The sequence below is a fragment of the Anopheles moucheti genome, chromosome 2 (genome assembly GCF_943734755.1).
Source record: "Anopheles moucheti chromosome 2, idAnoMoucSN_F20_07, whole genome shotgun sequence".
Classification (NCBI taxonomy): Eukaryota; Metazoa; Arthropoda; class Insecta; order Diptera; family Culicidae; genus Anopheles; species Anopheles moucheti.
The window spans coordinates 32,403,484-32,473,009 of record NC_069140.1 but is presented as its reverse complement, the minus strand read 5'-3'; the positions used below and the strand labels follow the sequence as shown (position 1 = coordinate 32,473,009).

Genomic DNA, 69,526 nt, shown 5'->3' with positions numbered 1-69,526 from the left:
TTGTTTTTAACTTATTTTAATGTAATGTTTCTAAAAATCGCCTGATTCGCTGCATAAATTAAATGCAGAGAAGGAAGTCGACTCGGTGACTTTGAGGTATAAACGAAATCGCACCACGATTCGACTTACGCGTAAATTCGAGTTACGCGGTTTTTCCCGGGTTATAGCGGTCCACTAAAATAGCGTATCTCGGGGAGTGCCTGTATTTATCACCTTTGACCTCGGCCACGGAAAAAGTGTTTTCTTTATATGGTTTATATGGTTTGAGATAAACACAGTGCGACAAATGTGAATCGTTTCGGATACGGTAAACGCTTCCGATGACGCCATTTTACCATCTGACTTTCTCCTTCGAACCTTTCTGGATAACTTTTCTCCTTCGAATCGGCAATAGGTTAGAAACATATCCATGATGTGTTATCAACTAACCGAGGATTAGAAAATGTTTAATGTTTTGCAGACCGAAGTAAAACAGGTGTGTCATCGTTCCTCTATTACACAAATAGTCATTTCGTCAAGAATAAGACCAATAGGGACAAATGGAATAATATTATAAAAGAATGTTTGCAATCCTGCAGACCCGGTGGAAGAGATACAGCATCATGATTATACCTGCCTGTGTAATAGGGCAATGCACTCCTTTCTTTCAAATAAAAGCTTGTCTCGTGCAACCGCAGTGCTAAAACACGCTACCTGCAAAACGTATATGCATTTTTCATTCATTCTATTTCATTTCATTTCTATTTTAAACCAACAACTGTGTGCATTGATATAGCTGATGTTGGTAACTTGTGCGTTGTTTTGGCTGTCATGCCATATGAATATATTACACAAATAGTCATTTCGTCAAGAATAAGACCAATAGGGACAAATTGAATAATATTATAAAAGAATGTTTGCAATCCTGCAGACCCGGTGGAAGAGATACAGCATCATGATTATATCTGCCTGTGTAATAGGGCAATGCACTCCTTTCTTTCAAATAAAAGCTTGCCTCGTGCAACCGCAGTGCTAAAACACGCTACCTGCAAAACGTACATGTATTTCATTTCATTTCTATTTTAATCCAACACCTGTGTGCATTGATATAACTGATGTTGGTAACTTATGCGTTGTTTTGTCTGTCATGCCATATGAATATATTACACAAATAGTCATTTCGTCAAGAATAAGACCAATAGGGACAAATGGAATAATATTATAAAAGAATGTTTGCAATCCTGCAGACCCGGTGGAAGAGATACAGCATCATGATTATAACAAGTGGGCTGATAATTGTTTGGCCTAACACATTTATCGCGCTAGAAGATTTTTATCCATATCATATTTCGTTTGTACCAACCTTCAAACGAATTCTGTCCAAATTTGACAGCACTCGGGCCACAACCTAATGAGCTACAGCATTTTGTGTGACGCAACTTTTGTGCTTTGAGTAATCATGGAAAAGAAGGAATTTCGCGTGATGATAAAATATTAGTTTTTGAAGGGGAAACATATAGTTAAAGCCAAAAATTGGCTTGATGAAGAGTCTTCGGACTCTGCTCTACCAAAATCAACCATCAGATATTGGTATGCTAAATTTAAATGTGGTAAAATGAGCCCTAAGGACGGTGAACACAGTGGAAGCCCAAAAGAGGTGGTTACAGAAGAAAACATAAAAAAAATCACAAAATTATTAAGAACACCCATAATGTGAAGCTGATCGAGATAACTGACACCCTAAAGATGTCTAAGGAACGTATTGGACATATGTTTCACGAGTATTTGGATATGCGATAGCTCTGTGCAAAATGGCTGCCGCGCGAGCTCACATTTGAACAAAAACAACAAGTTGATGATTCGGAGCAGAGTTTGGAGCTGTTTAAGCGAATTTTATCCGAGTTTTTGCGTCAGTATGTTACTGTGGATGATTGTTGGCTTCTCCACTTCACTCCAAAGTCCAATAGACAGTCATCCGAGTGGACTGGACGCGATGAACTTGCTCCAAAGCGGGGGAAAACGCAACAATCAGCTGGCAAGGTTATGGCGTCAATTGTTTTGGGATTCGCAAGGAATAATCTTCATCGATTATCTTGAGAAAGAAAAAACCATTAACAGCGACTATTACATCAAATTTTTGGAGCGATTGAAGGACGAAATCGCCAAAAAACGGCCGCATTTGAAGAAAAAAAAGTTTTGTTTCGTCAAGACAACGCACCGTGCAACAAATCAGTGAAAACAATGGCAAAAATTCATGAATTAGGCCACGAAATGTTTCGCCACCCACCGTATTTCGTAGATCTGGCCCTCAGTGACTAACTCCATTTCTCAGATCCCAAAAGGATGTCCTCTGAGAAGAAATTTTCGGCGGATAATGAGGTGTTCGCCGAAATTAAGGCCTTTTTTGAGGCAAAGGACAAATGCTGCTAGAAAAAGGGTATCGAAAAATTTAAAGACCGCTAAAATCGGTGTATCGCCCTTGAAGGGACGTATGTTGAATACAAAAAAAATTTTGGCCAAAAAAAAGTGTTTTACTGTCATAGGCCAAACAATTATCAGCCAACCTGTTATCTGCCTGTGTAATAGGGCAATGCACTCCTTTCTTTCAAATAAAAGCTGGCCTCGTGCAACCGCTGTGCTAAAACACGCTACCTGCAAAACGTACATGTATTTTTTATTCATTCTATTTCATTTCATTTCTATTTTAATCAAATACCTGTGTGCTTTGATATAGTTGATGTTGGTAACTTGTGCGTTGTTTTGGCTGTCATGCCATATGAATATATTACACAAATAGTCATTTCGTCAAGAATAAGACCAATAGGGACAAATTGAATAATATTATAAAAGAATGTTTGCAATCCTGCAGACCCGGTGGAAGAGATACAGCATCATGATTATATCTGCCTGTGTAATAGGGCAATGCACACCTTTCTTTCAAATAAAAGCTGGCCTCGTGCAACCGCTGTGCTAAAACACGCTACCTGCAAAACGTACATGTATTTCATTTCATTTCTATTTTAATCCAACACCTGTGTGCATTGCTATTGCTGATTTTGGTAACTTGTGCGTTGTTTTGGCTGTCATGCCATATGAATATATTACACAAATAGTCATTTCGTCAAGAATAAGACCAATAGGGACAAATGGAATAATATTATAAAAGAATGTTTGCAATCCTGCAGACCCGGTGGAAGAGATACAGCATCATGATTATACCTGCCTGTGTAATAGGGCAATGCACTCCTTTCTTTCAAATAAAAGCTTGCCTCGTGCAACCGCAGTGCTAAAACACGCTACCTGCAAAACGTATATGTATTTTTCATTCATTCTATTTCATTTCATTTCTATTTTAATCCAACACCTGTGTGCATTGATATAACTGATGTTGGTAACTTATGCGTTGTTTTGTCTGTCATGCCATATGAACATATTACACAAATAGTCATTTCGTCAAGAATAAGACCAATAGGGACAAATGGAATAATATTATAAAAGAATGTTTGCAATCCTGCAGACCCGGTGGAAGAGATACAGCATCATGATTATATCTGCCTGTGTAATAGGGCAATGCACACCTTTCTTTCAAATAAAAGCTGGCCTCGTGCAACCGCTGTGCTAAAACACGCTACCTGCAAAACGTACATGTATTTCATTTCATTTCTATTTTAATCCAACACCTGTGTGCATTGCTATTGCTGATTTTGGTAACTTGTGCGTTGTTTTGGCTGTCATGCCATATGAATATATTACACAAATAGTCATTTCGTCAAGAATAAGACCAATAGAGACAAATGGAATAATATTATAAAAGAATGTTTGCAATCCTGCAGACCCGGTGGAAGAGATACAGCATCACGATTATACCTGCCTGTGTAATAGGGCAATGCACTCCTTTCTTTCAAATAAAAGCTTGCCTCGTGCAACCGCAGTGCTAAAACACGCTACCTGCAAAACGTACATGTATTTTTTATTCATTCTATTTCATTTCATTTCTATTTTAATCAAATACCTGTGTGCTTTGATATAGTTGATGTTGGTAACTTGTGCGTTGTTTTGGCTGTCATGCCATATGAATATATTACACAAATAGTCATTTCGTCAAGAATAAGACCAATAGGGACAAATTGAATAATATTATAAAAGAATGTTTGCAATCCTGCAGACCCGGTGGAAGAGATACAGCATCATGATTATATCTGCCTGTGTAATAGGGCAATGCACACCTTTCTTTCAAATAAAAGCTGGCCTCGTGCAACCGCTGTGCTAAAACACGCTACCTGCAAAACGTACATGTATTTCATTTCATTTCTATTTTAATCCAACACCTGTGTGCATTGCTATTGCTGATTTTGGTAACTTGTGCGTTGTTTTGGCTGTCATGCCATATGAATATATTACACAAATAGTCATTTCGTCAAGAATAAGACCAATAGGGACAAATGGAATAATATTATAAAAGAATGTTTGCAATCCTGCAGACCCGGTGGAAGAGATACAGCATCATGATTATATCTGCCTGTGTAATAGGGCAATGCACTCCTTTCTTTCAAATAAAAGCTTGCCTCGTGCAACCGCAGTGCTAAAACACGCTACCTGCAAAACGTACATGTATTTTTTATTCATTCTATTTCATTTCATTTCTATTTTAATCAAATACCTGTGTGCTTTGATATAGTTGATGTTGGTAACTTGTGCGTTGTTTTGGCTGTCATGCCATATGAATATATTACACAAATAGTCATTTCGTCAAGAATAAGACCAATAGGGACAAATTGAATAATATTATAAAAGAATGTTTGCAATCCTGCAGACCCGGTGGAAGAGATACAGCATCATGATTATATCTGCCTGTGTAATAGGGCAATGCACACCTTTCTTTCAAATAAAAGCTGGCCTCGTGCAACCGCTGTGCTAAAACACGCTACCTGCAAAACGTACATGTATTTCATTTCATTTCTATTTTAATCCAACACCTGTGTGCATTGCTATTGCTGATTTTGGTAACTTGTGCGTTGTTTTGGCTGTCATGCCATATGAATATATTACACAAATAGTCATTTCGTCAAGAATAAGACCAATAGGGACAAATGGAATAATATTATAAAAGAATGTTTGCAATCCTGCAGACCCGGTGGAAGAGATACAGCATCATGATTATACCTGCCTGTGTAATAGGGCAATGCACTCCTTTCTTTCAAATAAAAGCTTGCCTCGTGCAACCGCAGTGCTAAAACACGCTACCTGCAAAACGTACATGTATTTTTTATTCATTCTATTTCATTTCATTTCTATTTTAATCAAATACCTGTGTGCTTTGATATAGTTGATGTTGGTAACTTGTGCGTTGTTTTGGCTGTCATGCCATATGAATATATTACACAAATAGTCATTTCGTCAAGAATAAGACCAATAGGGACAAATTGAATAATATTATAAAAGAATGTTTGCAATCCTGCAGACCCGGTGGAAGAGATACAGCATCATGATTATATCTGCCTGTGTAATAGGGCAATGCACACCTTTCTTTCAAATAAAAGCTGGCCTCGTGCAACCGCTGTGCTAAAACACGCTACCTGCAAAACGTACATGTATTTCATTTCATTTCTATTTTAATCCAACACCTGTGTGCATTGCTATTGCTGATTTTGGTAACTTGTGCGTTGTTTTGGCTGTCATGCCATATGAATATATTACACAAATAGTCATTTCGTCAAGAATAAGACCAATAGAGACAAATGGAATAATATTATAAAAGAATGTTTGCAATCCTGCAGACCCGGTGGAAGAGATACAGCATCACGATTATACCTGCCTGTGTAATAGGGCAATGCACTCCTTTCTTTCAAATAAAAGCTGGCCTCGTGCAACCGCAGTGCCTAAACACGCTACCTGCAAAACGTATATGTATTTCATTTCATTTCTATTTTAATCAAATACCTGTGTGCATTGATATAGCTGATGTTGGTAACTTGTGCGTTGTTTTGGCTGTCATGCCATATGACTATATTACACAAATAGTAATTCCGTCAATAATAAAACCAATAGGGACAAATGGAATAATATTATAAAAGAATGTTTGCAATTCTGCAGACCCGGTGGAAGAGATACAGCATCACGATTATACCTGCCTGTGTAATAGGGCAATGCACTCCTTTCTTTCAGTCAAAGCTTGCCTCGTGCAACCGCAGTGCTAAAACACGCTACCTGCAAAACGTATATGTATTTCATTTCATTTCTATTTTAAGCCAACAACTGTGTGCATTGCTATTGCTGATTTTGGTAACTTGTGCGTTGTTTTGGCTGTCATGCCATATGAATATATTACACAAATAGTCATTTCGTCAAGAATAAGACCAATAGAGACAAATGGAATAATATTATAAAAGAATGTTTGCAATCCTGCAGACCCGGTGGAAGAGATACAGCATCATGATTATACCTGCCTGTGTAATAGGGCAATGCACTCCTTTCTTTCAAATAAAAGCTTGCCTCGTGCAACCGCAGTGCTAAAACACGCTACCTGCAAAACGTATATGCATTTTTCATTCATTCTATTTCATTTCATTTCTATTTTAAACCAACAACTGTGTGCATTGATATAGCTGATGTTGGTAACTTGTGCGTTGTTTTGGCTGTCATGCCATATGAATATATTACACAAATAGTAATTCCGTCAATAATAAGACCAATAGAGACAAATGGAATAATATTATAAAAGAATGTTTGCAATCCTGCAGACCCGGTGGAAGAGATACAGCATCACGATTATACCTGCCTGTGTAATAGGGCAATGCACTCCTTTCTTTCAGTCAAAGCTTGCCTCGTGCAACCGCAGTGCTAAAACACGCTACCTGCAAAACGTATATGTATTTCATTTCATTTCTATTTTAAGCCAACAACTGTGTGCATTGCTATTGCTGATTTTGGTAACTTGTGCGTTGTTTTGGCTGTCATGCCATATGAATATATTACACAAATAGTCATTTCGTCAAGAATAAGACCAATAGAGACAAATGGAATAATATTATAAAAGAATGTTTGCAATCCTGCAGACCCGGTGGAAGAGATACAGCATCATGATTATACCTGCCTGTGTAATAGGGCAATGCACTCCTTTCTTTCAAATAAAAGCTTGCCTCGTGCAACCGCAGTGCTAAAACACGCTACCTGCAAAACGTATATGTATTTTTAATTCATTCTATTTCATTTCATTTCTATTTTAAGCCAACAACTGTGTGCATTGATATAGCTGATGTTGGTAACTTGTGCGTTGTTTTGGCTGTCATGCCATATGAATATATTACACAAATAGTAATTCCGTCAATAATAAGACCAATAGGGGCAAATGGAATAATATTGTAAAAGAATGTTTGCAATTCTGCAGACCCGGTGGAAGAGATACAGCATCACGATTATACCTGCCTGTGTAATAGGGCAATGCACTCCTTTCTTTAAAATAAAAGCTTGCCTCGTGCAACCGCAGTGCTAAAACACGCTACCTGCAAAACGTACATGTATTTTTCATTGATTCTATTTCATTTCATTTCTATTTTAAGCCAACAACTGTGTGCATTTATATAGTTGATGTTGGTAACTTGTGCGTTGTTTTGGCTGTCATGCCATATGAATATATTACACAAATAGTAATTCCGTCAATAATAAGACCAATAGGGGCAAATGGAATAATATTGTAAAAGAATGTTTGCAATTCTGCAGACCCGGTGGAAGAGATACAGCATCACGATTATACCTGCCTGTGTAATAGGGCAATGCACTCCTTTCTTTCAAATAAAAGCTTGCCTCGTGCAACCGCAGTGCTAAAACACGCTACCTGCAAAACGTACATGTATTTTTCATTCATTCTATTTCATTTCATTTCTATTTTAAGCCAACAACTGTGTGCATTTATATAGTTGATGTTGGTAACTTGTGCGTTGTTTTGGCTGTCATGCCATATGAATATATTACACAAATAGTAATTCCGTCAAGAATAAGAACAATAGAGACAAATGGAATAATATTACAAAAGAATGTTTGCAATCCTGCAGACCCGGTGGAAGAGATACAGCATCATGATTATACCTGCCTGTGTAATAGGGCAATGCACTCCTTTCTTTCAAATAAAAGCTTGCCTCGTGCAATCGCAGTGCTAAAACACGCTACCTGCAAAACGTATATGTATTTCATTTCATTTCTATTTTAATCAAATACCTGTGTGCATTGCTATTGCTGATTTTGGTAACTTGTGCGTGTTTTGGCTGTCATGCCATATGAATATATTACACAAATAGTCATTTCGTCAAGAATAAGACCAATAGAGACAAATGGAATAATATTACAAAAGTATGTTTGCAATCCTGCAGACCCGGTGGAAGAGATACAGCATCACGATTATACCTGCCTGTGTAATAGGGCAATGCACTCCTTTCTTTCAAATAAAAGCTTGCCTCGTGCAATCGCAGTGCTAAAACACGCTACCTGCAAAACGTATATGTATTTCATTTCATTTCTATTTTAATCAAATACCTGTGTGCATTGCTATTGCTGATTTTGGTAACTTGTGCGTGTTTTGGCTGTCATGCCATATGAATATATTACACAAATAGTCATTTCGTCAAGAATAAGACCAATAGAGACAAATGGAATAATATTACAAAAGAATGTTTGCAATCCTGCAGACCCGGTGGAAGAGATACAGCATCATGATTATACCTGCCTGTGTAATAGGGCAATGCACTCCTTTCTTTAAAATAAAAGCTTGCCTCGTGCAACCGCAGTGCTAAAACACGCTACCTGCAAAACGTATATGTATTTTTCATTCATTCTATTTCATTTCATTTCTATTTTAAGCCAACAACTGTGTGCATTGATATAGCTGATGTTGGTAACTTGTGCGTTGTTTTGGCTGTCATGCCATATGAATATATTACACAAATAGTAATTCCGTCAAGAATAAGAACAATAGAGACAAATGGAATAATATTACAAAAGAATGTTTGCAATCCTGCAGACCCGGTGGAAGAGATACAGCATCACGATTATACCTGCCTGTGTAATAGGGCAATGCACTCCTTTCTTTCAAATAAAAGCTTGCCTCGTGCAACCGCAGTGCTAAAACACGCTACCTGCAAAACGTACATGTATTTAATTTTATTTCTATTTTAAGCCAACAACTGTGTGCATTTATATAGTTGATGTTGGTAACTTGTGCGTTGTTTTGGCTGTCATGCCATATGAATATATTACACAAATAGTCATTTCGTAAAGAATAAGAACAATAGAGACAAATGGAATGATATTATAAAGGAATGTTTGCAATCCTGCAGACCCGGTGGAAGAGATACAGCATGACGATTATACCTGCCTGTGTAATAGGGCAATGCACTCCTTTCTTTCAAATAAAAGCTTGCCTCGTGCAACCGCAACTTTTTGTACAGCGGTTGATGTTTTGTGCTGCCATGACAGTTGGTCCGATGAGGTGTTATTAAGACGTCTTTCCGCGGTCTTTTCGTCCCCGAAAAGACCGCGGAAAGACGTCTTTTCTTGTACCGTTTTGGAGCTTGGGAAGTATCCCACACAACCCTGACAAGGAGGAAATTTTCTAACGGATGCAGTTATGCTTCCGTCAATGTTTAAGGTGAAAAGTGTTCCATAAACTGATATGTTTGAAGAGCCTCCATTCGATGCATTTAATTTCCTAAGATATCATACCTATCTTCAATTGTAATAACAATTAAAACATGTTCAATTATTTGTTATCCTTCTACCGACCACCCTGTATCGATGCAATGTACAGTGTTGACCCAGAATGTATAAACAGCAACTGTCATGAGAACTGTCAAATTCAATATGGCGGTTTTTCATAACAAATCGGTCAGGTAAATCCTTTTTTTATGCAAAAGTTTAAAAAATGGTTAAAATTACACGGTATGTACCGATTAATACGATAAAATCTACTACTTTGAGGATACTTCTTGATCCCGAACTATCGTAGAAAGGATTTAAAACAACCTATTGATGATCGTTTTACTCCGACAATACGACCAATGCAAAGATATTTTTAGATATTGAGTCGTCACCAAATGCAGGTTTCGATTGATTTGGACCTAAAGTACAGCAACAATTTTATTTATGCTTAAACATTTAACATAAAATGATCAAACTGTATAAATATGTGGCTGAAATGCTTTGCATTGCCGGGAAACATCACCATAGAATACACGCATAGTACGATGTGTCAGATTGGTGTTCGTAACAGGGATTAAGCAAACGGGCTCACTCACACAAAAGAAACCAAAGCAAGAAAGAGACATTCTGATGTTAGAGCCAAGCGAAAACGTACTCGTGTTGTTCGAGCAGGAGAGAATTTTTCCTGAGGAATCAAAATATTCGCATCCTGAATCATCTCAAAAGTGCAAATCGACTGCACAATAAGCGGTTTGAAGTTGAACTCCATTTGCGCGCATAATGTTTTGGGAATAGTGTGGTGTCGCGGCAAAGGTGTTAGCCAAAGTTGAGCCGAACAACGAACGAGAACGAGAACGGGAACGGCGTACGGTGGGCGGTGTGCAGATGCGTGAGCGAGATCGCGCCTGTTTGCAGGAAAGGAAGAAGCAGCAGTGATTGTGTGCGAGAGAAGTGTCCAAGAAAAGGTAGGCTCTGGTAGTGTTGGTGGTGGTGGCGGTGTGTGTCCGTGCAAGCAGGAAGGTCCAAAAAAGCGAAAGCAAAAGAGTCCGTCGTGCAGCAAATCACGATTTCTCTCGTAAAGTGCGTACCGTAAGGAAGAAAAAAATGAACTGTCCTGCGCCGGTTTGTGTAAATAACCGTGTGTAAGTACGGGGAAATGTGGGTTGCGTGGTGTGCGCACTGATAAGCGTTGGACAGAAGAGTTCCAATTTGTTTCGTGCGTGCGTGCGGTAGTGCATGGCATCTTCTTGTGCACGACGAGTTTCCATTCATTCGGAGTCGGCTAATTCGGTGTGTGCGTGAACACGGGCTACTCGCTTAGGTGTAGTGGTGCAGCACGGCAGCCATATAGAGAGGAAGCGCGAAGAAGAAAACATAACGTAAACGACGACTCTCGCGACGTCGTATGTGCTTCGTTGCAATAAAGCAGAAAGTGATGATTATTCGATAAAAAGCAATCGAAAATAGAATCAGGAAAATATAAAAGAAACAAACGAAAATAGTGATGCATCTGGGCAATTATTGAGCCGACAATTGAGCTTCGTTGTTGTCAGTACTGCGAGCGCGAGTGATCCTTTTTTGGCGGCCTCGTAAAACGGCTTCTCCTGTCCAAAAACGAACGCAACAGAGTGCCTGTGAGTGGACACACCAACTGTGTACGGCACATACACACATACACATGGGATAAGGAAACGCGTTCCGTCAACATTCTGCCCCAGCCACCCTTCTTCGCCGGCGTCGTCCACGAACCCTCGCCGTCATCGGTAATTGTTTTGATGGAAGGAAATCGAGCGATAAATCGCGTCCCATTCTATAGCCGCGATAGAATACATTGTGAGTTTATTGTGGTGTGTTAGCAACGCACAGTTGAGATTGTTTAGCAAAAAAAAACAATGGAAATCCGTAACCAGAAAAGAAAAACTGGACCTTTTTTCTCCGGTGTGTTATATGGTCACCGCGCCGAAGAAGTGACCACCGTGCGTATATATGAATGTGTGCGTGTGTGAAGCGAAGAAGCAGTGTGTAGGATTTGTCAAAGCGCATCATTTGTTCTCGCCCGCAACACTTCGAGTCCAAAATCATAAGACGTAAAAAAAGATCCCGGAAAATCCGGCAATCTTTCGCGGCCGTCGGCCGAATAATCGAAGGATGCAGCTGTAAGTGTGTAAGAGTGTGAGAGAGAGAGAGAGTAACGAAAAATAACACGGGGGCTAAATCGCTTTTTTTTGTTTGGGGTTGATTGTAAAAAGAGGCAGCTGCTGCTGGTGTAAAGGGACAAAGGGTAAAGAAAATACCGAAAGTGTGCTGCGGCGGCGGCCAGCAGTAACAAATGGCCAATAATAATTTCCTTCACACCGTCGTCGTCGTTGTCGTCGTGGTGTTCCGTTTTTCTTCACTACCTAACCGTAGCAGTGAGTGAGATAGTAGCGTCACAGCGTGGAAAGCAGTTGTCTCGCTTTCACCGCAACGAGACGGGTCGTGTGTTCGTGTGAGCAGGCAGGACGAACGGCTTTATGCGTGACGGAGAGAAGACGAGTGGCGCTCTATCTACGCGTTCTGTTTTTGGAGGTACAGAGAGACAGCAGCAGCGAAACGAAATGTTAGGTTAGCTTTTGACATTTCCGAAAAGAATCATCTAGCCAACAAGCACCTTGCTTGATTTTGTGTGTGAATTTTTATCATAAATTCATCCCCATAACGCCACTGCGTGGAATTCGCAGCCAATTTTATCAACGTAAAGGGCCTTAATGAGGGTGAGATGGAAACGATCCGTGGATGGCAGTTACGGGGATGATGATAGTGTGGTGTGTTGTGTTCGTGATGGGACGATCCAAAACCAATTGAATTATTGCAATTGGTATCGGTGTGTGGACATTGGAGTTTGTTTCAAAATACCAGCGCCCAATCTCGGCGGTATTTATGACCCTGAATAGAACACAGCAAAACAATCACAAAAAAGAGTTGTTCAAGGATAGCGCGTACCATTTTGCGTGTGTGATATCAGGAAGTGTTTCATCGGACGGGATTTCCTCACGGGCCACATTCACACAGCCACACACACGCGCGTCCGATCGAATGTCACACGTCTTCATTTGACAGAAGAGTTTTTTTGGTGAAGCGCGCGCCTGTATGTGTTGTGTTGTGTTGTTGATTTGTGTTGAGCCGTTCCTTGCCCGCGTGTGTATTTTGTTGGTCAAAACTGCGAAACAATACCTTTCTCCCGGGAGGAAATTAAATAGTTGCATCAGTGCATGTGACCGTAAGTTTGTTTTCAAACGTCTGATTATTAGCAGCCTTCTATAATAGTACACGCAACAGCAGGGCGCCCCACCGGCAATAATGCGGTACAGGCGATTTCTCTTTGATTTGTTTGAATTATATTTCGCCAACTACACAGCAGCAGCTCGGTGGAATGTTGATTGTAATAATGTGTATAACGGCTGAATCGGTATATTTATTTGCCTCGATAACGTTTGCCTGATAGGCAAGCTGCTCCGGGTGTGTGTCTGAGTCACAAAACGATTATTTCAGCCGCATGGTAAATACCATGCCCAGTTTCCTGCAATAATCTGTCATCTTTGCATCTTGGTAAAGAATGTTGCATAGTAGGCACCTTTGCTTGCTTCATCATGAGTTAGGTTACGTATGGAGCGTGTTTGGACGAGTAACTGCAAGGTTTAAGTAAACTGGGATTGTGTCCATGACAACGGGTTTGATTAGTTGTGATTCTTTTTTTTCTCAAAATTCTAATTGATTTTTTGTTATGTTTCAGGTTTTCGCCCGAGTGCCACCGTACAGTGGCCGGAGATAGCTACAGAATATATGAAATGATCGATGCAGCACATGGTATTGACCTGGACTGATAGCCCAAGCGACGAACGCGAATTACAGCGACACATTACGCAGAGAACATGATTGGACGTTGGTCAAAGGAACCAAGCTACATTCTCGATGGATACTGCTTCTTCTCGGCATACAGTCACATTGACCGGTATCATCCGGGAACGGGAATGAACAGTCAGCAATACGGTTAAAAGGAAGATGTGAAGTTCGTGCGCAAAACATCGGAAGCAAACTATGAGCAATATTTTAGATAATAACGTAACGTGTGTAACGTATTATTAGCATTAGACCAGAGTGATTTGTGTCGTCGCGTTGATTAGTCAACCACCTGGGTATCAGGCACTGAAGAAACCTCCAAGTGTAAGAGGGAAGCGATGGAAAGCACCGCACAATATGCCCGGTTTTTGCTAAGTGTAATGTGTATATCGAACGATTAAGTGTGTACCGTTGTTAAAATATCGATCGAAAAGACGTGTGCGGGTATGTGTTAGAGCGATGGAGCAGCGTGTGATAAATAGTCTCCTGTTACGGTGCGTTTGTGGTGCTTAAAGTCAGCTAATCCGCGAGCAAAAGTGTGTTGACAAAGCGAGAAGACATAGACACACGCACATATAGCAACCGTGAAAAGAAGCCGTGAGGGATACATCCTTTTCACCAAAAGGCGCCACACGGAAAGGAGGCAGCGCCGCACGTGGGACCTGTTTAGCTGTTTAGTAGTAGTACTAGTAGTAGTATGACACACAATCTGGGTATGGCGTCGTATCGGCTACCAGGACCCGGACTATGTCCACCAGATTTCAAATCACCTTCGGAATCGCCCCAGCTGCCAATATCCGCACCGAGCAATCCGAAAAAGCGAAGGAAAACGTCCAACGTGGTGAACTCGAACGCGGTCACGTCGCAACCAACGCCGACACCTTCGCCCCAGGACCTGCTACCACCGCCACCGACCGGTTACGGTGACACGATAGTGGCCTCGAATCCGTTCGATGATACGCCCCCGCCAACACCTGCCTCGCACATGGGCCATATGGGTCATCCCCATGGCGGTGGCCATGGCCCGGGACCGGGCATGATGAGTCATCTGGGTGGTGGTGCGATGGGACACGGTGGCCCGATGGGTCCGATGAATCATATGGGACCGATGCATGGTGGTGCACACCATATGGGACCGGGACCGATGGGAGGCCATCCCCATGGGCCTCCACACGGTGGACCGATGGGTGGCCCGGGTGGACCGCACGGTGGTGGTATGGGTCCGCACGGTATGGGACCGCATGGTATGGGACCACACGGACCTGGTCATGGTTCTCCACATCCGGGCATGGGTCCGGGAGGACCACCGCACGGTCCGCCCGGTATGGGTGGACCCGGGCAGGGTGGCCCACAGGGACCACCGATGAGGGGCATGAGCCCGATGGGTATGGGCAGCCCGATGGGTCACCATCATCCCGGCATGCACATGAACTCCGGCATGGGGCAGATGGGCGGAATGCCGCACGGGATGCAGCGCGGTGGTATGAGCCCCATGGGGCCAAACATGGGCCCAGGAGCGCAGATGGGTGGCCTTAGTCCGATGGGTGGCGCCATGAACCAGAGCATGTCGCCGATGGGTCCGATGGGTGGTATGTCGCCGATGAGCCAGCAGCAGCAACAGCAACAGCAGCAGCAGATGAACAGCAAATCCGTAGGAAGTCCACTGAGTGCCGGCAACATTGGCAGTCCAATGAACTCTGTGCCCGGTATGGGGTCGCCGCATGCGGCCGGTGGTGGCAGTGGGGGTGGTATGTTAGGCAGTCCGATGAACACAAGCGGTGGCCACATGAACAATGGTCCGATGGGTCCACCAATGAACAGCCCGCTCGGAAACGGACCACCGAACCATGTGCCACTCGGTCCGAACTCGGCCGGCCACAGTCAAACGCCACAACCGGTGTCCGCTGCGAACGTAACGGTCGGTGGTCAGACATCGCCGAACGTGGTGATGAGTGGTGGACCGGGTGGTGTCAATGCGGTCGGCATGAACAGTAGTAATAGTAGGATGAACTTACCGAATGGTGCAATGACAAATCAGCAATCAGGGAACTTAAATCAATTACCTCATCAACTCGGACCCATGGGTGCGAATCAGCAGCAGCAGGGCGTAGGTCCACAGGGTGGTGGCCCGCAGCAGAACAGTAGTCAAGGCCCTAGTAATCAACCCGGTGGCAACCAGGGACCCTCGTCTCAGGGTGGTCCACCGGGCAGTCAGTCATCACAACAGTCACAACCGCTACAGCCTCATCCACCGCCACACGGCCAGCATCAGCAACTGCCACTACCCCAACAGTCACCTCATGCTCAACATAATCCAGGCGGACCGGGCAGTGGAGGCCCCGGTCCTGGTCCTGGGCAGCAGCAGATGAACCAAATGGTTGGCCCGGGTGGTGTACCACCGATGGGCAACAGTATGGGTGGACCCATGGGTGGTGGTGGCGGAGGAATGATGGGCCCCGGCGGCCCCGGTGGTCCGGCGAACTCCATGGGTGGTATGAATCATCACCCGCACCATCATCATCATCACGCGGGCAATCATCAACAGGCGGGCGGCAATCCCCATATGGGTTCGGGCATGGGTGCGAACAACATGCACCATCATATGGGTGGAGCGGGTGGAGGAGGAGGAGGAGGTGGAGGCGGTATAATGCCACCGCACGCCAACATGCCACCGGGTGGCGGACATAGGCCCCCAATGCACGGTGGCGGAATGGGTGGTGGCAGTGGGCCGGGCGGTATGGGCCCGGGTGGCATGATGGGTGGACCGCCGATGGGAGGACCGATGGGTGGCCATATGGGTGGAGGAGGAGGAATGGGCGGTGGTGGAATGGTTGGCGGCAGTCCTATGCAATCCCCGCACATGATGGGTGCCGGTGGACCCGGTGGTCCGATGGGCGGTGGACCCATGGGTGGTGGACCGATGGGTGGGCCGATGGGTGGACTAGGGCCTCCGGGAAATGGTCCTAACGGGCCGAACCATCACCACCATATGGGTATGTTCGGACCGAAGCCCATGCCAGTGACGTCCGGGAAGCTGTACCCGCCCGACCAGTCGAAGGTATTCAACCCACAGAACCCGAACGCCCCGCCAATCTATCCCTGTGGAGGATGCCATAAAGAAGTGCACGACAATGACCAGGGTATCCTTTGTGAATCGGGCTGTAATTTTTGGTTTCATCGGTAAGTTGAACTGCTGTTAAGCATCTTTCCCTTTTGGTTAAGTATGTATCGACTAATATCTGTTGGCTTGGTTGTTTGCAGGACGTGCAGTGGACTGACGGAGGCGGCCTTCAACCTAATACACGCGGAAGTGTACGCCGAATGGTGCTGCGACAAGTGTCTCAACTCCAAAAACATACCGCTGGTTAAGTTCAAACCGTAGTAGAAGCGAGCCCGTAGCTCGACCGGACGCTGCACCAATCAGCAGAGGGCCTGAGCCACGTCAACTACTACTTCATCATACAACCACTTCCCTCCCCTTTGTCGCTCTCCAATTATTCCACTAGTGGTAGAGAGGAATGTAAGTGTAAATGTGAGTGGAATATGCGATGGAGATCCGGGGAGGGTGGATTGAATTGGAATGAGGATGTGTGCGTATCGCGGCCATCGCGAGTGTGTGCTGATCTTTAAAGACTGGACCTAAACGGCGTTATAGTTGACTAGGGAAAGAGGAACACAATCTCCCTCTGATATAGGAGCGCACCAGCATAGTCTGTGTTTCAATTGCCGGTTCATAAGTTTATGTGAGATTTCTTGTAGATAATTTTAGAAGAGGTTTTTCGTTTTTATTTAGTTGACGACGATCATGATGATAATCGATCATGTTCACGACGAGGTGTTAAATTGAATGGATAGGTAACGAGCGAATGATCGTTGGTTTTGTTTTTGGTTTCGTTCGTTAATCGTTTGACTGAGTCATTTGGTGCGGCATTGAGGTATGAGATTTCTGTTCTTCTGGACTGATACCCTCCATTAGCGCTAAACGCACGGCCATACCCTCCTATAGATGGCTTAAAGGATGCACCTGGGCACACACACACCCACACATCCTCCCAATTGATGTTGTAACCGTTAGGTCGCGTTATAGCTTTTGAGTGAGATTGACAATTGTACAGACAACAAACAAACAAAAAAACAACACAGAACAGACAGAAGGGATGAATGAGGCGATTAGTACAGACACAAACACGAATCGAGCCACAACGATAGAGCCCACCCGTTGCTCCCCATTTGGCGTGTATTTTGGATAGTGTCGTGTTACCTTGGGATGTGTACAGAAGAAAAAAATTGGACTAGGTATATACATCGGGTGGGGAAACCCTCCCCCCGGCTTTAGTTGAAACAAACAAACAAAAACCGCTAGCCAAGAGATTTACGTAGTAAAGAAAGAGAAAGAGAGGATAAAAAGGAATGCGTGCTTGTGTGTAAAAGAAGTAATAAATGAAATCAAAAATGGCCTTCTCAAATATATTGCAAATATTATATAATGATTATACATAAATACATATAATTTAATTGTAGCAGCTGTAGGGAATGAGATAAGATAAAGAGACAAAGTAGTAGCAAGAAAGAGAGAAAAATACACACAAACACAAAAAAACACAGAGATAAGATAGTTAAAGAGCGCTCCCACCCGGGAATGTGGTCTGAGGGTGTGTGGGCAACAACACTGGTGCGGGGAAAGAGTTAATGCATCGTCTGTAGTGTTGCATTTGGTAGCTAACGCTCACCGGTGGGGATACCACTGATAAACAGGAACCCCCCACCCCAAAACACACACACACATAGAATGGTAGGTTAGGAAGGTCCACAGTGGAGGAGATGAGGTGCGCCACAGAACTCGGCTGAGTGTGAGAAAACGAACTAAAATTAAAGGCAAAACACGTTTTAACAGATAAGTTTAAGTAAAAAATATTTAAATTATTTAAATGCAAACACACTCTGCGCTCTAGCAAAACACATACACACACAAGCAGCAAAGGAGCAGCAAAGAGGATGATCGAATGGAATGAATGGGTGTGTGTTAGGACACGTGGTGGATGAAAGTGACCGGGTTAAGAAAATACGAATGGATGCGAACATTAAATACTTCTTTCGTCTCAATGCGACAAGGATGTGTATTGGAACTCTCGTTGTACGATAAGACAGTGTCGTGTGCAAGGAGAACGATAGGAAAGGAACAGGAGCGTAGCTAAGGGTATGTAAATTGAACCTCGAGTACATTTGTGCTGGTTATGTTTGACACACAACAAATACACTCACACACCAACACGACGTTACTTTGCGTTACGGATCAGTTTGTACTTTTAAATGGAGTTCAGTAGCAAAAAGTAGTAGCAATCTTACCATTTCTTTCTCTCACTCTTGGGAATTGCGTTCCAAATCTAAACTCCGATGGCAGACTTAAATAAGAAAAGGAAAAAAAACACACACCCAATACAGAAGATCACCGCAGTACTTCTAACTTACGAACTGACATCAACGGAAATGGGCAGCATGATCGGTAGCTACCGGAGTATTAGTAGGCTTTGATTATGCGGAAAAGGAAGGCAAATGCATGTGATAGTAGAGTGCGAGAGAAAATGGACGTTAAGCATTACTAGGATTGAAATTTTCCGTCGATGCTCATTCCCGTTGATAAAGTCAGATTCAGCACTGTACTTCCGCATAAAATGGTGAACATTGTTTTCTATGTAATCTGAACACCTGAATAGTCAGCAGGTGATTAAGGTAAAGTCATTTTGTTTCTTTTGCGGCCAGATAAACTTGTCGAATGTCCGGATAACAGTTGCGATGCAGGGCTAGATGCGCAACTGTTCGGTGCTACAACCTGGTGCTTCTTATGTTGCTCGTTGTTCTTAGTTGCCAAGCCAGTCGCAATAGCAAAGTCTAGGGGAAACTTATTAGTTGACAAATGTCAGTCGTAAAATTTAGTAAAGAATAATCAAATGGACCGCATTTCCCTGTCGTGACCGTAATCCATCTATGCTACGGGTAATTCAAGTCGCGACATTCCCCATCAATGGGTGAGGACGCCCATGATCATTTGTGACTATAGAAATTGGATAATCCCATCACCATGACGCACCCTGTAAGAACATTTATCGTTTCCTTATAGGGCTCACCGTTAAGATATGCGAAGAAGGAAATGGAAACAGTGGATGAGTCGATCCTTGAGAGGTTTTTTTCGGAAACAATTCTATTTAATTGCTACTTTTTTTGAGACACAGTGCAAAACAGTAAAAAGACTAAATAAAGCAAAAGAGCAGAGAGAAAGATTGAAAGTAGAGATGAAGCAGAACTCACATACAAACGCAAACACACATTGCATAACACAGAACAAACCGAAAAGTGAAACAAAAGATTGTTCAATTTACCGTGTACATATAGATGCTAATGATTATTATTTGTTATTCCTTTATTATTAATAAACATTAAATTTTTAATCAAACGGTTTCTTAGCAAAATGGTTCTGCACCTTCTGTTTGCCCACCATCTTCCCATGGTTGAACGCGGTGTGGCGGTCCTTTCGGGAGAAAAAAAAAACTTTGAGCGGCTAAAAGAGAAACAACACTCGCGTAAACATACGAAAGAAATGAAACCCACTTTCTTTGTACGGTGGTGTGTCCTTATGAATTTTTGTATTATATAAAATTTTGCACGTTTCACCATCGAAATCGCACCTGAGCCTGGAATGCAATGGCAAATACCCCACCCATTTGCAGTCCGATGAGTATGTGGGTTGGATCGGCAGTGTTGCTGGTGATGCTACCGCACGGCCCCGTTATGCCGTGCAGGAGTCAATACTAGATGAGCTTGTCGGAGGTGTAGTATTGGCGCGATTCCATGCTATGTCGTTTGACCACGTTCGTCACCTGCCGGGCCATGGTCGATTTGGTGCTGCGGTAGTTGGTCGGTTGGGTTGCGAGCAGATACGGCAACGGTGGACGGCTCTGCACCGGTACCTCCGTGCACTGCATCCACGAGGTAACGTCGTTGATGGCGACCAGACTTTTGATTTGCAGCTTCTGTAGCTGATTCGTGGAATGTTGCTGTTGCTGTTGCTGGGATGGATGTTGCTGTTGGGCCGCCGAATGTGGACCAATGCCGGTGCCATTCTGGAGACTGGGCAGACAGGTTGTAGTGTTGGCGTTTGAACCGTAACCATAACCGCCGGTTGATGTGGAACCGGCCACGGTGCTGGTACTGTGGATGGTGGAGAACGTATGGTTGGACAGTGGCGATGCCTCGGACTGCTGCAGATGATCGTTGGTGATCAGCTTGGCGTACGTTTCCTTGTACTTGCGACGGTCAGAATCGGTAAGTAGCTTGTTCCGGTGAAAGTTTATGTATATCTGCAAAAATACAAAAAAAAAAGTTGGCGACTTTAAATTTCTACCGTTGAACTGGATTCAGAAGCTGAATGAACCCTAAACTGAGTACTTCAATAGCATTTCAGAGATAAGAATGACTCTTCTCAACGGGTGCAAGGAGTACAGTATATACTACAATACTTACATTCTGCACTAGTCCACACGTACGTATTAGGAAGTCACGCTGCCCAAGTAACGCCATACGTTCCCGTTCCTCATAGTCCGCGATCTGGTCCGGCGTAAACTCGTCATGCTTCTTCGTCACCTTCGACACCTTGCGCTTGCGTATCTTCTTCTTGGCCGCCAACGATCCAGCCCCACCTGTCCCGTTGGCACCCGTACCATCTTCTCCCCCTCCCATCCCACCACCCTTCTGGAGCTTTGGATTGTGCTTGTGCAGGATAGCTTGGTTCAGTCGGAAACGTTCCTCCAGCTCGATCCGTTGCTGTTTGGCGCACTCTTCCCGTCGCTTACTAGCCGCCGTCTCGTTGTACACCGATGCTTGGCTTTGGGCGATGAAGAACTGCAGGTACCGGTTGGGATCGCCGGGCGCTGGAAGTATGCGTCGATAGCCACCGAGATGCGTTTCCTCCCAGTTGATCTGTTCGGCCCACGGGCCCATACCATCCTCCCCGTACGGATCGTCATCCTGATCGTTCCCATCGCGTCCCTGCTGCTGTTGCTGTTGCTGCTGCTGCTGATTGTGTTGCTGCTCCTTGCCACCACCCGTTTGCTTCGAATAATCGCGCAGCCGTTGCAACAGTCGGTTCTGTATCCGTCGTTTGTCCTCCTCCAGCACACGCTTCTTTACCTCACCGTTGAGATTCAACATTACGAACGTGTCCGCGATGAGCGCTTCCTTGATCTCCTTGTCGATCGCTTCGTCGGTGTGAAACGAGGGCGAATGGTTCACCTCCAGCACGTACGGTTTAAGCTTGTGGTCGATCAGAATGTCGAACCCGAGCACTTCGAAGCAAGCCTGAATGATATCGTGCGTCGGAAAGCTGGCCGTGTACGTGTGCTTTAGCATGGGCCAGGCACTCATCACCGTTTTCACTATCACATCGTCGATGTTGCTCCACAGCTCGGCAATATCGTAACCCTCGGCCGTCAGTATACGATTCAGCGTGGAGAAGCGCCGTTTCGAACCGGCCTCATCATCGTTCGAGAATGTTCTGCTGTACTTGTTCACGGAATAGTTCGTCAGATGCATGAAGGTGTTGGAAGCGTTCGTAACGCACGGTTCCTTGTACTTGTTGGTGGCAAACCTACGGCGAGAAAACGAAAGGATGTGAGAAAGAGGGCACCCCCATTCCGCATGGTGGTCGAACACTTACCTAGCCAAACCCTCGTTGTACACAAAGATACGCAAAGGGTCGGTCGAGGTGATCAATGTGTACACGCGCAAATCGAACTTGTAGCCATCGATCAGCAGCGGTTTGGTAATGTACACCTGGCAGATCATACGATCTTTCGGATTAATTTCCTTGAGGTTTTTCGTCAAGAAGATACCTTTCCCCTGCGAACCCTGGTCCGGCTTCAGGATGAACGTTTTGCTGCGGTGCGTACGGCTGTACGCTATCGCGTCACCCAAGCTGAAAGAAACAGAACACCAGCACACCCTGCAATTGACCGCACACACTCTTCCCACTTCCCACGATGTCACTTACTCAGCCGGAAAGCACCACGTTTTGGGGAAAATTTGATAATCCAATGGAAACAGCTTCAGCATACGGTTCAGGTTGCGGGCCAACAGATCCTTGCGGCAGATCTCGAACATGCCCGGGAAATGGTTCACCTTCTGGAAGCGGCGCATATCGCGACAGAAATCAACACCGACGAACGAATCCGTCCAGCACACGTTCCAGAGATCGGACTCATTGACCAACCGATAGCCAAGTCGCTTGCAAACGCGCGTGATGATGTCGTAGCGGCAGTTAAGTATGCAAATACTGATCGGTAGTCTGTTGGCCAAAGGATAAGCAGAAAGTAGTGTTAAGCTTCATGCGGGTATCATTATGCATGATCGCACAAGCCACATGATCAAGTGTACATGACGGAATGGATCGTATATAAGAGATGAGATACTGCACTGAGCCAGTGTACTAAGGACCAACGCTAGTACATTCGTTTCGGGACGGTCGGTCACGGTGCCATCTCCTGTGAGTGTTTGTCTATTAGTGTGAGAGAGCTCAGTGTATGAAAAGTGTTGTATTTTTTGGTGGGTTTTGTTGCGACACGATCATCTCCCCAACGTCAAGTTGTAATTGTGGATGAGAGTAGGTGTCGGAATGTAGGGAAGCTGCATATGAACACAGGATGAGTTTCGAATAGGTGGCAAATAGTATAAGGACGCTTACGTTTTCTTCGATTTCTTGAGTCTATGTACAAGGCGCGTATTTTGGTCGAGAGCACTTCTACAACAGCTGCGAAAAGACAGCAAATTAACGGAAAGAGAAAAAGAAGGGAAAAACACACAGATGTATACAAACACACACGGACAGGGACACGTACAATAGGAAGGTAAGTGTTTTACTTAGTTAAAGCAATAACTTGAGGTACGTGAGCGAACGTTAAAAAGGGCCGTCCATTGGTGGGCGTGATTGACGAATCGGCAATACTATTGGCATGCGGTTATTATACCTAACACCTGCAAGTATGCAATCAGTAGGTTTTTGGAACGTTTTTTGCGGGATTTGCGGGTTATTAGGCGGTAATTGTGATACGTCTCAAAACGTCACTTTACAGTACAATCCAACGGTGAGTTGTTGAGCGGAGTAATATTACTATAAATAGGAGAAACTATTTATACACGAGTGTTGCCGAACAAGAGATGCAGCCCTGTTGTGTGGTGCCATAAATAGTAACATTCGTGGTGCATATACCCATGCATAACCCAATTAAACATGTGCGGACATGTGCAATTATGTATTTTGAAAAAGGAAAGGTGCATAAACTACTGTAGCTACTACAACGCCCTCTCCTCCCGCAGTACCTTAAGAAATGATAGCAGATCAATTATTATAGATCATTTTACTGATTTAATCGTTTCCAAGGTAGATGCCGCAATGCAGCATTTGGGCCCCCAGCCGGGAGAAGCTATGAATGGCAAGTTCTAAAAATAGTTACCACTTTCCATAGAAAAGCCAAGCCTTCCCCCCTTGGCCAAGCTTTTCAAACAGGACAGGAGGACAACTAATTTGTTGTCGGGCCAAACAACCGAATTAGAGTGCTGCAAATTGCCACACAATGCCAAGAACGCAAAACGGGAACGGGAGAAACCCAAAAAAAAAATAAAACTTTCGTACCGACGATGCTCCGAACATAATGATTCACCCTCACGAACCCACGGTGCGGCGCGAGAATCCTTATTTTAAAGGTAATCAAAGCAAGCAACTCCGGGATGCTCTGCCAACGTGGCTCCAAAAATAAACCACGCTTCGATATTAATAGCAGTACCGCCCCAGTAGTAGTAGGCTTTTGGGGTCTGTAGGTTTATTTATTTTTTGGAACTTCGGTGAACTTCGCGTACCCGTAAGGAAACAGTTGCGATTTTTCATTCTCACCGTGGCTGTCTTCCGTTGGAGAAGCGGGTGTGCTGGTGACTGCGGCTGTTCCGAAGCAACAAATAATCAACAAACCAACCCGTTCGCAACCGTTCACAACGGGGAAGTTCGACGGGGTTTGAGTTGCCATAGGCGCCTAGTTGTGGGGAACAGTGGCAGTAGTAGTTGCGGATATGCCGACAGAGCCAGCACACACCAATCGTCTATCGATTTATGCAATCTAGTTTGTTAGCTTAGCTTTCTTTGCCAGCGTCTGATTTTGGCTCACAGTCGGCAATGCAACGCCATTTTTATGGCCACTCTCTGGCCAAGTGGGCTGGTAGAGACTGGAGACTCTTAGACGCGAGAGCCTCCCCCGCAAATGGGGCAAACCGGCTAGACGATGCCAACCCAAATGATGAGACCTGAAGGTACGCGAGATGTAAAAAAAAACGGAAAGGAACGATGTCTAAACATTGGCCATTGAGTTCCGCGTCGGGGGTGGGTTGGGTACCAACTAACGACTATGTGCACCTTCTCGCAGCGCTTCTGCAATCGACTCGCAGATATTCAAGCTCACTCATTCTCGAATAGGTTTTCGCAAAAAAAAAAAAAAAACTGGAGCAAACTTTACGTCGCCCGGAACTTCTTCCGGAGTTTACCCACGGCCTGCACGTGGGATTAGCACGGTGGCCTCCTTTTAAGAAAGCGGGCCTGTTCCGGTTTTTCTTTTTCGTAACACTCCCTTCCCTTTTACACGCCAAACCAGGGGGTTCTTCAATCAGCGCACAGCAGTTGGTTTGTGCATTACAAGCAAAGTCGTTAGAAAAGCGGTTTACTGTTGTACACACTATCAGCAGCAAACACTACAGAGGATAATAGTCCCTACGGTACACGGGATACACGTATCTAAGCAGGCATTCACGGTAAACGGTTCATTCATACTCATACTCACCTCACATCCTTCTTGCTCTCCTCATCACCATGGTGGTGATGATGGTGATGATGATGGTGGTGATGGCAGAAATGTTTCGAGTTTTTCGTATCCGCATCGCCACCACAGTACACCGCATAGTTGCGATTGTTCATACGCAGCAATCCTTGCTGGTTCTGGAGTTGCTTGCACGGTGCACTGCCGTTGCTAACACCCGCACCGCACTCGGTAGCGCTCTTGGACGAGAAGGACGTCTCGGTCGTGTCCATCTCCGATTCCGTATCCGAGCTGGTACCGGTTTCCGCCGTACCGGACGACGTGTCCTCGTTCGATTCGTCGCTTTCCTCATTGCTCGTACCTTTCCGCTGCGCGATCGGTTTCGGTTTGGTGCCGTAGTTGCGGTTGATCATTGCTCCAAGAGGTATATTACCTTCCCTTACCGGAATTTAGTGGGTGCGCTTTTGCGCCCCAGCGATGCCCACACTGTTCACACCTGGGAAAACACACGGAAAAACACGGTTAAATGTGCGGGGCCACACAACACCCAGCCTGGTGTGACATCTAAGCTGGCCTAGAAAAAATACTACCTCGACGAAAGGCGAATCGCTTTCGCGCGCTGTTTCGGTGTGTTTTTTTTGTTGTTTCGCCCCCAAAAGCAGCACCACCTTCCTTCCGCTGGCAGGTTTGTTGTTCCAAAACCGTGGCTATGCTAGCCTTTTTTACCAAAAGAACATTCGGCCCAACCAGAAATATCTAACACTGCTACCGTGCTGCCGTTTGCCGAACATTTGTGTACACCTTTTGCACGCCTTCGAAATTCCGCGCACCACGTTCAAATGCAATCGAAGTAGGTTAAACTAATGAACACAGTAGGCCGGTGTGTTTGTGTGGGTGTTTCGTGTTTCTACACATGGTGCACTTTGCCGAATCCTTTCGCGTGACAGGTAGCGGTGATAGTGTGTTGGTGTAGTAGCAGCTGAAACGATTAAGCGCGGTTTGGTGCGCGATCCATGTCCGTACAGGATCGTCGTTCGGAGGTGACTGAGCCGTACCGTCGCTCGGTAGGATACTAAAAATAGTAGGCACCGATGAGCGAAGCCACCGTAAGTGGGCTCGTCACCGAAAGGACGAACATCCCTTCCCCGTGGTTTGCAACCTTCGCCTACTAGTCGTTAGGGGCCCGCCAGTCCTGTCAGTCGGTGGCTCGCTCCACATATAGTACCGGTAGTAGGGTTAGAGTTAGCGAAAACAACACCCTTGTGCTTCCGCGCATTCAGCGTACCCTTGTTGAACAACGTTTCGGCGACTCTTTCACGAAAGGATACCACCGTGTACACGATTGCGCGGGAAAAGTTTCTCGCGTAAAGTTCTCTCCATATCACGGTGCGGGAAGAGGGATAACTTCAGAACTTTTGGGCACTGTCTGCTGCCTTTTCTTTTTTTTTGCATCAAGTAAAACCAAACCATTGATTTCACGAACCGGGTGTAGAACGGGCTTACGTTATGTTGTCGAGTACATACCAGGCATCGTTCCAGTTCCGGCAAGCAACGCCTGCTGCCTTCGAACTGGCTCAGCTGGAATGGTTGTTAATAATATAAAAAAAAACCCTTACTGTCTCACAGTCACAAACGAATCATTCGTTTTTGATTACGACATTAAGGTCTTCAAATTCGGGACCACCTTTAGGAAGTGTGGTAGCCAAATGGCTACCGATGGATCAACCGAGTTCAACCCACAGCACTACTTTGCAACAAATCGAATCGTATAGTAAAACATGTTTCGGGGGTTTCCTTTGGTCTCTGGAAGCCCACAGAAAAGCAACTGATAATAAATTGGCCATTTTTTGGGGTCGGTCGCACGTACCGAACAGTTTTGAAAAGTTAGGCTATCAAAAAGTTCAACACACGAAGATGTCGTGATGGCTAAAAATATCCTTCTATCCTCGAGTTGGCCTCGTATGGATGACGCTGTGACTGTATGCACTGGGATGGTCTGGTGGACTCCGGTGAGGGTCTTAGTATACAGATTACTACAAGACAAGTTTTACGTGTTTTTGTGTGTAAAATGTTGGCGCATGTACCATTTAATAGACATTGAAGTTTAAATAATTTTCTTTTAAATAATCAGGTGAAAGTTTATGAATCATCGTTAGTCACGACATTGCCTCCACCACTAATTTGGTCATATATTTGAGTTTTACTGACCTGCTTCGGGGAACTCGTGCCTTCATTCTTTGCATTCGAATCGAAACGAAAGCATGTAATAGCAACCATCGTTCATCATTCTATTATCGAGAATTAACAAAGGACATAGGTCAAAGGTCCCGGTGAAATGGCGATTGCACGATGCGATAAAGCTGCGAATGAAGAATTGTTGTGTGGTTCCGTCGTGGTTAAGGTAAACTATGATACCGGTTGTTCCCATTGGTAATGGAATCCTGCCACGGTTGTTTTTCGTTTTTTTTTCTCCCTGGCACGAATGTAACGTGTTGCATGTTACACCATTACCACCATGTGCCAAGAAGGGTTGAACCCGCTAAACGGACCCATTAACTCAGATTGTTGTGTTCCCGTTCGGTCGGTGGATTGTTTTGATGTACAATTTGCGACGCTTGATGATGCACGCGTACGATATCGAAACGATGGATCAATTAAAGTGCTTAATTAGATAAAGATAGCAACAGAGGACACAGAAAAAGAAATTTATTTCCTCGAGTGGAGGAGCGCCTTTGCAGAAAAGTCTTTGCGCCTGATTTAAACGAGTTATTACATTTTTTTTATCCAACCAGATTGATGAGTCGATATTTGCAGGTTAGGTTAACTTACCAGGACGTATACCGGAGGTTTTAACATAGACACGACCATGACATAGGAAAACTGCTTTCTGGGTGCCAACCATCCTCCAAACTCCCTCCCCTAGCGTAACAATTACGTTAGCGTTAGTTAGTTGATACTCGCAAAGAAAAGTTGTTATAGTAACATCGAAATAATACAACATTCAAACACAATGCCAGACCATTTCAGGCTGACTGGCCAGTTATCGCAGACAGGCGGGCCCAGTTAGGTGCCAATTTTGCGCCGTTTTGCAACAAAAACAGTAAAAACAGGGGGAAATGTTAACTGTAGCCCAAAATAGAGTTTAATTCTGTACAGCGTGCTGACGGGTTTATAATTGGCAATTGTAGTAGCGCCGCGGTAGTTACGTTGTGAATGGTACCGATAGTATTTTAGCTTTATGGATGGGTTCCATCAGTCAGAGGTGGGCAAACATGCGAAAGACAAAGGGGGAAAGGATATTTTACTAACAGGCAAACATAAATCAATCAAACATGACTGCAAATGTACCCCGTTTTATGAAAAGCAGGTTCGTTATTTTTAATCAAAAAGGGGTTTGAATAGCGAAAAAACGTGCATGCTCCTTTCTGTTGTTACCGTACTGGCAGGAAGTTGAAAAGTTATCTAAACCAAGCAAGCCATTACATTCCGCTTGTAAGACACATAATCGTGTGTCTGAACCGAGCTTTAGGAGCGTCCAGACGGTGATTGTGATGGTGTTAGTGCAGGCGTGTCGGTAGAGCTACACACTACTGCTGCTACTGTGTGTAGCTTTGTTGTTGTTTGTCTCGCGTCTGAACGTGCTGTTTTCGCGGATGTTCTCGTTGGGCATCGTATGGAGCGCTTCTTAGCTAACAATCAAGTAAAACCTGGACATACCTGTCGCAGCTACCGGACCGTGCAAAAGGTGTTCCTGAGCGGAAGTGTAGGTATTTAAATTTAGCGTAAAACGATACGAGTATAGAAGCAGCAAAGTGTCCATAAGACCTAATAATTATTACAATTTTGGAGTTACTTATATTTGCCAATTAGAATCTTTTAGAAGTTTCTATTTAAACTTTTTTGAAGTGTTGCGTTACAATTTTTACCAAATGAAAGTTCGTTAAAACTGAAACAAGCTGAAAATGAGTGAATTTTTACCCAACAAGGGCATAATAAACAAAGCCCATATGATTGGCCTGCAGTAGTGTGCGTGTGAGTTTGACGTTTTACATTAGCACAGGGTGACTCATTGGAAGCTGTAAACGATTACATCGTCGTGATCGTTTGTGAATGAGTAATTTACTTGAGGCATATTGCAAATTACACCACAAAAAAAACTAATCGTGCAGAAACGCACTTGGCTGATAAAAAGCGTTCCGGACCGTGGTCGTGGGTCGCTAATTTAACCGAAAGTAGTTCAACAGTGAATCAGTGTTGTTGTTCGGCTCACGGGTGTTAAACAGTTGTGTAAACAGTGACCCGCATGCTGTGTTTTTTGAATTGTTTGCTCCGCTGCAAAACGTGTGCGAATGGACAACGTTCGTAGAAGCTTGTTATTCGGGAAAGAAGGACACACAAATTTGAATTTGACGTGCAGCAGTAAATACGACACGGTTCGATTATGCGAAGAACGCCAATCGTTTTATCCATCACATAATCATGTTAATGAAATAATCACCGAAACTCGCATAATTATTCCATGTATCTTATCATGCTGGTTGAAGTGTGCGTTCATCTCTCGTCTCTCTGTGTCCGCGTGTTGTCCGCAGGAAATATTTTATTACTTTATGTAATGTTCACAAACATTGACCTCCTTTCCCGCTGCACTCAGGGCACGACCGGCGACCGGGAGATTGAAGATAACTAACTATTTGCCGTACTAAACTATCTCTTTTCTACGTTTCAGCAGCAGAAACGCAGCGTCTTAACGTATTTGCAAACCGAAATGTGCTGCGAGAGAAGATAAGAATCATCAGGGCCTAAACACATCCGTGTCGCTTGCTGATCAGACAACGTACGTCGGTGTGCGAAGGTGGAGGTTTCAAAAGGTCCCGCATCAATCCGAGAACGCTCCCAATATGGAATCCGCAGAAAGTCTTTTGGCGGTCGGCAGGAATGCGTCTGTTCCGGTGGACAAAATAACCCAAAATGAGGCAAAACTGCTGGCGATCGTAGTCCTTGGATTTGGTAGCTTTTTGTGCGGTTTGTTGCCGATCTACATTTCCCAGCGAAACCGCGAACGTTACCCGGGCACACTGTCGTTTCTGTTGTGTTTTGGGGCGGGCGTTCTGCTGGCTACGGCCATCGTTCATATGCTGCCGGAAATACGTGGTGCGCTGGGGGAGTTTGCCGAGATTGTGTTCTGTGGCGGGTTTTTCTTCATGTACGCCATTGATGAGCTGATGGTGTTCTGTGGAATCGGTGCACATGATCACGGTGAAGGGGAGGGAGCATCCGAACAGGGGCAACGGGCCTGTAGTGTGGGTGAAGATTCCGATGCGGCAAGCACTTCCAGCCGCAGAGAGCGCCGGTACGGTGCAAACGAAGAAACCAAATCTCTCCTTGGACAGCAAGAGTAAGTTGACGGTGGAAAGCGAAGCATTCCGCGGCAGTAATAAAGTGTAATTTATCAATTAATTTATTGCAGAAATGATCCGGAAAACATGCTTACCCACCGATCGTTGGATAGTGCGGTTGGTTTTGTCGGTAATCTATCGCGCCGATCATCCATCAGCGGTCAACCAGTGCAGAGACAATCCACGAATGCGGCCGAAATGCAGCTTACCGGTGTGTTTGGGCTATTGCTAGCCCTCTGTATGCACTCGCTGCTCGAAGGGTTAGCAATCGGGGTACAAAACTCAGGCCCCAAAGTGCTGCTGCTGCTCGGTGCGGTCAGTGCGCACAAGTTCGTGGTGGGTTTCGCCCTTGGCGTGGAACTGTGCACTTACAATGCGCGACAACGCTGCTCCCACGTGCTGCAGGTGTTGACGTTTTCCCTCGGCTCGGTGGCCGGTATCGGTGTTGGCATGGGGTTAGATGGGCTGAACGAAACGCTTACCAACCTGATCATGCCTATTCTGCAGGGGCTGGCCGGTGGTACACTTCTGTACGTGACCGTAAGTGAAGTTCTACCCCGGGAACGGGCGAAGCGTTTTCGGCACGCGAGAGGTATCGGACCGATACAGTTCATTGCTGTCGCATTAGGATTTACGCTCATGTCCGTGCTAAGCTTAGTGCTAACTGATGAGTAACGGAAGAATCAGAAAGTGAGAGTGTTGGATGTGATATGTCTTGCATCGTAGTTCCTAGGTGTAGCAAATGGATTTTTTTGAAACATTTGTAAAAAGAAGCAGCTCAGAATACGTATGATCACCAAATGTGCCAAACATACTTTAATAGTTTTTAAACGTTTTACAAAAGAGAAGAAGGATAAGATTCATAATTTTACGCTGTAGTGTAGCTCGAACGTAGTTTTATAATGTGGAACAGTTTTAATAATCTATGAATAAAAAAATTATAAAGGTGCTATTTTGCACTTTTGATCGCGCGTAAAAAAGGGAACAGAAAATTAATGTACACCGCCATCGATGAGCGACAGTTTCGGGAAGCGTTGGGCATTTATTTTTACGACGGGCAATCAATATTAGTCTACCCATCGAACGGTTGACCCACTTTAGCACATATCCCCGAACCGGATCAACTACATTCCGGCTGGTTTGGTTTTTACTTTAAAATTCATAAGTTTTTTAGTAAAATTTGCAACACAATGCGGGTTATTCCGTTCATTTTGAGGGTGTCCTTGTGCGTGAAAGTGTACAACAAAACATGTGATCAACCGCTGGAAGGAACTAATCAACACCATGATCACAGGTTCGCTAAAGCTTCGCGGTAAGCAAAATAACGCCTGTACATCATCGAGCGCACACATAAAGAGAAATGCAAATATGACTTAAAAGTTGAATGAAAATAGCGCGTAGAAAAAAACTGCTTGATGGCGTCAAAGAAATGTTCGGGTAACCTTCACGCCCGCGATTAATGCGATTTTGCCACCACCATTGGCTGAAGAGAAGACGAAATGGGAGACGAAAAAATGGCGATAAGAAATATACAGGCATACACACACCTTTGGTGATCGCGGAACGGCGATGTTGGCGATCGTGATGCAAATTTTCGCATCGCCTTTCTTGTCTGTCCGTTCGGTAAATCCGGTGCCTAGCCGAGTTCGCGCTTGGGGCAGCTCGCGACTGGCTCATTTCGCTGCTACTTTCGAAAGCAACGAAAGAAAAAAAAATGCTTATACTCATAAATGGGAAACCCACCGGTATTGGCGCACGGTGGGAATGTGGCATTGGATGCGGGTGGTCAATTTTGTACACGGCTTGGGAAACACGGAAGGTCAGCTTTATGGTTTACCTCGATTCGGCAAAACTGGTTCAAGGGTCATAAATCCCTAAAATCTTATATAGGTCACGGGGCCTCAAATGGGAAGGTTATAATGTTAAGAGAAATATCATTGGAAGCACAACTGCAATCTGGGCGATCGTTGAAACCTTACCGAACGATCGTTAAGATTACCGGCTGCTGATTACTGATCGCTACGATAATAGGTGAACGTTTTACGTTAATCGTACCCTGCACTATAAAAACTTAAAAACTGAGCGAAGAACTTAAACTAGAAGTTTCGATGACCTCAAGATTATGATCGCACGATTCCACGAACGCTGCCTCTTATCAGCGTTTGTGTGATGTGTGATAAGCGGTAGAATTTTACAACATTTTAAGACTTGTTGAAAGTTGAATGTTGCTATTGTTTAGAATGTGCAGACGCTGTCAGTTAAGTGAATTCTTTTCTAAAAATAAACTTTCGCTCTGCAAAAGATAGTGGTTCGAATACTGCATCAATAATTTCTCTTTGTGAGTGGATTTGGCTCTGAACTGTAAAGTGGTTAACTAAACAAACAATAAAATTACATCATATCTATTACGATTCTCAGTCAAAATTTCCTCAGGAAATATTGCATTCTGCATTCTAGCAGCAGAGTTCTAAACACGTCCAGTTGGTTAAGGGTCTTTGTCTGCCAACCGGGTAAAACCGTCTTTCTGAAGATAGTTCTAAAGAGATGAACTTGTATTAATAGCAGGAGAGTCCTACACTCGTCTAATTGTTTAAGAGTCTTGCACTGTCTATGCACTTAGATTCTTATAGTGTCCATATTTACATATCTTGTTCTGAACACTGAGGAACGGATTAAAAAACAAATATTTAAAAAAATCTTTGCTCAGATTTGTGGGTGATACACATTGATCCATCAATTACAGTTCTGAATAAAATTTAATGATAACGCGGTAAACATCTAGCAGTGAAGGCCTAACAAAGTCTGGTAGGTAGAGGGATTTCGTCTTACAATCAAATAATTATGTATTTCTTTTGATAGCTCGGGAAGTAGGCTTCAGTAGTAGCGAAAGAGTCTAAAGCTCCTCTGATTGGTAAAGGGTCGTTAGAGAGTCTTAAATGCGTCTAGTTGGTTAAGAGTCTTCGTTTGAAAATTTAATAACTGAGTATCTCTGACGATCATGTCCACGCCATGAAGTTCAAGCACTGACGGCCAGAGTTTGACTTCTGGATAAGTAACATCTTGCGAAGACACACTAACGTCGATACAAAATCTTCTGTATAATGTACCGAATTCCGACACATAAAAGCGAGGATGTGTTACAGATGTCTCAATGCCTCCCGACAAATCTAAGAAATGATTTAAATAACGATAAACAAAATCGTCTTTTGTCCATCTTCGAACAGAAACCCGCCCCACTGTGCAGCCGTCTCCCGGGTGTTCCCCAGCACACAATCGTCCCGAAGAGCGTGAAAAATTAAACGCCCCACCGGTCTGCAGGGCACTTGTGGTCGGTCGGGTATGAAAAATCCACTATCCCCGCCATCCTGTGCTGTTGACACGATGTTGAACGATCGGTTTCGATCTCTTCCCACCCGGGGTCCGTGGGGTTCCCTTCTTCTGCAGCAAGGCTGTCGCTCCTTATTGCCTCACACTTCAGCGAATGCGAAACGGATGTAGAAAGTCCCCCCCACACCTGTGTACCGTCATTGCATCCAAAAAGCTTTGGATGGTGAAAAAAAAAACCAAACACACACGCGCGGTTACCACTCGAGGTTCCCTTCCCTTTCCGGATGGTGAAGATGCCCGTCCCGAACCCCCGGGGTGCTGACTTGCTGGCGGTTGCGGATTGCTCTTTGGCATGGTACGGCATGATTCGACCGTGGCTGACATTGTGTAAACGACCGCAGAAGCGTGCGGATCGCGATCTCGACATCGATATAGTTCGGGATAAGGTGTTTCTTCCTACACCCTCTAACGCAATTGTATAATCGCGATCGCGTAGTGGCCAACCGTTAACCAGACCCGTTTCGCAGTCATACTGCACCGCCACAGTGGTAGCAAGGTGTGCACTAGTCGATCAGTAACGTGGTAGAATCGCTTGTCTTGATCGTGTTGCGATCAATTCTCGCACGCCGCACGACCTCTGTTCCGGTTGGTGTCCGAAAGGCACAGTATGCCGGCGTACATTCCGCAATCTACGTGTTAGATAATGCCATTTACGCGCCGCCTCCATGTCTGAGCCGGTTCGCTCCCGGTGATGAAGTGGTTGAAAGTGAAACTGATTTAAAGCAAACGGAAAAAAATACGTGACGCAACGTGGTACGTGTGGTGTTGGTGCGAATGCGTATGATCGGTGTGTTCCATCGGCGAACGAAAGAACAAAAACCACCTTCCGGGTGCAGGAAGCTGCCACTTGGGTATAGTGCGTGAGTGCGAATCAGTTCGAGATGAGGTACTACGGCGTTATTCTTCTGGTGGTGGCAGGTGTGACAGTTGGTGGCATCGCCGGAATCTACGTGGTGGAGAGCGGTGGCAAAAAATCGTTCGTCCGGCTTGGCGCACACCACTGGACGGATGGTGCGGAGACCGATGGGTTGTGGTCGTGCCTGCTGGAGGAGTATACCGTCGGGTGAGCAATTACACAGCCAACGCACGCCGAACGTGCGCTCATTTCACTCTGCGCACCATCGCAAATGAACCGGAAGTGATTGTGCGCACTTGTGCAGCGGAAAAATCGGAACTCCATCCGGAACAAAATTAAGCTCAGCCAAATATAACACACGGATCGGGCAGTGTGAAGTGCGTTCACGCCCCGGAGGGTGCAATGGACTGTGTGAATTGGTTTCAATGTCGTGTTTTTAGCTGGTTATTTAAAAGTCTAATAAACGAATAATTAACGCTTCGTTTGATAAACATCCGCGTATCGAATGTGGTGCAGTTGCAGCGTTACTCTCGCGTTATTGATTGACGGGCCTTCTCCGGTTGTAATAATAAAGGATAATTCAAAACGTAGCTCAGTTTGCAATTGAATAAAATTTATGTTTGCTTTTGTGTTCAATAGAAACAATTTAAATGAAAAGAAGCAACTGTTTTATAACCAAACATATCTAACAAACAAACTAGGTAAAAGATATCATAAATATTGGAAATATCGTGTAGAAACTTTAGTGTAGTTGAATGTTTGTAGGAAATTAATGGTTTTTTAATTGTGTAAATCCTTGAGCTAGGCATATTAGGCAAAACGTTACTAATTATAGTTTACAGTTGACAAGGAGATATCACCCTCATCGGCAATCGTAAACATGGCAAAGCGAAGTAATCTCCACATCAGTAGAAAGCAATGCCCACGACGATCGTCGATTGCAACCCGATCATTGATCGGTGTAGCAAGCTATGTGGAAGCGTGCGTACGGTTGATCATACTTTTGTGTGTCTTTTTCCTCCCCCTCCCTCCCATTTATCCGGCAGATTGAACCAGAGCTCCCCGAGCGCACCGAGGGAAAGTCGGGTAATGCAAGCAACCGTCGTGGCGGCACCGGCACCAAAGTACATTCCAACCTCCAGTTTCTACATCAACAAACGCATCGGTGAGGCGCTCGAACACGACCCACAGCATCACACGCATCGGGTGCCAGCACCACCGATAGGGAAAGTAATTGCCAGTACCGGTGCTGGTGGGCTGTACGGTGACAATCATCTGAACGGTGCATCGAATCATGGTGCAACATTTACCCCGATGCGCCAAACGTTCGGTGGCGCCAGTCCGACCGAACTGCTCGCCTCGCCGCGCGAAGTGTCCGAGACGGATCTGTACCTGTTGGGTGCGATCGAGAAGCTGGTTTACCGGGTGGACTACATGGAGAATCGGTTACGGCGGGCAGAACAGATCATTTACTTCCTGATGGCTGGCAACAGCCAGAAGCAGGGTAACAGAGTGTACTGTACTGGTGCGTTGGTTTCAGTTGCTAAACCCTGGGTGCCTGTCTTCTCTCTTCCACAGAACCATGTCCGCAGAACTTCACGCAAGTGCACGATCGATGCTATCACTTCGACATCGAGCGGGGTCTAAACTGGAAGTCCGCCAGCACGATGTGCAAATCGTACGGTGCACATCTGGCAGAGTTTGAAACGGTGGCCGAATTTCAGGACGTGGTTGCGTACATCCTAAACAACCCGGTCAACCGTGGCAAAGACTTTTGGCTCGGTGGTCTCAACCCGGGTTTGCTGTGGATTTGGGCAAACTCGGCCAAACCGGTCAATCCTAACACGAACCTTAGCACGATCACAGCCTCATCGAAACCGGGCAAAGGAACGCCACCACCGAAGGCGACTACCCTAGCCAACGGTACAGATGCGTCCGGAAATACGAAGATTGTTAACAATGCCGCAAACAACCAACCGACATTGGAGATAACAGGCAATGGACGTTGTCTTCGGTTGAGTTACAATTCCGCGCTGTACACGTACGGGTATCGCGGTGAGGACTGCTCGGCCCAGTTTAGTTACGTGTGCGAGCTGAAGGACAAGTCGCTGGATAATGAAATCTCAAGGATAGCGAAACAGTTAAAGCTAGCGGAAGACGTTTCGTAGGTGGGTTATTGTAGTGTCCTATTATTTATTGAACCAGAAAGGCCAACGGGTTAACGATGGCCCGTGAAATGATTAACTTATTCCATAAGCTACTGAAGTAAGTGATATAGAAGTTAAATAAAGTTATAGATGATGATTTAATGCGCACTGTTGTACGAGATGAATACAAGTGTTTGGAATTTACTCAAGCGCAAGTGATCGGTCATGTAGTAAACTCGTTATTACACAATTCAACAATAAGTCTGCGTATAGGTAAAGGCAATTAGAGAAGGTCTTTTATATCGGAAACATAGCAATGAAATAGACGAGACTTGCCGGTTATCTTACAATTTTAGGGACCAGGAAGAATTACCTCTATCAGCTGGGCATCTTTCGTCTAATATGATCTTCAGAGTTCCGTCTGAATCCTGTCGGATTTTTCGGCAAGTTGATGGGATATTGATCGATTGTTTCTAATAGCCCTTGCTGAACATGACTTTCGAGATGCATATGTGTGATAGCTTGTATCTATTCGAAACTGGAACGAAATTAGTTATTTAATGATATACCAAAGCCTACGTACCTGTTCGCCGAGGACTTTGCATAGAAAAGGATGTGGGAAAAGGTGTATCGCTTGTGACAGAACTGTGTTACCGAGGTCCAAAGACGAGTACGAGGTTTGAATATATTTAGCAAAAATAATCATTCTTTTCAATGGAATACTTACAGATTGGGCTTTAAATCTTCAGATGCGGTCTTTGTCTATTGCTCAGAGAGGAGTTCTCAGAGTCGATCGTACGAATGTTCTATGACGGAATTACTGGTTGGGTAACAAGTATACGACATTCAAGAGCTCATTAGTGTAGTGACCCCTGCTGAACTACTTTCTTTCGAACACGGTAAAGATATTTTCATCACAGAGTTCGTAGTTCGAAGATTGATTTAAGTACTGGGACCGCGAATAATTTATATTTTTTACAATTTTCCAACGATGTGATAGTTATTTAGATTGGAAGATGTTTTCTCAGGAGACCAATTATAGCGGGGAGTCACCATCCGCAACCGGAGGATTTCGATTCTCGGCTAGAACTTTCGAAATTGCCAACATTAACTAAAGAGAGTTCATTAACCAAATTTATCTTTGTCATTGTCATTTTTGTATAGTTCCAAAATTTAGACCTCAGAAGGCCTTGGATGGCCTTCATTAACTGTATTATTAATGAGCTCTCCGGGATGTAGTACGAATATCTTCCTTGTTGATCAGCGGAGAATCAATCCTCTTGCAGGCATTGAAAGAGTGGTGGAGTAGAGGAGGGATCTCGAGGAAATTAAAGATATCGTGGACCCAGGGAGAGACTTGGGGCACCGCTAATGAATATGGTTGGAATGCATCGTCGGATAAGGACCCACAAGACGGTCGCCCAATCCGCCACTGCTTGTGATGCTGGTTCAATATTTTGTCTAAACGGTGTGTGGAGATTTCGGACGAGTCACGCACAATAAAAAAAAGGAAAACACACCACAATTACAACTGTTTCCACTATATGTGTGTCTGTGTAGCTTGTTCGTATATTGTTTTAGGCACATCCATCATATGAATATAAGTGTGTGTGTGTTTTTTTTTCTTCGTTTTTCACCATAATTTGATCATCATTACTCAACTACAGCTGAACGTTACTTTTGTCTAACGATTTACAAATCGATCCGGGACTATTACGCTACTACCATGCAAATATGCTACACCACGCGCAGCACCGGCTGTTTCCGATTCCAAAGTTGAATGGTTAAACATAACGTGTAACGCTGTGCGTCTACACGCGCAGCGCACGGTCCCCTTCTCCGTTCTATGTGTCTTTAATAATTGTTCGATTCTTTGATATTGTTGTATTTTTGTTGTTGTTTGTCGTCATGACAAAACAAAACGAAAACGCGGACCCTAAAACCACACACGCCCCCAGTACAACTGCGGGACGTTTCTTTAAAATCCAACAAATGGAGGCGTCGTACGTTGATTAACATTGGATTTACTCTGTTAAAAAAATCGCCTCTGTACGGCGTTTTAAAAGTAACAAAACTAACAAACATGTTATAACTAATCAATAATAATAATCATAAAAAAAACACTATTCCTTTGCAAGGATTGGTACGTTACTTGTAGTAGATTATTTTTTAATTCATGAATTCCTAATGCCTACAGTTGGCTGGTAATAATCGATCGTCCCTCGGACAAGCGTTGTTTGCTCTCTTCTCTTCTTCTCTCGACAAAAAAAAACAGTTTGTGATTCACTTGTTCACTTGTGGGTGTACGAGAGAGAGAGGGAGAGACAGTTCCCTTATACAAACATTCTGTAGCCTTGCTTCGGCCCTTACGCAAACAAACAAAACAAACAAACATAAATGTAACGTGGATTAATTTTCTGCAACAACTCAACACTTAACAATTAATTTGCACTTTCTGTGTTTTTCTTTTTTTCCCTTTTCCTTTCCTTGCGTATCCTAATATGCACGTGCAGCACAGCGCGTTGGCGGAGGAGTAGTAGGTAATGGGCAAGATTTTTGCCCGTACAGCTCGCGCATCACCCCACCCCGGTACAATATAAAACTAAAGCATTAAAGGGGGAAGGATCATCCTGTTGTGGTCGACCACCTTCCACTGGCTGGCTGGAGAACGGAAACCAGTTTCGTTGCACAATGACGGTGCGACCGTTTCGGTTTGGCCCATTTTGTTTCGCCCCCTCTTAGGCACCCTTCGGGTGACTTTCTCTCGCCGGTGAATGGCATACTACAAACGTTAAGGGTAGCTACTTATACACACATACACACATCGATTTGTAGAGTAATATATCGTGCCGGGCGGACACGTGCGATTGTACCTAGTAAATCGACACAACAGGCGTGTGTGGGATTTTAAATCCTTTTGTTTTTTTTTTGTTTTTTTCTCCAACCCGGTTCCGCACCCGGACATTCCGTAGTGTACCGCAGCCTGCGCTCTCTGGTGGGATTTCGAATCATCATGATTAGTTGGTATACTGTTTACGATTTCCAGTGTCATTTCGCTATGTACTAATGTGCAACTTTTGCACCAGTTCTTGTGTGTGTGTGTGTGTGTGTGTGAGTGTGTTAACAACGAAAAATAAACATTACTCAGAAGCACCACGCTCGAAAGGGGATTTGTTTTACGCCCTAAATCGTACAACAACGTTCAAATTTTCTTGTCGTCCTAAAGATTTCTTCCTAATTCTTTTGTTTCATAATTGGTTTTTAGCACTTGATTTTTTAATAATTGGTTTCACCGTTTTTCACCACCCTCACACTTTCGTTAAATTTTGCCTATTCATTGTAAATAATTTTGGTCCGAGATGTGTAAACCTTTCGTTTTGTTTTGTTTTTGTTTGTTGGTTGTTTTTTTTTTGTTTTACTTTTGATTCATATTTGTGCAACTGGTTCCTTGCTTCTATCGCTCCTATCTATATCGCCAAAAGCTCGTTTCGTGCGTGTGTGTTTTTTTTGTTTGGTGTGTATGTTAGAATTTTTACAGACAGATTTTCCTTCGGCACTAGCTTTGCCACCCGTTTGCACCCTCCCGACCTGACAATATATAGCGCTCGCAGCTTTACGCCGATAGATTTCCACGTGCCCGCCGCTTTATCGTGCTGTGTGTGCGCCGAGATTGCGATGGAACAGGACAAACAGGAGAATGTGGTTGTTTTTACAATAGTTTACCCGATCTTTATCACACTGGGTTTTTGGGGGTTGGCACTGGGAAAGAGAACGGAAGCTTCGCAACCGACCGTTTTATCATGTTTCTTTAAGTCGGCCAATACTCACATTAACATGCGGCAAGTAGACAAACGCCATCGCGTAGGAAATTGACGCGATTGACTATAAATTATGAATTAATAACGTAACAGTGTAGGGGGTTGGGCAGAAGTAGGAAAAAAACAGATAGTGCCGAACCCGTTCCCTGTTCCGCATTACGTCCAAGCGGGATGCAAACTTATTCCGCGTTGGTTCTGTTACCAGGCGGGAAGTGCACGCTGGCAAAACATACTCCAACCCCGGCAGGTGCATTTACATAACGCTTCCGATAGTGGAGCTTCCCGGGGCTCGTCTAGGGATGGATTATGCACCTTTCCATCCGATTGCACCAGACGCGGTGTACTTCTGGTTTCCGATCTTGCGGGTGCCAGCAAACGAACCATTGACGTGCGGACACCGCACCATGACGCGATCGTGGAATCGATAGTAATAGTTATAAATTAAACACATCGTACGATGTCTAACACCTGTGCATTAGATGATGAATTGCACACACCTCCTGTGTGACGCGCGCACGTTGCATATTCCCTCACACACATACAAAATGCAGCAGATATGCCGTCGGAATCGTTGATGGTAGTGTTTTGTTTGCGTATATCGGGGATAACTCTTCGTCATGCTTCGTCGCTAAAAGGGCTCCTTGCTTGTGTTCTCAGCACCCCCACTATACACAATACATGCGACGCCCGTCATCTTCTAGCTCGGTCGCAGTTTAGAGATTCGTTACACAACTGGTGCGGGATCCCGCGCCCGCCTGTCACGCTCCGGAACTGCAATATGGTTGGTGCATAAGTGTGTGCGACCGGCAAAGTCGATGAACTTGCGATACCGTTCAAGGGCAGGGTCTTTTCTCTCTCTCTCTCCCCCTGTCTGTTGCATCATCCTGCCGTGCCGAGTTTCGTTCACTCGCCAGTGGATGCACATCGGACTCCGTCCACCCCGGTGGAAATGCACCCAATGTGGGATTGTGATGTGGAGAGTGTTTGCGTTAGTCCACTATGAACTAAGCTCTGAAAGATGACAAACTAGTGCAGGTGAGTTGGAAGCGTAACGCTATCACTTTACAGTCGCTATGATATCATATCAACTCCAATTCATTGATCATTTTGTTCGATCGTTTCGGGAAGGTGGAATACCTGTACACATCACTATCGCCACAGGCGCACACAAATGTTGACGCACGTGAGCTAACCAAGCGAACAAGTTTCCTTTAATCTGTCTAAGCGTCTGGTGTACATTCCATCGAAAAAGGGCTTCTTACGCTTACTGCAAGAGCGTTCATACTACACAACACAAAAAAGGAGATAAGCGCTACTTCAACAACATCGCGCACCACTTGCCACATTGAGTGCGAAAGTTTTCCACGTTACATACGTATTGGGTGATCGTGCCGCACCAGAAGTCTAGCCAGGTTCACGCAATACACGGGAATTCATTGAATTGGCAATAGTTTCTTATCAGTTTAGTAGTTTGCACGCTTCCTCTTGTATCGATGCAACGCTGCAAACGGCCACAATGTATGGCTGAACGATAAGCGACCCGTCCTGTGGACCTTTGCCAACTTGCAGCCAAACAAAATAGCAACCCATTTATGGTTCTGGCTTGAATAGCGATTATTTATTGTTGGGTTGGAGTGCGGGAATTCATCAAGTGTGTCTTTTCACTTTCTGGTGACTCACTAGTGTCATACGTAGGTGGGAAATTACCGTGGCAGAACATAAGGCTCAGCTTTCCCATATGATCACAAACGATCGCGCGTATCAAACTGCGCAAAAATGGGCTTCGTTCGAGTTCTGTATTTTTCTCCGCTTCCTTTCACACAAGCCGCAACACTGTAAACCGTTTCGGGCCGATTAACAGCTGGCACGTGTATACGACCCATGCATCGGTAAAGGACCCATGACATATCCAACTGTCCGACATAAATCAACGCCGGCCGGGACGGGATCGAGAGGATCGTGTGCATGAGAGAGATTGAGAATGGTGGTGAGAATTATTGATTTTTCCACCGCTAATTTACATGCAAAGTGACCGCGCACACTTGCAAGCGACGGTAGGGAACGACTCTCGATTGGTTTGGAATGTTTTGTAGCAATGGACAAAGGGAAATGATTGCAATACCAGTAAATGGCGTTGTGTAAACTTGTTGGCATTCCTTCGGGCTGCTATTTGCTGATCGAACTTTACATCGAATTTGCTTTACAAGCGTCAAAAGATGTTTCGACATATAATTTAAAAAGTCCTGATCCATTACAAAGGAACTAGTTTGAAATTAATAGAACAACAAACTCACAATCGTCGCTGTAGAATGATTAAAAATAGTTAACAAACGCGCGCACCGTAAATTGGTTCTTGGCATAAAATAATTGTTTTCCGTACTGATTCAACGTTCGCTGCTCGATACGCCATCCCACACCAATTGGGGCCCTTGCTGAAAAATCTTGCAATGTCCAAAACACCCACTCGACGTGTACCGTTCTACCTTTCAAATTTCTCTTTCTGTGCAAAGAAAATGGCAAGGGAAACCCACATTAACCAGAGAGAAATATTGTAAACTGGTAAACCTAATTTGTTCTCCCCGCATTACAGTTGTCCTGTCCTTTAGCATTGATCCCGGGGTTCCGAATTTCCACCCCTTTTGCCATGAAAAGCTTGTACCAGAGCCGGCCGGCAGAACCACATACACTCAAGCACGCAATGATGCGGTGCGCAAGTGTGGAAAGTGTGCCTGTGCACTATTTCAAGGCCAATGTCACAACGGCGACGGCGTGATGTGTGCATCCGGGCACGTGTGTGTATGTGTGTGTGTGTGCGGTTGGGAGAATGTACGGTGCCTGCGTTGCCGAACCACCCCCCGACCCCCGGCGTACCACTTCCGATGATGCTGCACCGTCGTAGTTGCGAGTAAATGCACCACCTCCCAAGCTAAATAGCACTCATTGAGTGGGTTGATGGGTTGAGTGCATTAATGGTAGCTCCCTTCCTACCCGCGCGCGGCATTAGCGAAAAAAAAGGGAAGGGACGAGACCCATATACATCCACCGCAACTGCCCTCCGCGGTTCCCCTCCACCATCCACCATCCTCCCTCGGGTCTACGATCGAAGGGTAATGAACGATCGGCCACTATGTACGACGCATATACAGACACACGCGGTACAACAATCTCGACCAGCAGTTGATGGTGGCACGTGGTGAATAAATTACCAAACAAATAAAACCGTCCGACCTAACCACATTGTAGCTACAATGTTGCTTCCTGGGTGGAGAGGAAAATCGCTTCACCGCTGTACGATTCTACAGATTCCGCAAGAGGTCGGAATTAATCATCGATTCCGCCATGCTGTCCAGCTCGTTCGAAAGGCCCTCGATGCCGTCGGAAAGCACACTGGCCAGATCGGCCGACGGTGGTGCGATCGGGTCCGCCGTCGCAGCGGATGTGGAATGAACCGTGCACGGACCGCCACCGCTACCGGTCGGATGGGATGCGGCAAGCTCACCGGCAACATTACCACCCGCAATCGAATCCGGTCCTTTGGTGGACATTGCAAGCGCTCCGGTAATACCGCCGGTTGGTGTACCGCTGGAACCACCGCCACCGGTTACCGGCGAATAGAACGAAGCGGCAGATGATTTGCTGCGATCGACGGAGTTCCCATTGATGAGAAAATCGCGCGACGTTTCCGGGCTGTACTGGAACATCGATTCACCCTGGCAGCTGCTCTCGTTCAGTGCGATTGGTGTCGAGGGAACCGATTTGGGTAGCTCGAACATGGAACGGGTCGCTACCATACCGAGACCATCGGGACCCATCGGACCGATGCAGCCGCCGGCATTGGCGGTTGAGCTGTTCGCCCTAAACCCACCGAGATGCGGCAGTGGCGTTGAAGGAACGGAACGCGAAACGATGTTATAGTTGGCGGAACGTGTAAAAAACCCACCATCTTCCTGTTGCTGTTGCAGCTGCTCCGGGAGCAAATCGGGCATGGTTAGTTCCGATTCTTCGATCTTCACCGCAGCCGTCAGTTGGCTCGATTGTTCGTTTAGCATGTCCAGAATGTTACCGGTATCGGTAAAATCATCGTACTCCGACGGGACGGGCGTTTGTGAGACGGACGTATAGTTGGAGTTGCAGTATGGGTCGTAGTTTGGAATCAAGGGTACACTGCTGGATCGAGACTCGAGTGATGATACCGGCCCATTATGGCCACCTCCCGCACCGGAGTTGGTCGATGTAAAGCTACCGTGCGGATTGCAGATCGGTTGGAAAGTAGTCGGCATGGACGAGATGCCGCAGTTTATACCACTCATCGCACCAAACCGGTACGGTTGCATCATCGAAGGACTCGGCGGTGCCGATGCGGGAAGTTCATTCTTTATATATCCGCTCAGGTAAGATCGTTGCGGATGCTGTTGCTGCGACTGACTGTGTTGACCGTATGGTCCGCCGGTGAGTGGCATCTGTTGCTGGTGGTGTCCGGGCTGATTGTTAAACTTGTTCTCTGCCAAGTTCAACGTCAGTCCGTTCGATGGTTTGTGAGCTTTCCGGTGGATCGGTGTACTACGTGGGCTTACGAACGGACTGGCTGTGGGTGTGTGGTTTATGTTACCGCTTCCCGCCAGCTGTTTGCTGCCCGAACCGACACGCGGTTGCTCGGAGATTGGTACGAAGCTAAAGTTCTTGCGCCGAGCCGTTGGACTTTGCAGTGTTTGCGCTGCCTGACTGCCGCTGAGTGCCACCGTACCGTTCATTTGATTCGTTCCATAATTTTGAGCATTCATTTCACCCTCATGGCTGTTGCTTCCAGCGGAGTGCTTGTGCTGCTGCCGTTGATGCTGTGCCGGTGCAAGTACGGTCGTGGAGGTTGCTGTCGATGAATGATCGCCAGGGGTGGTGTTATGGCGCTGAGACAGCGCGGCCAAGGAAGCAGCAGCCGATCCCGGCTGCAATCCCATACTTCCACCCGACTGATGGCCTTGGTTCAGCGTACCCGGTGCAGATTCGTACGCCGCCAGATGCGTCTCAAGCGCTTGTTGCATTTGTTGCTGCTGCTGCTGTTGCTGTTGCTGCAACATCTGCTGCTGTTTGTTCTGGTTGCTCTGGTTCTTTTCGAGAATCATGCGTATCTGGAACAGCTTTTCATCGTCATCGAACAAACCGGTGCCGAAGCTGGCCGAAGAAGGTCCATCGTTATCGACCGAAGCGTTAAGTTGCTGTTGCGCTGTCCCACCGGCACCATGCTCCTCTGGGAAGTACTTCAACAGCTCTTGGTCCTGGTCCTGGGAGTTTTCCTCCTCACAGTTCAGATAACCGTCGAGCGCGTTCTTGTCCATGTTGCAAATACTGATGACCCGTTCGCGCGGTATGATAAACTCATCCTGGGTCGTCGGGTCTTGCGTTTCGATGAGTATTAGATTGCCCTGTTCGTCGTACCGGGGCGCACTGTTGTTTTGCGCTTCGAGCGAACGCTGCTGCCGTTGCTGGAGCAGCTTTAGGCGCTTCTGTCTACCGGCAAACGCGACACTGTTCGCAAGCTGCCGTTTCTGCACACTGGTCGGCCGGTTGGGAAAGAACAGCGATGACTGTGGATGACCGCCGGATGGCTGCGGATGTTGCTGCAGCTGCATTTGCTGCTGTGCTTGCTGCTGTTGTTGGACGGCCTTCAGCTGTTGCGCCTGGCGAACCTTTTTGCAGTACACATTCTGAAGAAATTGTTGATCCTGCGGGCTGCGCATTCCGCCCTCTAGCAGACGCTGTTGGATCAACTGTTGTTGCTGCTGCACATGTTGCGGTGGGTGAGTGCCGTGGGCGATTGCCGATGGTACACCGGTCGCTGACGGTGGAAGAAACCCGCTGGACGCTACCGCCATCATCAGGTCTTTGTTCAACGACTCCAAGACACCATTACTAGTATCACAGTTGAGATTTGTACTTTGATGCTGCTGTTGTTGTTGCTGCTGCTGCTGCTGCTGCTGTTGCTGACGTTGCAGTAGCATCATTTTGCCGCTCCCGATGACGGCCGTGGTCGTATTGTTGTTGTCCTCATCGAGATAATCCTGCTGCTCACGCTTAATCATGTGCTGAAGTAGCTGATTTGTCGCCGCCCCCGGGGCAGTTCCGTTACAGGAAGCGACCATCGTTGTGGTGTGTTGCTGTGGCGGTGTTTGTTTTGTACTTACGGTTCTTGGTTGAGTTTCGACCGCACCGAACGCTCCCATCGGCTTTGATTTGCTGCTGTCCGGGGTGCTGGTATTTCGGGACTCTGGTCCATCGCCAATGCTTGTAGACAGTGTCTTCCTGCGCTTCTTGCGGCGTTTCTTCATCGCTACGGCCTGAAGAAGTTTGAATATTGAGTGGGTTTAGGGAGAAAAACAAAAAAAAAAGAAAAGAAACGCAACAAAAGGAAAAACAGTAAGAAGGAGTAACTCCGATAACATATATGGAATAAGGTAAAACATCATTTAAATCGTTCAATGGAGATCGTTTTGCAAATCAGTACCCCTGGGGACCTGTGATCAGGTTGACTTTACAGCTTAATCGGAAATTCTTCACACATTTTACAAGCATGATTTTTATATTGATTTGATGTTGTTTTGTAGGTAAAATATAGTGAAACATTTTGAATCAAAAATAACTTTTCGTACCTTGAACGTTTGCTATGTTGCTTGCATTAGACAAGCATTATATTAAACTATCTTTGTTCAAAAAATTTTGACAGTTTAGTTTACTAATGGTTTTTTACGAAATGCAGAACCCTGTAGGAAAATCCATCGTTGGTATATTTTTTAGTAAATACTTTGGATTGAGCAAAATAGCAAAAGGAAACGCTACTCATTCAATGTATGAGATAGTTTTTTCAGTAAAAAATCTTAAAATGTCCTTTTTTCCCTGTCTAAATGATTATTTCCCCTACAGGCTCATCTGATTCACTCTATCTTTTGCGGCCTTTTTTTGCTCGATTTCCGTAACAGCTGAGGATGGTGCGCACTTGAAACGGAGTCACGTTTCAGTGCGCGTGCTTCGCGTTTGCCACGTCGCTGTCACAAACTGCCTCATGCTGCCAATGTTCATGCGAATCAACAGTTGGATGCGCTCGTAAGGGCTAACCCACACCAAGCTTAAGATTGTCATCGCACGCTTTGCAAACGAAGTGGGAGAGCTTTGCCCGATAAGACCAACCTTCGCTTCCCAGAAACCCATGCTTTCCTTGCTGCTGCCTGCTTCTAATATGGAATATGCTGCATCTCCCCTTGATAGTCACATCTCGTGAGTATACTTACGGATAGCTTTCGCTTTTCCTTCATCTCGCGCTGAAGAATCTTCTTGTGCAGCTGCTGCCGGCTGCCAATGCCGGACGGTGTGTTCAGGTTGTTCTTCGCGATGAAGCTGGCCAGCTCGCTGATCGTGCCAAAGCATGACGGTAGCATCGCTTCGGCCCAAGCCTTTACCACCTTCCAGGAGTCTTCCTCACTAAAGCTTTGGCCCTCGTTAGACTGCTTCTGTATGTAACGTGAACGACGGAGAACATTTACAGCTTGCGGCAGATGGAAAGGTTGTAATAGGAAAAGGCCATATCTTACATCTATTGAGCCGGCTGCGCAGGTGAGATCAGGAAGCTTCGGGATGGGAAGTTTTGTGGCCTTGCGCATCGCAGCGTAACAGTATCTGGAATGTCCTCTCGTGCCAAGCCGTCTCGGCCGGATGCCGGGAAAAACCTGCTTCATCACCTTGCCGAAATCCGCCGTGGAAAGGGGCTTTATGTTGATCCGGGCGCAGTATGATCTGTTCGGTGGGGCGTTAGTGAGTTAAGTTAGTAATTGTTTGCGTGCGTATGTAACGATCGCTTGCTGCACATGGCACACTTACACATAATCTTCGTACACTTCCTGCTTCGGAATTGACACATTCGGGTCGTGCTCTAGATGCGACCGGACCCAGTTGATCGTGTGATTAATCTCTAGCCGCGTCCCGAGCGGGTTTTGTGACTGACGCAAAGGATCTACGACACAAAACAATTGCGGGGGAAAATGTATTACGGGAGATGAGGGTTTATGAGGTATAAATAGGGTTTTATCGCAAACATACCTGTTTCCGGATAACCGCCAGGCATGCGAAGGTACAGCAGCAATCGTTCCGGTGGCCGAAGGGTCGATATTTTCTCCAATATTTCCACAATCTGTTTCTTCGTGGTGTCACTGCAAAACATACAAAGCAAATAAAGATATCAATCTAGCAGCTGAATGTGTTTGCTAAAATCAGACAACAAAACATGATTGATGACGTTTGGAACGGTTAATTAGCGGTGCGATATGACCCGGGGGAGCATCAACCGGATAGGGGTGACTATAACCAGTTTGGCAGCATGCCCATATAGTTTAACTTTTTTTTGCTTAGAATTTATGACCACGGATACTGATCATACTTAAGAAGATCAGATCAATTTGACCTGCGTGCGACTTCATCGTTTTCGGAAAGGTATGAAAATAAGCAGCCTGCTAATTTGCGATGAAACATCAATCAAAGAAGGCGCTTTTTGGGTGAGATAAAAGAGTCATTCAAGGGTTCACTAATGGTGCGAATTGGCAGCAATTAGTACATTGCGTTTGATCTGTTATTCGCAATATTGTGCGCGAGAAACGTTTATTGATCATCTACAAATTTCGTAAGAGTCTCATAAACGAGGATGTAAACACGCGACGCAGCGTTTCAAAATATGGTTCTCGTCGCATCATCTATAGAGCATTCCCCTCGGAGACGATAGTGTAGCAGAATGCCATGAAGGAGAAAGGTGAGCCAACATGGAACCACATTCACAATAAAACAAATAATCCCCGTCCCGAATGGGGCGAAACACACACATACAAGGAAGAAGAAGACGAAGCAAAAGAAGGCAAAAATGGCAAGCCAAAACAGAGTGTGGGCTCAAGCTGGAATCAAAATCAAACGATAAGGTACGCGGGGCCAGATAACGATAATAGCAGTGTCGGGGATGATTTGTTTTTCTTCTTCGGGGATGATGGGGACTCGCCATACCCCACTGTCCGCATCTGTTCCCCTACCTTTCCCCCCAAAATTGAATGATGGGAATAATGGGTGAGTTTCTCTGGGGGGTTGGTGAGTGTTATTCTCTGCGCCATCTTGCTGTTTTTCACGTCCCGCAAGAGTTTCATCGAGTGTGCATTGGTGTGATCAGTTCAAGCTGTTCGGTGCGCATGCCATGTCCGACTGCTTTACGCAGGTTTGAACCAGCGAAAACAGACAGGCTTGCTAAGTTTCAATTTGAAGACCTACGGATTATCCAAGGAAGGCCCATGAAACTGGGTCTTCTAACAGCGCACCTAAGGATAATCTCACAGAGCAGAAGTTCTATAATGAAAAGAGGGACATAGGTACCTGATGGATTTTTCGAATATTTGCTGTATCTGCTGTTCGCGATCACGATCGCCAAGGGCGGTCGCATTGTGACACCCGGAACTAGCCAGCATCGCCTTCATCGCTGCAACGCTCGGATCGTGTTCTACGCTCAGGTCCAGATCCATCTCGGTACCGCCCGTTGCCGGTGGGTGGGATGCTGAACCGGTGGTGGTGCCGGTCAGTTCATAGCTGGCATTGAGCTTGCCCAGCTTCAGCTTGTTAACAGCCATTTGGGTGAGAAAATCGGTGCCACTGCCGGCAGTTGTGGATGATGACACGGTACCGGTCCCGGGTGAAGCGACCGTCAGCTGTGACGTGTGCATTGGAGTGCAGGTGCCGGTACCTAGTGCACCCGATGAGACCGGCGTTGACGAGCTAACGGAGTGCAGGGACGACGTGGATGACGATGAGGACGACGATGGTGATGGGGTGGGTTGCTGCTGTGGTGGTAGTAGTGCTGGTACTTTTCCATAGCCTGCTGCTGCTACACTGACAGCTGTGGTGCCACCGAAGATAGCCGAAGTGCCAAGGTTCGACGGCAAACCGACCGGGAGCGTTTGTTTCCACGGTTGGAACGAATTGGTCTGAGACATTTCCTACCGTGGCCTGCACCTTCACCCGTATGCTTGCGGGGCCCCAAAAGGAAGAGACCACCAGACCACTCTTACTTATGGCCACATACACACACCCGCGCGCACACACAGGGGGACACAAATATGAACGCACGAAACACACTCTATAGCACTCTGCACACTTGTTTCACTATTAACCTTCACTGATCGAAGTAGGACACACAATGGCCACTGTTATGGGTGGGTGGGTGATTGGGGATACCAAAAAACTTGATCCGAATCAAAGCTCTAGCGAATGTGGAAAGACACTGAATTCACGGGAGGCAACACAAAAAGGGGGTGAACTAAAGCCCAATGCCAGCCCGTAGTAGAGAGGCACTTCTTTTTCACCAAATGCTTTAACAACCTTTTTTCCTTTTGCTTATTTCTGGTTGGTTGTAATGTGGCAATGCGGGAGAACCACAAGCGAGAAATAAAACTATTTTTTCTTCTTCATATCACTGCCCTAGTGGTATCACACGTATACGCTCACACAGGATGCACGTATGCACTTGTATTGCACCCCGTACTTGATAGAATCAGCTGGATCCAGCCACATCTCACTGAACAATTACATGTTGGCTTGTGGCCCTTTTGCTTCCCATCCTTGCAGGGCCCACCCCCAACAGCTTCAGTGTGAGATGGTCGAATGCCAATTATTTTGGAAGCACTCACGCACACGCGAAACAAAAAACAACAACCCTGCAATTTGGTAGCCAGAAAAATTGATAGTGACACAGCGGTACGCGTTTAGACGGTGCGTCTCCGGAAGAGCTTTCGGCCGGCCGTGGACCACCACTGGGAGTTGCGAGATTTCCTGTGCACGATTTGCATTCGGCCGTGATGCGTGAGAGGTGGGTTGCTTGTCGATGTACGCAGAAAATGGTTGTAGCTTGCGAAGGAAGAAACGCACAGATATACAGCGACCCTCACAGGCTCGATTTTGGAAGGATAGAGCGATCGAAAACAGGTTGCGATAGCGTATGGGCCCGCACTAGAAGGCACTGGAACAAAACATTTCCGACTTTTTCTCGCACCGTGCACTCTGCTTGCAGAATCCGAAAAACGAGAAGTAACTTCGCAAGATCAGCTGCAAAAGGTTGAAACTGTCGATCGGGTCGGGTATGGGCAGAGCGCTGTGTCACGCGAGTTGGGAAGGAACAATAGAAGAAAAATTTGACATAAGGCAACCAGAGCAGCTATTTATTTTTGATGAAATTCGCCCAAAAATTTAGTACTTTTTGTATATAATACTTGGCTTGTGCTTTGATATGGCTACTTAGACAGAAAAACTTCTTAGTAATTCAGGAATACACAATGTTGGCTGAATTTTCAATTCAGATAGCTGTCAAATAGTTCGACAAACATGGCAATCTGTTGAAAACTATGGTCTAACCTGGTCTATGTAGCTGTCAAATATGGAACGACAAAGAAATGTACAGGAGATTGGAGCGAAATGCACCCCTTGAGAGAATTTTATTGCTAGCGAAATTGATACACAATTTAGAAAATGCTTACCTGGAGTTAGCAATTTACTTAACCTAGTATGTGCAAAAAACACGAAGAACATGTGCTGATTGTATTGAAGTGAAATGTTCTTCAAATTGCAATCCTTGGATCCTTGCTGTGAAGAATGTTTCCTAGCTGTCATCGATACCCGTCTGCGATTGACAACTGGTTTAATCAGCTGTTACGCTGTCAACAATGAAATCAAAACACACACCAAAAACAGTGAAAACTTGTGTAATACGAAACGCCTCAATTTACATGCAAATATCGCAATACGCGAAAATGTTATGCCGTTAGCGTGAGTGAAAAGAATTTTAAGCGAAAAATTCAACATGGCCCTACGATTTGTGCTAAATTGTCAGCAGATTCCAGCCGTATACCGGTGAGTGGCAATCAATGCAACCACATTCAAAAACCGCTCTTGAACTAACCGACCCCTGTTGTGTTCCTATTACTACAGGTATAGTACCGTATTTCATCATCCACGAAAAATTTTAAGCAATATTGGCAGCGATCGACAGCTAACGGTACTGCGATACACGAGAAATGCGCGAAACACTCGGGCGGAATCGTTTACCCCACGGCAAACGATTGTACCTACGGAAGTGCAAGGGACTGCGATCGAATCGGGGTACATTGATCCATCGAAAATATGGCGATCATTGCTCTTTACTGCTGCGGTAATTAATCTTCCTGTACCTGTTAGTCGTTACTCTAACCAATGTTCTTCATCCTTCCAGTTCTCAACGGGAAGTTTCATTGGAGTTTCTATCTGGGAGTACGAAACGATACGATCGCGTGCAATGAAAGCACTGCGAAGCAAACTAAGCGTCAATTGGTTCAAGGACCGGATGAAGCACAACCGTCAGGAGATGGAACAGTGGCGAAAAGATTTGACCGGTTGGTGGAACAAACTGTCCCCCGGAGAACGGATATTTGCTCCGATTTGCGCGCTAAACGTGATCGTTTACGGTCTGTGGCGGATACCGAGCCTTGCGCCAACGATGGTGAAGTATTTTGCCTCGAATCCAGCAGCAAGTAAGTAATGCCGTGACGGCATGTTTGCTCAATTTGCTAACAATAGTTTGCTACCTTTCAGAAGCGGTTTGTTGGCCCATGTTTTTGTCTACCTTTAGCCATTATTCATTGTTCCACATAATGGCGAACATGTACGTATTGCACAGCTTTTCACATGCAGCCGTGGCCACCCTGGGACGGGAACAGTTCCTGGGCGTTTATCTGAGTGCCGGCGTGATCGCTTCGTTTGCTAGCCATGTCTTCAAAACGGTGGCAAGACAGCCGGGACTTTCGCTCGGTGCTTCCGGTGCAATCATGGGAATTCTTGCGTACGTATGCTCTCAGTATCCAGACACGCAGCTTAGTATATTGTTCCTGCCGATGTACACATTCTCAGCCGGTGCCGTAAGTTTTCGCTATGGGACTTTACTTCTTTATAAAACCAGCTTTGAACAAGATATTCTTCTTCCTTAGGCAATTAAAGTAACTATGGGCATCGATTTAGCGGGTGTTTTGCTGGGTTGGAAGATTTTTGACCATGCGGCACATCTGGGCGGTGCACTGTTCGGTCTGTTTTGGTGTTATATCGGCAGCCAGAACGTGTGGCCACTGCGTGAGCACCTTATCGGTTACTGGCACGAGATGAGAGGCCCGCCGAAGAAATGACCCTTAAGAACACCGTTGGACGAAAGCGATGTACCGAAAGAGGAATAAAATTCAAACATTTATTGCTTCATCAATCATATTGATTTGCCGCACGTGAAGACGAGTGTTTACAAAAAAAGGCCATTAAAGCGCATCTCCTACTGCAGGTGTCGCGCATGATAAGCGATATGGTCCCCGATAAAGGAGGCAACGTAGAAATAGCTGTGATCATATCCATCGCGCATGTTCAGTACACACGGCACCTGTGCTGCACGGCAAGCATCGACCAGATTTTGAGGGTTAAGCTGTCCATCCTTCAGAAAGCTATCTTCCGATCCCTGATCCAGGTATAGCTCCAACGGTGGACCATTGTAGCTAGCCACAAGCTCAGTAGCGTCCCAGTTTTTCCACTCTGCTTCTTTTTCCTCCCCAAGATAGCCACTGAAAATTTTCTGACCCCACGGACACTTGGTAGGATTGCTGATAGCTGCGAATGCCGACACCGATTTGTACAAGCCCGGGTTTTTGAGCGCACAAATCAACGCACCGTGTCCACCCATGCTGTGACCAGCGATGCTCATTTTGTTCACCACCGTTGGGAAGTTGTTGTTAACTACATCGATCAGTTCCTGCGTGACGTAGCTAAACATCCGATAGTGCTTGCTCCAGGGATCCTTCGTTGCATCGATGTAGAACCCGGCACCGGAACCGAAATCCCACGAATCATCCTCACCCGGAATATTAACGTTGCGCGGTGAAGTGTCCGGACAGACGATGATTAGATTGTGCTCGGTCGCGTAACGTTGCGCACCGGCTTTTTGAATGAAGTTCGTTTCGTTGCAGGTTAGCCCCGAAAGCCAGTAAAGCACCGGCAGCCGACGGTCATCAGCAGTTGGGGGCAGAAACACGGCAAATTTCATTTCGCACGCCAGTTCCTTCGATTGGTGCGAGTATATCTTTTGCAATCCGCCAAAGCATTTGGAAGATGAGATAAGCGAAATCACCGTCATGGCTACGGATAGGGAGATGGAACAATAATTATCAACCGGTATCGATATGGAAGTGCTAGTGTGGTTGCGCACGTACTTACTGGAATATGGATCGTTCCTTTGCTTTGTGTAGCGAAAAAGGCACCGAAATGATTGGAAAAATGAGGTAATTTTTGAAACACTGTTAAGAAATTTGTAAATGCAAAATCGGTGAGTAAAAAGCGCAATGAAAACGCAATTCGTTATCAACACAGTATGCTGTCAGTAGTGGGCTGTCAAAAGTGCCGGCTCGCATTGACATTTGATTATTGTTCCAAATTTGAATTAGCCGTTTATAACATCGGTGATGATAGTTTTAAAAAAGATTTAATATAAGAGTAGTCTAAGATAAAACATCATGTAACAGGGGTTTACAGTTTATACATCTGACATAACTCGAATGAATTTATAAGAATTGATACCTTAAAAACGTAGGTGTACGAATGTTCACCAACAATCGCCGGTTGGTACGGTGAAAAACAATCGTAAAAGGATTGTCTAAAAACTTGAACCGTTAACAACAAGCTGAATATTTCAATGGCATTTCAACAGAGCCATCCATAAAACTGAGTTACCATCGTGATTGTTTTTTTTTTGGGTTCCCAACCGTTTGAGCAGAAAGTTACCAAATAGCAATCAAACTGTTTCATAGCGAGAATACGCCCCAGTAGCACCAACTGACACGATGCGCAGACTGTATCGTGCTTTGTGTGGCAAAGTTTTCTTAACTGAGTTTATCGACTGAACATGGCAAACCATTGGAAATGAAATGCGACCGTATCGGTTGGCCGTTAGCTGGACTGGGACGCGACTTCTTGGGCGACCCTTTTCGGAAAGTAAACTCTTCAAGATTAAGTGCAAAAGTGCGCCAAGTGTGCGATCGTCTTCACGTTCATGACGACACCGGTTTCGATGATGATTCTTGTGGTAACTTTTTGAATAAATATTTCTCCATCTTTGGCCCCCGGAGCAATTGCATCGGTCGTTCACTAAGGGTCGCGCGGAGAATTGAACGCGGAAAAATTGAACTATAACCACTTTGCGATTTATCCTTTCACACAGAAAGCGACCAGAAGGTGCAGGCGAAATGATGGCAGTTGTCCGAAAGCAAATTGTGTCATAACGATTGGTACTCGGGTTCAATAAAGCAGAACTAATAAAGAAGAAATGAAAGTTCACAAGTGCAGGTCGATTTGAGATGAGAGACCGAGTAATGCAAAGTTGTTTGCGGTATTAGCAGTGCAGTTTTTGCATCATTTTTCCAATAACTATCGATTTTCGGTACAGTTAGCTTACTCAGAACAAGGAATTGAAGGCGTTTCATGAAAATTCCAACGACATTGATTTTGTGTTGTTGGTCGCATTCAAGTGCTCCGGTTTTTCAAAAGCTTTACCACCGTTTAACATGGCGAGGGGTAAATGACAATCCGCACCGGAAAGATATTTCCATTAAACGTTTGCCAATTATAACAAAAACCATTTTATCGTTTGCGTAGCAGTATTTGCGTACTAACGTGGAAAGGTAAAGTGAATTGCCAATCTTCGGTCCGGATTTGCTACCGTGGGAATGGAGTGCATCAGAGCGCCAGGAACATTCTTGCAATTGATGCTAATTAATTGAGTGTTCGTGATTGTTTTATAGCCGTGTCCATAAGGAAAATGAATTTCTTTCCTGTGCCATCGTTAGGAGTGCACTGTTAGTTAATTGCTTCCGGTGCATTGCTCTGCGTGCAGCTCCTGGCACGATGCGAACGGAAGACTACGCGGGATTGCTTAAGAAGCTGTGGGTATCCGTTGAACCATGTTTCCTTTACAGTGGATCGAATGCATTCCTTTGTGCTTTTAAGCGTAGGATTAAAATCGCAAAAAGATTCACGTTGTGTGACATGGTCATGCAAATTGCATAACTTCAAGCGCTTTATTATGTGTAACGCATGCTTATCGTAATGCTGTCGACTAAGCGCCTAGAAGTATGCAATATAAGTGCAGATGTCTTCCAGCAAAAAGAAATTGTCATTTTTTTAGCGGTTTGTTTTTACTAACTCGCGTTTAAAACGGTAAAATAGCTTAATAGCAACCAAATTGTAAGGTAAACCATGAATTTTATTATGAACAGCAGACTGTACGTTATCAAAACAGGGCTCAAATGACTCAAAGCTACCAAGCCCGGTGAAAGAATGTGGATCATCCCGTGCGCAACAAGCAGCAATTCCAACCATTCTAGCTTTCGTTCGCTAATGAATGGTCATTCGCAGGTACGCCGGGAGATACAACCACACTCAGAGCCGGCGTTTGGTTCTTTAATGAATTAGGATTGGCCCCCTGAAGGGATTTTCCCCACGGTGGCTGCTGCTTCACCCGTCCGGCGAAGTTTTGCGCTGATTGCGAGGAATTTTATTCGGTTTCTCATTTGCATTTTAATTGACTCCACATCCGCGGACGTGTTACGTGTGGGAACGACAAAAAAAAAGAAAGACAAGAGTAAAAGGCTCATCATTGTGGTTCGCGGTTTTAGCAATATTCTGCTCTGAGAGAACGGATCCAGCAGGGTTATGTTTGCGAACGGACGCGCGCGTGTGTGGCATGTGAAGTTTGTTGAGTGGTGGACCCCCTGGTGGAAGGTTTGTAGGACAACGGATTTACGCCACTGATTAGCGCGTTGCTGGACGGGTTTTTTAGGACACCTTCGCGTCAACGAGTTTGGTCTACGCATATGTCGACAAATTTAATGTGCCAAGCCGGTTGAAGTTTGCAGACAGGGCGAGATTGGGTAATTATGCCAATTATTGTAAATGGAAATAGGGTAGGTACAGGATGCTTCGTGTTATGCATTGTTTGCAATCCGACGAGCGATTGTTCAGCTAAGGTTCTTTCGATAAATGTACTTAAGAAAACGTAATCCTTTATTTCTTCTTTTCTACTATTATTATTTCACTTTTTAAAAATTATTTTCAATTAACGCTTGCAAATTTAATACACGCAGTGACTCAAGATAAAGCTGGTATCTTATGCCCTGTATAAATCGAGGTATAGACCTTTGCAATCACAAACAGCAGTACGATTATTGAAAATCAGTTTCTGACCGTGAATCACTCTGAGATCATTGAACGTTGATATGGGATTTAGCACGGGTAAATCAAGTGCATAATAAAGTGCTGAATAAACAAACATTTCTCGAGAAATACGCGGAACGGAAGTTTCCTTTACAACATCGTTTATATGTCGCATGGAGGGATCGAATATGAATTTCCACGTAACGATGCACATCCAAAATGGATACTTCTACATTATTTTGAAGAATTACAGTAATATGTTATTTATTTATAATAATAAAATGAAACTATTTTTTATAGTAATAAAATGTATCGTGTTTATGCGACTACTGAAGGCGCTGATTATTCGTGCTCATCGGGACTCGATGGTTGCCGGATTTCCTTTTAGTTTTCCTGTGTGTTTTATTGTTGCAAACTAAAATCCGGATATCCCCGAATCCTGGTAAGTCAAGAACCTCACTATTTGTACAATAGAACGCCGTTTATTCGTGCAGATCGGGAATCACCCCGTACTCAGATAATCGGATTCCGTGGATAACGTCTTTATTTTGTGATATAATGTGAATACATTTTCCAGTTGCAGTTATTTTGGCAAATCTCGTTCATCGACTATCATTTCCGAGTAGCACGGATAATCAGACACCCGGTTGATCGGCACCCGGATAATCGGCGTTCCTCTATATTATGTTAGCTTTTCTTAGCCTTTATATTTAGAAACCATAGTAATCTTCTCAGAACGGGGTTATAAATTAATCGACACATCCCATGGAAACTACTTTTTCGGCGAAGTGCGCTGCGCTTCATCAGGTTTCGAATAAATTGTGCTATCAACAGTGTTAACCTTCACGGTCGTAAACCACCCAACCATCAATGCGAGCAGTGGGAAAAGGTACCCTCGGGCTTGGCTTTTGACTGCGGTACTTTCGGAGGTTAAGATCCTTCTTCGCTGAAAAGGATATCCAGGAAGGGTGGCAGGCATGATATGTGGCCGTTTGCGCTTCATTACACATACGACACGGTTTGCGGTGTCGATGGTCTTACACTCTGCACCAGACCGTAAACCGGTCCCTAAGCAGTTTCGGTTGGCTTTAGTCAGCTTAAACAGGCTCACCGAACGGATTGACGGCGCATGTTGCAACCTTGAGTTGCTCATTCACCTTTTGCCCGGTGTATCTTGGGAGGCTCAAGAAGGTGAATCATTTAACTACGCCAGTGTGGGAAAAAAATAGTGTGCATATGCTCGGCTGTGTACCTCCAAGTACCGTCCTAGTGTACCACCATCGTGCAGAGATCCAAAATGGCGGTGAGGTATTAAATATCGTCACACATCACACCACCGGCACGGGAACGTCCTTCAGACCAAACTGGCGATAAAGAAAAGCGTGCATAATTTTCACCATTACGCTAATGCTTTTATGAGCACTTTGACTCCCGTTTGTGGACGGCGTATTTGCGGCTGCGTTCCAAGGACTCACAAAAGGCGGTGGTTCCACCGGGGAAAAATAGTGTGACCACCAAGCGAAAGAAACTAATGACGTACGTCGGAGGTATACACCTTTACCTACCGGGTAACGTATGTTTCCGGGGTTTTCTAACCGGTGGGAGATCAGTTTAATCGGTAGTTGGGGTAGTCAAGTTCATTCCGGTGACCGAAGGGATAAGGGCAAACGGGAACTGGGGGATGTACTGTACTCCGAATGTGGGGATGTATAGTGTGGTGAGTTGTAGTGCCCAGGGTAAATAATCTGATCTGGCACGATTTTATCTTTCCTCAGCAAGATGAACCACAGGCAGTAACGTAACAGGCGTCAAAGAAGCGAGAAAATGTACCGTGCTAGTAGTGTTGGTACACTGTGTACAGGTACACTCGGCTTTATGAAAAATTTGGTGTTTCTGTGTGTGTGTATGCACTGGGATATGTTGTGTATTTATATAACCTACGGGGGAGTTTTTGTTTTACGACTGCTTTTATCTCGTAGCTCCCGTTTTTTTTACTCCCCCTTATATGTCCCATGCAGCGAGGTATGCAAGCGCTTAAAACATTCATCTGGCTTCAGACGTGGCAGACGATTTACGCTTGATTCGTTTTTACGCGTACACCACTCCCAACACTCAACAGATGCTGACAGAACAACCGCACACAAAGAATGCGAATACAAAAAAAAAAGGCTTGCTACATCGCCAGTACACAACGCCAGTGTCCATCTTGAATGGCGTTCCCATGGTAACCTAGAAATGTTACAAGAACGCGTGTTGTAAACATGGCGCAAGGTTCGCTAACCTAGCGATGGGTTTGAAAACAAGAACACAAGCAAAACCCGCCTTTGTTGGAAAACGTTTCGAACATCCAGTAAAAAAAAAAACTCCATTTGCGGTGGGTTTAAACAATAAAAAACACAAGCCCGTTTGGTACGGTCGAACCGTAATGTTGTTGTGTTTTTTATGACGTTTACGCGTCCGTTTTCTGCTTGATGAGAACTTTTCGCAACAGGCTGCGAATACTTTATTTCGTGCTGTCGAACACGAAACGGAGTTTTGTTGGTTTGTAGTAGGAGAAAAAAAAATCGGAAGGAACGAACGTTTACCCGGTCCGGTCGTTATCAGCTGGGTGTGTGTCTTTTTAAAGCACGCATGTCGTAGGACGAATAAGAAGGAATAGACCAGTCGGGGGGAAATTGACAGCGATCCCGTGCAAATGGGAACAGTGTAACATGGGCTTATCAACGGGCTTACATAAAGGGATTCTTAAGAGGAAAAGTATCAAAGATATGTCAAAACGTAATGAGACAGTTGGTGAGATTCATTAGTGAGAAGGACTGAGTAAATGCCAAATAAGTTTGTATTGCAGCGCTTTTCCTGCCCTCTTCTGCAGCGCACTTACCGATTGCCTACGTGACGAATTATTACGTTATGTATTTAAACGCATGTAAATGATAATTATACTTGAAGTGTGAACATTGACAATTCTTTCTATGAATTTTGCCATCTCAGTAATTGATATTGATTAAAATTTATCTAAAAGTGTTTTCAATATTGTTAACAACTATATATATTTTATATATTAACAACGAAACAAATGATGACCATTAACCATCACAAAACATTCCCATTGTGCGATAAGATGTCAAAATAAAAGCGCGAGCTGCGCAAAGCGCCTCATGTAGACGACCGGTAATAACTTTCCCTTTGAGGAGCCTCTTATTCAGCATGGCGGTCACCTACCATTCGATACGCCATTGGGTGAATAAAGTGCAGTATGTCGCACGGATCAACAAGCATCCTCTCAAGGGTTCCCTTTATTTATCTCTATATTTTTAAGCTCTTCTTTCGATTATTGAGATGCATGATGGGAACGAAAATCCACCGGTGCTACACGTTTCATTCCTCCACAAGCTCCACGGACTTGGAGTTTGCTTGCATTTTTACCCACTTTAGTTGAGTTTCGGACATTCAGACAGTGCCTGCAATGCTAATAAGTTTGCGGGTTCGATTTGCTAAACTTTGTGTGCGTTCTCACACCAACGAATAGAACTCGGGCATGTGAGTGTGTGTGAGTGGAATTTTAATAAGGCATTTATGTCGGCAAACTCCACTTACTTGGTGGCGCTGTGTTCTGTAAACGTTTTTTTTCTGTCTACGCAAAGAACCATCTGTTGCAATCGTTCGTGTCGAACATAATTGCTTACTACTTTATCACACAATCTCTCCGTGCGGTTTGGTGCGGTCAGGTATTAGAGTGCTGTTGCTATTGATGGAAATTAACACCTGGAACAACCCTCTCCATCGCTGGTAGATGAATGTTGTGAAGCTGTTTATAACCAGCGGGAAAGAAGTGGCATCCATCTTGTATGAAGTTGTGTTATCAATTTGTCATACTAATGGAATGAAACGATGTGGATCCTACCGTGTATCCTACCTTGCTCCGGCCAGATCCGGCATTGATGTATCTCGGTCAGGATATGAACGGGTAATAAAGCGCCTTCGAAAAGCCCTTCTACAGGTGTTAAGTGAATGGTGTCGCTTGAAGTCATAGCAATTGCCTGAATCGGTAGCAAGCAGAGGGAGAGTGCAAAAATGGAAAGCTCTTTAGCTTTAGCAAAAGGGCATCGATTCTGTCCAAATCGCCATGCGTTGATGACCGAGCACAAGAGACACTTCGGTTGGATGGGCAGATAGACAGAGCCTGGGAGTTTGTTTCTAAATATTTGATTTAATATAGAATATGTTATTCCCTCGTCGTCACAGTACGGTCTCGGCAATTGAGTTACTCCTTCGACAGATTGAGCTGTTCCCGCGCCACGTGTCCACGTGTATGGTTTCGCTTTTGTCCCCAACACTGTCCTACCTTAGAGATGGATGGAACCAATGCGGGGAGTCTTAGCAGCAGTGGGTGTGCGTCTTGGGAACGGACCATCCCTGGGCCCGTATTCTTCGCACGTCCCATTTCGGGCCACTCGGTAAGGGGCCGGGCACAACGGGCCGTAGCACGAGCACGAGGGAAAACTACTCATGGGTAATCATTAAAACATTGTTGGTACGGACGGTACCACCGGGCGACCGATTCCCACCCGAAGGGTATGGGATTTGTGGCACATTGAACTTACAATCGAGAAAGGTTTTTGCCGGTACCAGCGACAGGATGGAGCACTTTTTGCTCTGGACTTGATATGGAGATTTGTTTGTTCGTTTTTGTTGCCCCTGCAACTCCGTGGTGCGGTAGGTACGATTGGCAATCAACCCTACTGTGCGGAAAGTAGCAGCAAACTAGCTGAACTCCCTGCACTCACTTCGTAAACTTCGGTCGTGGGTCGGGTAATGCAAACAGGGATCAGAAGGAAGCTTTTATTTTATTTACAATCTGGATATCATTGGTACGTTCGGTCTAGTGCACATGCTTCTTTTGATTTGTACGAATACTCTGGCAAACATTACCCTAATGTTCCCGGTCCTGTTGGGTGTTCCCCGTATCGGTGTTCTGACACCAGGTTCCGGTTCATTCGGTTGGAAAAGCATCGCCGGTTTGTGGTGTATTGCCAGTGCCAGTACGTACTGCCACGTCAAAGAGGTAAGCTTCGATCGGGTAGTTGGAGGTTTGGTAACGCTTTTCGTGACTTTACCGATGAGGTTTCGAGTGATTTGGTTACGCCAAACAGGTTAAGATTGTGATCGTTGTGAGCTAATTCAATCGTCATGAGCAACCGGTCAATGTTGTGTAAAGCACATCGACAGCCACCCTATCTGCACCGTCCGGAGTAATTGAAGTTGATTGGAGTGGTAAGGGTTTAAAAAAATTATCCAATCCACTTTAAACACATCCAACCGAAGGGGAAACACTCACTTCCGGCAGCATACATCAGCAGTCTCAAGCCGGAAACGAGCGCTAGAAATGACTGGCAAATCGAAAAAGTTTATCATTTCCCATTTCCCGCCCAAGCAGGGGGGTGTCTCGTCTCTCGTCTCTTTCGGGTTTATTTCGAACGACAGCCTGGACGGTGCGGATGGATTCTACCGCTAGACGGTGACTTCACCCCAAAGAAGCCAGTCCGTCAATGTCACCGTGAGCGGGAAGGTGGAAGTCACACACCAGACACACACACACGGTAAGAAGCTTTGGGTTGATGCTGGATGGCTTCCGTTCCGAGGTTATTTATCCGTTTACCTTCGCGCGGTTCGCGAACCTTCCTTGAACAGGGTGCCCAAGAACAGCGCGGCAAGTAATAGGGCGTGCTGGGAAAATCTTTTACGTGCCTCACGCTATACCATGGGACCTTCAACGGCTGTCGACCGGACCGGACGACACAGACGGGATGTGACTTTCGTACTAGAAATCTTTCCATCTCCCCCTGCCAACCTCCAGTGCATGGTGGTAAAAGATTTCCCGCCCGAGTTCCGCCCGGAGTCGCATACGCGCTCACGTGCTATGCAAATTGAATCACGTTTGGAGGATAAATTTTTTCAACAAATAAAATTCTCATCACTCGGATGATTTATGAATAAAATATGCAGTAGATTGAGTGTGGGAAGGAGAGGGCTGGGGGAGGGGGGGGGGATGTGGTAATCCCGCCAAACCGAGTCCCAGTGGATCGGGTGCCAGGTTTTGCCTTTTTGTGCGAAATCGTTGCGAGAGAATGCGCTGTTGCGCTCGCTTCAAGCATTTGTTTTCCTCCCCGGATGGTGACACACAACTTGAGCACTACATCAAATTCACTGAACCACTTTTGCGTTATGGCAAACGAAGCACACGCGTTTGTCTCATTGCTGGGGGCGCAGCCACACTTTCCGCTGCCCACATCCGCTTTCATCTCCGGCGCCTGGTGTCGTGCGGTACGCGGAACGGAAGTTGACAAACTTTTTGCCTGCAAAGCCATTTGTCTTGTCGCTGCTCGGTGGCTGATGGTGGTGGTGGTGGTGGTGTCACGATTTGGAAAGTTGTTTCGATTGCGGGGCGAAAAGTTAGTAAATACACAATTGATAGAGCTGGCCGCCGCGTGACTGGTGGCAGTGCAGTCCAGTGCCGGTGATGAAGTAGTTCCAGTTTTACTTCCCAAATTCCGTAAGATAATTAGAATTGGGTGATGGAAGTGGACGGGAGAAAGCATTAATGGTGTTGTTAAATGTGGTACTGTTTCTGTTCAATCAGGTGTTTGTTAACGTGGACAAGTAGAGCATTTGCATTTCGGTGACATCATTCGGGTTGTTAGTCTTTTTAATTGATTGATGATTTTTTCAAAACTTAGTCTTACTTGGGTTTAAGCTGTTGAAATGTATGTAAAAAGTAATATATTATTTATGTTATCTACCAGACAATGTGAGGAATTTTAGAAGGCAGGTTAGGACCAGGTTAGGTCTGCAGGTTCCAGATTATCTGGAACCAACGCTACCGTTAGAGGCAGAGGCAATTTTGAAGTCTCCAGCTATATTACCTACATTAGATCTACATTGACAACAACATTGAATTACGCTTGAAGAAGTTCGACCGTCAACAAGTCATTGAAGTGATGGCGATGATCCTGAGCGGTTTAGAAGACTCCTGCAGCAGAGCAAGATCGTGTAGTCCGGTAATCAAGTAAATAAACTCTTGTTGCCAGAGAATTCTGCTGGAAACATTCATTTCTGAAGCGTGATGAAACTAACTTCAATGTTTACTAACGTTTCATCGAACTTTAGGGAACTTTAATCTTTAAGACATCTTCCTCTTTGAATTACATCGCCTCGTCTCGAAATCCTGGCATCAAATAATATTTTATTTCTATTTGTTCGCTGGTGCATAGCATTTAAGTGTTGCAGAAAAGAAGTAATCGAATTTTATTGCAAAACTTGAGTAATCCAATAAAGTGCTAACGAAAACCAGAAACCTTCAGCGTGCAAGGAGAATGGGAACAATCCCCAAAATGAAGCAATCTATTTACAGTAGCTGCATTTTTGATCGGTTTTGTGGCAGGCATGTTTCTGTGGAAAAGCAATCTCAAAAAGTACAACACCTTGTTGGCACTGGATTTGATTGAATCAGATCGAGTTTTGCACAACATTCCACCGCCATTGATATTCAAATGAATGTTGCTGTGTGTGTGGGCCCTTACTTTTAGCCTAGAATTTAATTACTACTCGGCATGAACGTCGTGGCCGTTGATCTGCATCGAAATAGCGATACGATGTAGTTTACAACTACCTGCGCCTGGTTCGAAGGGTAGTGTGAAGGAAGGAAACAAAAAAAAAATGCGCGAGATGTCAAATTTCTCATGCAAAGTTGCAGAAAGTGCACCAAACGCACTCGGTGTCGAAGGGAAAGGTGGCCAAGTTTAAGAATGTGACCCCGGGTAAAGGAGAATCTTGTGGAATCAAAGGTACGATGGGAAACGGATGATCTGCTTAGCGAGTTGCAATATTCATGAGCAAGCCGCAGGCAAAAGGGGTGGTAATGTGAAATGATGAGTGTGATAGAGTAAGGGAGGAGGTAGGAATGGAACGGGTCGGTTTCGGTTTGGAAGCGAAAGCACTTGGCACAAAAATGTCATCCTCGTGCGATTCCCCGAACTGAAGTAAGTGACGGCGAGACGATGATGAAGACATTCGCCTGAAAGGCAGAAGTGTTTCGCATGGGAAAGAAAGAATGCCGGATCAAACGAATGGCCAAAGTAAGAAACAAATGGATGAGACGAAAATATGCAGAACTTAAAAGAGAGAAGAACAAAAAAAAACCAGAACAAAGAAAAGGGAAAAAACGACCCGTAGCCTCTGGCAAAAGCAGAACCGTACCGTACCGAAGCAGAAATCCATGCTGCAATGAAAGAAATTCATTTAATTAATTTAAATATTCAATGCTGATATCATAATCACATTCATGACTGCGAACGATACTGGCAGTGGAAAGAATTTTGTGGCGCTCGTAACGTTGCACGTACGCGCCCGACACCCGTGTGCAAAAGGGATGCCACGTTCGGTGGGAAAGCGTTTGTGGGCTGTGGAGCGAAAATGTGGAGGGATTTTACTTCATTAGAATAAGAACGGCGAAGGTAATGGAGCTCATTGGTTTTGGGGCTGGTGGTTTTGCAGTACAATTTTAATTGCATTTTTTCCTGCAACATTGGCGTGAACCGTTCGCGATCGTTTTCTGCAGCACTGGTGGCCGGAAGAACTTGTTTCTCGCTGTGTGTATGTAGGAGAGATGGCTGGTTCCGATGGCGTGTGAATTGCAAGATTCTTGGTAAGTTAATAGGCGAAGCACAGGGTGGGTGATCATTGTTTTCCCATTGTTTTGAATGGGCTGAAAATAACCCTATACACAGTGATTGAAGAGGCTATGGAGGATTGAAGCTACACTATTTTTATTTAATGATTTTGTATTACAATAACTTTGGCTATGCATACTTTCTGGTATGTATTTTTAAAACTGGTTATAAAGCCTAAAATGTGACTAACAAACAGTCAATATGTCAGTTCATATTTTAGCTGCTATGCAGTTTGCCTACCTTTAGGCTCAACACTATCGTTTTGAACGTTTTTAAACGGTTGATTACTTTGGTTGGAACGATACTTTGAAATCAATTTTGTGCTCAAGTGCTGGATTATTTTTAAACATTTTTATAGAGTTTTTACTATAGAAGAGGGTGGAAGATGTAGCGTATGAAGTGCGGCAGAAGTGTTTTATCCCAAATATTGTTGTGCAAAGTAGTACACCGGTTTTACTTAATTTGCGTTAAACTTTTGGGTTACAATTTGCGTTAGAGAACTGTATGATGAGTTTGATATTCGAGTTATTGATTTGTCAACAGCGAAATTAGTTCAAGGCCTCTAAATAAATGGGTGACAATTTTAGAAGCGATTGCTAAAATTTAGCACAAGGGACAAAGGGCCATAGGACAGTTATTTATATCTTGTTTTGTTATGCAAATTGCATAATTTTTGGCTCAACATTAATATCGATTAGGTCAAAAATGTGAAAAATAAGTAATTGTTGTATACAGTTTTTTTTTACTTTTTTGGTTGTTGTTTTGAGAATAACAATTCACAATTCATTTTTTATTAGTAACAGCTACGCAAACGGCATACCCTTTTGGTTCGTTACCAGCCCTCCAATCAGAAAAGAATGATCCCTTTCGAGGTATGCTTCTCGTTACAGGAAAAGAGCCACTTAAAGTTACGGTCTTATTGGTACTAGAAAGTACTGGAAAATCATAACTGAAATTACTGTTTACTCATCAACAAGCGGTATTGCGAAATTTTGATTACCGGTACAATGAAACTTTGCGAACTTCATAAGAAATAACCAGGCGTATTTACCATTCCGTGGGATGTACGATAGCTGTTTATGCGTGAAAATGGATGCTGAAGGAAAGTTGCTCCCTTAGTGTCCAATGCATTGCGTTGCATACCTTGCAGGTGCAGTATCGATGGAAGCAACACACTACGATGCAAGTGAAACCGACGGAATATTTTACATAATTACTGTACCCGAGGATGGGTAGGAGCTTAGATTTGGAGAGGAATCCGTCACAGTATTTGGCGAAAGTACACGGATGTGTGACACGCGATGAAGACTCCGTGCCTTGGCGCTGGAAGCGCAGTATAATTTCACCTTAATTAACTGATAATTAAATATTTAACTTTCATATTAATTAAAATGTAATCGAATTTGAAACGTGCTCGCATCGCCCGCTAGTACAACAGGCGCACGTACCGTGTGAAGGAACGTGAGGATTACGGTGGGGTGGATGAGATCCTTCGCGGAAGCAATGTGCCATCGAGTCTGCACACGGGCTGATAAGACGCTAGAGCCAGGTATTTTGTCTGCTGTTCAGTGGGTGTATGTGTGTATCGTGGTGGCGTATGGGAAAGATTTAAATATCGTTAGCAAAGCGATTTTGAAGGTACCTTCCAGTACCCATCGCTTGCTGCATAACGATAGGCCCGGTAGACCGGGTACACAATCCGTTAGTAAATATGCTGAACCATTTGTTTGTGCCCATACACCTACACGCAGGCACTCGTACGGGAAGGTGTGGTGATTGTTTGGCGGAGGATTTTTGCGTAATATTTTTTCTACCTACCTAAATGGTACCTTGCCTGCCGCTTGAGTTTCACGGATGATAAATTGTCACCACCCAGCTGAGCCACTCGAGTTTATAACCGGGCACTGTCATGGCAAATGGAACGAAGGTGCGATGGTACAATTTTCATAATTAATTTTCCATCCATCGCTGCTAATTGATATTTTAAACCGAACGGTACCGATGACGACTCGTCAGCTCGTACTTCGCTACGCCTAGCGGCTGTCCGAAGGATAATTAATAGTCTTGCGAGCGCGAATCTTACACGCGTTCGCACACGCACGCAAACCATTCGGGCGTGGAGTGGAGTGAAACCACCGGTGACAGGAAGAGGCTTATTATTACTACTATCATTATGATGTGTCCAGCTGGCAGCTTCCAGGGGGTTTTCGTGTTCCCGGATGCGCCCAACGATTTAGGCGCCCGGATTCCGCTGAGCGTGAGATCTTCCGGGTAGCGTGCGCTCGCTCCGTCGCCGTGTGAGTGATCATTTCCCGCTGACAGGAAATGAATCGATGACAGCTAATTAATAATTATTCCTAATCCTATGGCTGACTATCCACGTGGATGGTCGCGGGTTTCTCCGCGACCGGGACGAAGGACAGCGTGCGTTTGCATTGCCGCGTGGTGATTGTTATTATGTGGTTATGCTTTTTGTGTGGACCAGTCAGTGTAGATGATGATTTATGATGGGTGGACGT

General features: G+C 45.1%; 7 protein-coding genes across 13 annotated transcripts; 4 read left to right on the top strand and 3 right to left on the bottom strand.

Annotated features, from left to right (window-relative positions):
- The first annotated feature begins 10,318 nt into the window (after positions 1-10,318).
- LOC128299188 (protein pygopus) lies at positions 10,319-19,952 on the top strand. Of its 3 annotated transcripts, none has more exons than XM_053035071.1 (3): positions 10,319-10,634; positions 13,442-16,728; positions 16,810-19,952. In XM_053035071.1, the coding sequence occupies exons 2-3, from the start codon at positions 14,246-14,248 to the stop codon at positions 16,928-16,930; spliced, it is 2,604 nt and encodes an 867-aa protein (XP_052891031.1). In that variant the 5' UTR covers positions 10,319-10,634; positions 13,442-14,245; the 3' UTR covers positions 16,931-19,952. The 3 variants fall into 3 exon arrangements, with proteins under 3 accessions (XP_052891031.1, XP_052891033.1, XP_052891032.1); XM_053035073.1 differs by lacking the exon at positions 10,319-10,634 and adding an exon at positions 10,694-10,811; XM_053035072.1 differs by lacking the exon at positions 10,319-10,634 and adding an exon at positions 11,337-11,825.
- On the bottom strand, positions 19,836-25,887 carry LOC128299187 (tubulin polyglutamylase TTLL13-like). Of its 2 annotated transcripts, XM_053035068.1 has the most exons (6): positions 25,422-25,887; positions 23,282-23,347; positions 22,592-22,885; positions 22,259-22,516; positions 21,067-22,189; positions 19,836-20,903 (listed from the first exon to the last, which is right to left on the bottom strand). In XM_053035068.1, exons 1-6 carry the CDS (start codon positions 25,808-25,810, stop codon positions 20,355-20,357), a joined length of 2,679 nt encoding a protein of 892 aa, XP_052891028.1. In that variant the 5' UTR covers positions 25,811-25,887; the 3' UTR covers positions 19,836-20,354. The 2 variants fall into 2 exon arrangements, with proteins under 2 accessions (XP_052891028.1, XP_052891030.1); XM_053035070.1 differs by lacking the exon at positions 23,282-23,347.
- On the top strand, positions 22,749-31,725 carry LOC128299189 (zinc transporter ZIP3). 3 transcript variants are annotated; one of them, XM_053035076.1, is made up of 3 exons: positions 22,749-22,862; positions 30,127-30,792; positions 30,865-31,725. In XM_053035076.1, exons 2-3 carry the CDS (start codon positions 30,296-30,298, stop codon positions 31,466-31,468), a joined length of 1,101 nt encoding a protein of 366 aa, XP_052891036.1. In that variant the 5' UTR covers positions 22,749-22,862; positions 30,127-30,295; the 3' UTR covers positions 31,469-31,725. The 3 variants fall into 3 exon arrangements, with proteins under 3 accessions (XP_052891036.1, XP_052891035.1, XP_052891034.1); XM_053035075.1 differs by lacking the exon at positions 22,749-22,862 and adding an exon at positions 29,075-29,160 and having other exon boundaries at positions 30,124-30,792; XM_053035074.1 differs by lacking the exon at positions 22,749-22,862 and adding an exon at positions 29,088-29,160.
- A 3,233-nt stretch (positions 31,726-34,958) lies between these two features.
- On the top strand, positions 34,959-37,204 carry LOC128298213 (uncharacterized). The gene is made up of 3 exons (XM_053033958.1): positions 34,959-35,243; positions 36,083-36,540; positions 36,615-37,204. Exons 1-3 carry the CDS (start codon positions 35,062-35,064, stop codon positions 37,202-37,204), a joined length of 1,230 nt encoding a protein of 409 aa, XP_052889918.1. The 5' UTR covers positions 34,959-35,061.
- Positions 37,205-43,602: 6,398 nt separating this feature from the next.
- Positions 43,603-51,230, bottom strand: LOC128301874 (uncharacterized). The gene is made up of 6 exons (XM_053038539.1): positions 50,395-51,230; positions 49,087-49,196; positions 48,868-49,000; positions 48,582-48,783; positions 48,282-48,500; positions 43,603-47,333 (listed from the first exon to the last, which is right to left on the bottom strand). Exons 1-6 carry the CDS (start codon positions 51,006-51,008, stop codon positions 44,298-44,300), a joined length of 4,314 nt encoding a protein of 1,437 aa, XP_052894499.1. The 5' UTR covers positions 51,009-51,230; the 3' UTR covers positions 43,603-44,297.
- A 1,512-nt stretch (positions 51,231-52,742) lies between these two features.
- Positions 52,743-54,312, top strand: LOC128304856 (presenilins-associated rhomboid-like protein, mitochondrial). Its single transcript, XM_053042099.1, has 5 exons — positions 52,743-52,917; positions 52,996-53,215; positions 53,276-53,573; positions 53,635-53,957; positions 54,027-54,312. The coding sequence occupies exons 1-5, from the start codon at positions 52,868-52,870 to the stop codon at positions 54,216-54,218; spliced, it is 1,083 nt and encodes a 360-aa protein (XP_052898059.1). The 5' UTR covers positions 52,743-52,867; the 3' UTR covers positions 54,219-54,312.
- Positions 54,256-55,403, bottom strand: LOC128304865 (S-formylglutathione hydrolase). 2 transcript variants are annotated; one of them, XM_053042116.1, is made up of 2 exons: positions 55,288-55,403; positions 54,256-55,209 (listed from the first exon to the last, which is right to left on the bottom strand). In XM_053042116.1, the coding sequence occupies exon 2, from the start codon at positions 55,205-55,207 to the stop codon at positions 54,356-54,358; it is 852 nt and encodes a 283-aa protein (XP_052898076.1). In that variant the 5' UTR covers positions 55,208-55,209; positions 55,288-55,403; the 3' UTR covers positions 54,256-54,355. The 2 variants fall into 2 exon arrangements, with proteins under 2 accessions (XP_052898076.1, XP_052898068.1); XM_053042108.1 differs by having other exon boundaries at positions 55,284-55,393.
- Between the last annotated feature and the right edge of the window lie 14,123 nt (positions 55,404-69,526).

Excerpts from the sequence above, each read along its gene's own strand:
- LOC128304856 (XM_053042099.1), top strand. The coding sequence starts at position 52,868 with ATGGCCCTACGATTTGTGCTAAATTGTCAGCAGATTCCAGCCGTATAC. Across the intron at positions 52,918-52,995 it reads CAGATTCCAGCCGTATACCG|GTATAGTACCGTATTTCATC; the intron begins GTGAGTGGCAAT and ends CTATTACTACAG. Across the intron at positions 53,216-53,275 it reads CATTGCTCTTTACTGCTGCG|TTCTCAACGGGAAGTTTCAT; the intron begins GTAATTAATCTT and ends TCATCCTTCCAG.
- LOC128299189 (XM_053035076.1), top strand. The coding sequence starts at position 30,296 with ATGGAATCCGCAGAAAGTCTTTTGGCGGTCGGCAGGAATGCGTCTGTT. Across the intron at positions 30,793-30,864 it reads TCTCTCCTTGGACAGCAAGA|AAATGATCCGGAAAACATGC; the intron begins GTAAGTTGACGG and ends AATTTATTGCAG.
- LOC128299188 (XM_053035071.1), top strand. The coding sequence starts at position 14,246 with ATGACACACAATCTGGGTATGGCGTCGTATCGGCTACCAGGACCCGGA. Across the intron at positions 16,729-16,809 it reads TGTAATTTTTGGTTTCATCG|GACGTGCAGTGGACTGACGG; the intron begins GTAAGTTGAACT and ends GGTTGTTTGCAG.
- LOC128301874 (XM_053038539.1), bottom strand. The coding sequence starts at position 51,008 with ATGTCTCAGACCAATTCGTTCCAACCGTGGAAACAAACGCTCCCGGTC. Across the intron at positions 49,197-50,394 it reads ATATTCGAAAAATCCATCAG|TGACACCACGAAGAAACAGA; the intron begins GTACCTATGTCC and ends TATGTTTTGCAG. Across the intron at positions 47,334-48,281 it reads AGGAAAAGCGAAAGCTATCC|GCCGTAGCGATGAAGAAACG; the intron begins GTAAGTATACTC and ends AAACTTCTTCAG.
- LOC128304865 (XM_053042116.1), bottom strand. The coding sequence starts at position 55,207 with ATGACGGTGATTTCGCTTATCTCATCTTCCAAATGCTTTGGCGGATTG.
- LOC128299187 (XM_053035068.1), bottom strand. The coding sequence starts at position 25,810 with ATGATCAACCGCAACTACGGCACCAAACCGAAACCGATCGCGCAGCGG. Across the intron at positions 22,886-23,281 it reads CTCAAGAAATCGAAGAAAAC|ACTACCGATCAGTATTTGCA; the intron begins GTAAGCGTCCTT and ends TTTGGCCAACAG. Across the intron at positions 20,904-21,066 it reads CGTGTGGACTAGTGCAGAAT|ATATACATAAACTTTCACCG; the intron begins GTAAGTATTGTA and ends GTATTTTTGCAG.
- LOC128298213 (XM_053033958.1), top strand. The coding sequence starts at position 35,062 with ATGAGGTACTACGGCGTTATTCTTCTGGTGGTGGCAGGTGTGACAGTT. Across the intron at positions 35,244-36,082 it reads CTGGAGGAGTATACCGTCGG|ATTGAACCAGAGCTCCCCGA; the intron begins GTGAGCAATTAC and ends TTTATCCGGCAG. Across the intron at positions 36,541-36,614 it reads TGGCAACAGCCAGAAGCAGG|AACCATGTCCGCAGAACTTC; the intron begins GTAACAGAGTGT and ends TCTCTTCCACAG.